Source organism: Amborella trichopoda, chromosome 12 (genome assembly GCF_054954075.1).
Source record: "Amborella trichopoda isolate Santa Cruz 75 chromosome 12, AtrichopodaSantaCruz75HAP2 v2.0, whole genome shotgun sequence".
Taxonomy (NCBI): Eukaryota; Viridiplantae; Streptophyta; class Magnoliopsida; order Amborellales; family Amborellaceae; genus Amborella; species Amborella trichopoda.
This window is the reverse complement of record NC_142347.1, coordinates 49,356,784-49,421,815: the sequence shown is the minus strand read 5'-3', so window position 1 is coordinate 49,421,815 and position 65,032 is coordinate 49,356,784. Positions and strand designations below refer to the sequence as shown.

At 34.8% G+C, this 65,032-nt stretch overlaps 4 protein-coding genes and 1 long non-coding RNA gene across 6 annotated transcripts; 4 read left to right on the top strand and 1 right to left on the bottom strand.

Moving 5' to 3' along the window:
• The first annotated feature begins 8,460 nt into the window (after positions 1–8,460).
• Positions 8,461–10,266, top strand: LOC18435699 (uncharacterized). Its single transcript, XM_011625596.3, has one exon. The coding sequence runs from the start codon at positions 9,073–9,075 to the stop codon at positions 9,604–9,606; it is 534 nt and encodes a 177-aa protein (XP_011623898.1). The 5' UTR covers positions 8,461–9,072; the 3' UTR covers positions 9,607–10,266.
• Positions 10,267–22,127: 11,861 nt separating this feature from the next.
• Positions 22,128–27,150, top strand: LOC18435698 (DNA binding / DNA-directed RNA polymerase). 2 transcript variants are annotated; one of them, XM_020668037.2, is made up of 3 exons: positions 22,130–22,360; positions 22,651–22,782; positions 25,966–27,150. In XM_020668037.2, the coding sequence occupies exon 3, from the start codon at positions 26,131–26,133 to the stop codon at positions 26,851–26,853; it is 723 nt and encodes a 240-aa protein (XP_020523696.1). In that variant the 5' UTR covers positions 22,130–22,360; positions 22,651–22,782; positions 25,966–26,130; the 3' UTR covers positions 26,854–27,150. The 2 variants fall into 2 exon arrangements, with proteins under 2 accessions (XP_006845803.2, XP_020523696.1); XM_006845740.4 differs by lacking the exon at positions 22,651–22,782 and having other exon boundaries at positions 22,128–22,360.
• A 95-nt stretch (positions 27,151–27,245) lies between these two features.
• DMP2 (transmembrane protein, putative (DUF679 domain membrane protein 2)) lies at positions 27,246–32,366 on the top strand. Its single transcript, XM_020668038.2, has one exon. It carries the CDS (start codon positions 31,605–31,607, stop codon positions 32,199–32,201), a length of 597 nt encoding a protein of 198 aa, XP_020523697.1. The 5' UTR covers positions 27,246–31,604; the 3' UTR covers positions 32,202–32,366.
• Positions 32,367–45,089: 12,723 nt separating this feature from the next.
• Positions 45,090–46,316, bottom strand: LOC148779647 (uncharacterized). The gene is made up of 2 exons (XR_016045462.1): positions 46,233–46,316; positions 45,090–45,384 (listed from the first exon to the last, which is right to left on the bottom strand). It is a non-coding gene; the product is annotated as an uncharacterized LOC148779647 (long non-coding RNA).
• Positions 46,317–47,385: 1,069 nt separating this feature from the next.
• On the top strand, positions 47,386–49,810 carry LOC18435696 (protein DETOXIFICATION 49). Its single transcript, XM_006845738.4, has 2 exons — positions 47,386–47,694; positions 47,810–49,810. The coding sequence occupies exons 1-2, from the start codon at positions 47,425–47,427 to the stop codon at positions 49,202–49,204; spliced, it is 1,665 nt and encodes a 554-aa protein (XP_006845801.1). The 5' UTR covers positions 47,386–47,424; the 3' UTR covers positions 49,205–49,810.
• Positions 49,811–65,032: the final 15,222 nt, after the last annotated feature.

Genomic DNA, 65,032 nt, shown 5'->3' with positions numbered 1-65,032 from the left:
TCAATGAGCATTGAAAACACCTCCCTTGGCTAAGGAATCTGCTTTACCATTTGCTTCACGAATCTGCGTTAACGTTTGCTTCATGGTAACAATGGAGTATATCAAACTCAAATGATTAAAGGTTGTTATCAATTTCATGAAAAATGGAAGTGAGACTCCAAAGAACTCTCGCTTATCCTTTACACCATGCTATAATATTCACATAATCCCCCTCAATAACCTTTCCTCCATCAAATTTTGAAAGCAGTTTAATTTCCTCTAGTAAACATCTAACTTATGCTCCATTGATTTTTATATTACCACAAGGACCAAAGTAAAACAATAGAATCCTCCCAAGATGATATTTGATAAGCCCCCTAAAACCCTCAATTCCTAAATTTCCAAAAGAACTACCATAAAAGTTGAGTGTATAGGTGTTTGAAGGAGGATGATCCATACTGTGTTCCATATTGATATAGCTATGAAGATTAGCTACTTCATGAGGAATCATTATTATAAAGCTTTAGAGAATACCTGCACAGTCCTCATTAGTAGAAAACCAATTTGAAGCCAATACTAATATATTTGATTAAAGGATAGATTTTTCTAACACAACTCCCGAAAAGACTCTTCGCTCTTTTGCCAAATTCCCCAAAGTACATACTTTCACTACTTCTATCAATATACTTTTGAATTTTATCCTTATACTTTTTGAGCCTTTTACTTAAACCAAATCATATCTCTTAATCGATGTTGTTTTAGGTCTACAATGCACATGGCCAGTTCACTTAATTCTAATTTCCCTCATCTTATTGCATCATATATATATATATATATATATATATGGATATTCTAAACTTCACAACCCTTCAAATTACAAAGGTTCAAGATAGAGAGGGTTGTGAATGGTGGATTTATTAATTTTGTAGTCTATTTCCTTAAAAAAGTTTCTTTTATAGGGTAATTTTTTAAATATTACTACAAAATATAGGGTACTTCTGTCATCTCCATAAGGGGTAAAATTGAAATTTTAACTAAAGAACAAAGGCACTATACAAATTAAGTGTTGAAAATTTCAAATTTCAAATTTGCTCTTGCTTAATGGTAAAGTTACCTATTTAAATAATTTTTAAATAAAAAATAATAATTATTGTGATAAATACACCCATCACAACCCCTTCTAACTTCAATTTTTATATTTTGAGGGGTTGTTAATTCTAGATAAACCTATATATATATGTGAAAAATGCTAGGGTGAGCCCACTAGCTCATGGTATTGTATAAGCCCAATAGTCTCGATTGAATCTCAGCAGATCAGACGATCATGACCGTATATCGGTAATATAATTTTACTATTTTTTATATAAATTCAAATAGAATGAAATTTTGAGAATAAACTCTCATCATCCAGGCGCACCTAATAAAAATATTTTTTTAAAAATAATTTACATAAAATACATTGACCAAAATACCTCTAGAAAAATTTAAGGGTATTTTGGTTAATTAAATTTATGCAAATTATTTTTTTGATATTTTTATTAGATTCTTATTGAAGAATAGATGTTCCAAATTTCAAATAATTTAGATTTGTAAAAAAAAAAATTAAAATTCAATTACGAAATACAATCATTGGATCGGTTCAGATTCAATCTGGGCCGTTGGGCTTACACTGTTCTATGAGCCAATTGACTAACATGAGCTTTTTCTTATGTATAGGAAGATGCTAGGGTGAGCCCACTAACTCATAGAATAGTATAAGCCTAATGGCCCCGTATGTAACAGGCCGCTGTGTCCCAACTAGTGTTCGCAACATGGGGCTTGGAGCGGTTAGAACTGGAACTGGTTTGGTCCGATAGATTTTTTTTTAAATGGGTCAAAAAACCCTGAATGTTTTTTTAAAATAGAAAAATATAGATTAAGTGTATACTATCTTATTACCTATATTTATCTTAAAAAAAAAATCAAAACAACTTGTTGCTGAAAATCTGCAATCAAGCTCCTAACTTGTTGAAAATATACAATTTAAGCTGCTCTAAAAAATCTCCTAAAACCAAAACCAAAATACACAGCATTTCTGATATACAATAACCTTATAATCATCCACCAACAATAAGCTAAACCTAAATGATTTTTAAAAGAAGAAATAAAAAAAAAAAAAATTCCATATAACTAACACATGAACAATGGTTTCTAAAAAATTTAATCTCGTATTTAGTTTAAAAAAAGCACTGGTTTCTAAGTTGTTAAGATCCATTGAAACCAATATAAACTATAATTCACAAAAATCGATTAAAACCCATACAAACAACATAAGATTACACAAAACCATCAACTAAATATGCTTATCAAAATGATAAATGCTAATGCACTTATGCCTCCAAGAATGGCTTGCAATGAAACAAAAAATACTCTCCAATAATAAATCACTGAGAATAACCAAATTAATTAACATATCAAGTATACAAACAACACATTTTTAGTGTGTTATTTCAATTTTAAAAAGTACTTTTTTGCAGTATGATTGTTTTAGGCTTTTAGCTATATAAAGTGGTAAAAAAAATACTCGAGCAACTCAAAAATCATATTAAAAAAAACACCGAATGAAAAATCACATGAAATTCATACATGTGATCTCAGCTGTAAAAATCAATCACCAAATCGAGTACAAAATCAAGCAGTTGGTGGCTGTTTTTCAACTCAGTTTAAAAAAATTGAGTCAATGCCCTAATCTTTCAAAATCGAGCATCATATCTCAAATTTTCAATAAAATTAGGACTTGAATCTTTTGATTAACTCCATGATCTACAAAAGCCTTGGAATTTGATTGATAAACAACCAAAAACAAATAAACAACCTGGAGCATGACAGATTTTTTCAACTCAGTTCTAAATAACTGAGTCACTGCCTAATCACTCCAAATTGAGCTCCAAATTTTGGATTTTCAATAAAATTAGGAGTAGAATCTACTGATTAACTCTATTATCTACAAAAATCATGGATTTTGATTGATAAAAATCCAAAAAAGAGGCCACAATTTGCGATATGGTGGATTTTTTGAAAGTAGGTTTGAAAAACTGAGTGGATGCCCTAATCACTCTAAATCAAGGTCCAAATCTCTTATTTTAAATGAAATTGGGAGTAGAATATATTGATCAACAAAAGCCATAGATTTGTATAAAAATAAAAAAATGAGGCCATTGGCGGGTTTTTTTCAAAACACGAAGAACACAAAAATAGCGGCCCAACAATTCAAATTGCGGTGTGTTTCTGGTTGAAATCATTCATTTTATACTATTATATCAATAATTTACTGAAAATTCTTGAAAAAGGCTAAAAAGTACAAAAAATCGAATAAAAAAATAATCCAACAAAAACCCAAGTTGCATAATATAACAGGTACATATACAAATAATGGTGTACCGATAAATAACGGGCGTTATTTCAATGTTTTAACGTTATTTGGGCGTTATTTCAAAAACCGGTCCGATTAGGTAAAAAACCGCCCAATTAGCTTGAAAAACAGTCGGTTTGTGTAGATTCCAGGTGGTTTTGGTCTAGAAATTTTTTGGGGTGTTACATATGCTTATTAGAACACCTAAATCAGGACTAACCCGAACTTTGAAGATATCGGTTCCATTCTAATCGGCCGGTTCCGATTTGAGCCAACCATTTTTTCCAACACTAGTCCCAATATCCAACATTTGTTTTTATTCAAGTACAGTGGGTGAATACAACCTTGCATTGGATCATTGCTCTTTTTCTTTTTTCCGTTGTTTAAGTTGATTGTTGGGTTGAGTAGATTTCATCAATAAATTTTGTGTTTCAAAAGTTCTCCAAGTCAAGAGTTTTGTCCGAAAGAGCAAATATACAGTTCACTATCACATAAGCATGAAGCTTTTCCAAAATTTTTTTTTGCAGAACTAAGGCTGTCATCAGAGTTTTGTGTGGTCTGTTCGTTGAAAATGCAATTTTGTCGCTTTAATTATGAGCAGCTCCATGTTCTAAATTAGTAAAAAGTTTATACAAGGTTACAACTTTATATTATAGAAATAAGGTGCATCTCAAAAATCTTGTAGAAAATAACTTTTTGAAGTTAGAAAATCTAGAGCTTTAAAGTTGGAAAACGTTCCAATTGATCATATCAACCTCAAGATCTATAGATATAAAGAAAAGTAAATATTTCAAGTCCTAAAAACAATATAATTTATAGCAAGTTATCTTGATCGCCTATTTAAAGATTTTCAAGTATTCATTGATATGTTGGATCTATACTGTTTTTTGGAATTTTCAAACCATTATTAGGTTTCTAACACCAAAACTACATCTGTTAGAAAAAATTAAGGGGAAATATCCTCATACTTCTTATTTTTGGTTTTCATATCTCAATAAATCCAAAAATTTAAAATATATTTCCTAACCCCGAACTAACTTTACCTACTTTTAGTTATTTTTTTAGCCTAACAAATATAAAAAAGACATACTCATTCTAAGCCTTTCGTTTCTTTACGTGATATATTCCCCCAAACTTTATCTCTTTCTCTCTTTTCCTTGAGATTTTTCTAAACCCCTTCTCTCTTTCTCTGTGTATTTTCCCCCACTTTCTCTCTCTAGGTCTCTCGCTCTCTCTCTCATTACAGACACAGTCTACATACAATTAATCATCCATACAAATAATCTCCAACCAATCAATAGAAGAAATACACATAAATCAAGCAAATATAACCATACAAATAATATCCAACCAATCAATAGAAAAAATATACATAAATCAAGCAAATATAAAAAATAAATAAACCATGGAGAGAGAGCGTATGGGAAAATAGGGAGAGAGAGAGAGGGGCTTTGGGAAAAGTCATGGAGAGAGAGATTTAAGGGAAAATCACATGAATAGAGAGAAAGGATGGTGTTTAGAAATGATAAGTCTTTATTATATTTGTTTGAGACAAAAAAATAGGTTTAAAGGGGATAAAGTTAGCTTAAGGGGTTAGAAGATATAAGACTTATAATTTCTATGACCTAATATATATTTTGAAACCTTGAGTCTATTGAGATATAAAACTTAAAAATGAAAAGTATGGAGATATTTTCCCAAAAATTAAAAGTGTGTCTCACTTAGATAATATGAGGTAGACACCCTGTACAAAATTTACCCTTTAAATTAGGATGAAGTTTCTATAGGGCCAAGTCTTTATGAAAACAGAATAAAGTCTCACCTCAAATCCTCATCCGAAAAGTACTTTTGGCATCGAAAATCTTCATGATAGTTCTAAAATTAATTTCCAACACCAACAAAAAATTTTGAAACTGAAAAAATAGTATGTATCTTGTAGATCAGTGAACACTTATTTTTAGGGCAAAATAGATGGTTTAGATGATTTGTTGCAATATACCTTATTATTAAAATTTGAAATCTTAATTTTTTTGCACAACCATAATGTTCAAGCTGAGATGATCAACACTTGAATTGCAATTTTTTATGAGTTATGAGGTGAGGCTTTATTTATTTTGATCAACCCATTTTACTTTACATTATAGTCAAGGTCAATAAATATTTGTTGCTTGGTGAGATATATTGATTTACTCCAAGATTTATCTATATCCCATTGCATTAGGAGCAAACAGGGAAAAATATTTGCCCCTTTCAAAAGCTATTTAGGTTAAGAATGCTAAATAATGTAGCCATCGTTTATTTATGTTAAAGAAGGTCAGAGTCACTTTGAGTTGTTAGAAGTGGAATCGGATGGCTGAGCATGTACCGCTAATGGCTCAAAAGTGTGCCACTAACTATACTCCACTTTCCAACAAAAGTTTTTGCCCTCCTACAGAGAAATGACGCACATCAACCGTCCCATTTTTCATCCAAGCCCTGTGGGCGCTTGTGAGGACTGTGTACGATCTTTACAATTCCTTCTTTTTTTTTCACTTTATCCTATGTGTAGAATTGTTTATTGTAATATTTTGACTTCAACTTTATTTTAGTAGAGAAGTGGGAGGTTTCACTTTGATTATTTCTTTTTGGTTTCATCAGCAGAAGCATAGGATTCTTTCCTTGATTTGTTGCCGAGTCTCCACTCTAAACTACCTCAAAAGCAAGAGCAAAAGTAACACGCATGCTTTTCACATGGAGAAAGAGAGAGAGAGAGAGGCTGCTATTGACAAGAGAGAGGGGGAGTGCATATTTGCTATTGAATGTGTGTGTGAGAGAGAGGGAGAGACTTGAATATGTGTGATTTGTATTAGGCTGAGGCTCTAAACAATCAAAGTAAAGCGTATCTATAAGTAGTGTTGAAAATGATTTTTTTTTTTAAAAAAAATCTTTGTGATGGTGTGAAAAGTTATTTTTGTCTCCAATTATAAAATTCAGAATTTAAAAAATTGTGTAGCTCGAACAGATGTATGAACATTCGAAAATACCGAGAATCAACCGCTCAAATATGTTTTACAAGATGAACTATTTCCCAGACTTAAAACCTATTTTCTTTTAGTATTCAATTTGAAGGGGTTTTGATATCAAAACAACACCTTCTAGTGAATTTTTGAGATGCGTCTTAATTTAATTGCTTAGGTTTCTTATTTTAGAGAAAGAGAGAGAGAGAGAGGGGGAGAGGCTAATTTGCTTTGGAATGAGGGGCCATGAGAAAATGTTTTATGAGATTTGGTGTAGCTTTACAACTTTATCTTTTGATAGTGGGAATACAGTGCTCCCCCTTTCCCAGGCACCAAGACGCTTCATTCCCATTTCAATATTGTTCCCCCCCACCCTTTTGAAGAGAGAGAAAATATGGACTATTGCTCTCATACAGCTTTACAACTTTGTTTATTGAGAGACCTTTTATGGTATTTATCTCACAATAATGTTTTTATTGAAATGGAGAGGGGACCCGCCTCCCCAACTTTAAGAAAGAGAAAATTATGATTAGAGAGAGAGTAATGAATCCATTATAAGTTGAGGAAAGAGAGTCATTGATTGGAGAGAGAACCAAGCAAGATTGAAATACATGGACGGTAAATCTATGGACATAAGGGAGAGCACACTTTCTCTCTCCTCTTTATTGTCTCCATCTCTCAAATAGGATTTAGGACCATAGGATTATAAGCCATGTGCGTGTATATTTGAGTCCGTGATTTTAAAAATGGATTAGTGACTCGGATGGGCACTCAAAAAAAAAATTTGTTAGGATAAGTGAATCGGCGATCCGGATCGTTGTTTTATTGTACGAAAAAAATAATTAATAAAAAAAAAAGACATATGAAAAAGATTGTGGACCGATCAAAAACCATTATGGATCGGTATCTTACTCTAAAGAAATGTCATTTTACTGTAGAACTATCGGTTCTCTTCTAGATTTTATTGCTGTTTTTTTATAGATATGTAAAACCCAAATGGATTGATCGATTCCATGCCTAAATCGAACGATTAGTGCTGACCCATCATTTTTTAGATCACTTATTTTAGTGTGTGAACGAGCTTTGTTGTAGACACCAGGATGGATGTGTACCCAATTTATTGAGTTTTTGGAAATCGGTAAATAAATGCAAAATTGAGCGCACTTTAAAGAGAGAGTATTTAGCAATTTCAGTCACTTCAAAAGAGGGTGGGAGGGCTTAGCAATTTCAGTTCCTTAAAATATTGGGTTGTGGAATGACAAAATTAGCAATTAAACCAGTTTAGAGGCCAAAAATAGAGTGTTTTCGGCCATTTCATTCACGTGGAAAGTGATGAGGAGAGAGAGAGAGCGGTGGTAACGGTCGATGCAGATCCATGTGCAACGGGTTGGATTCGGATCTGAATTAATCAGACTCAACCCAGACCCAAATAGTATTCACATTCAAAGTTGGACTCGGATCCGATCCGCTTAGTCCAATTTTTAGATCGACTCGATTGGAGGTCTAACCCTCGAGTCCGATGTCGGGTTTGGATCCATTGCCACCCCTAAAGATAGAGGTGGGGCCAATTTCACATTCACCAATAGAGAAAGAGATTGGCAATTTCACCTTCACCAAAAAAAAAAAAGTGGGTGGCAATTTAAAAAATAGATTGGGTAGAGAGAAATTTTGGAAAATAATGGAGGATGGGTCCATGGTGAAGGCGACCTCTTTTTATGTTTCCCTCCTCCAAATGTTGGAGAGTGGGTGACGCGGGTGGGAGAAAATACAAGAACCAGAAATAAGTGTAGAGAGAGAGGGGGCGGTTCCAACGAAGAAATGTAGCCACTTGTTGTTTCTCGCTCAAAACCGGCGGCCAAAAGCTAGAGAGAGAATGGGAGGACAGTTGGGTTGGGTCTTCTCTTTTTATTTTCTTTACTATTTTCACAATTGTTCGACCGTCCTTTTCTGTTTTAAAAAGAGGATAAAAATGAATTAGGTCGGTGGAGACGCGTCCCTATAAATTCGATGCGCTGGACTCAGCCCCGCATATGTTAGAGAGAGAGAAACCTAGGGGCCATCCTCTCTCCTCCGCGTAGCGGTTGTAGAGAGAGAAAGACTCAGGAAACGATCATTTAGAGAGAGAGAGAGGCAAAAGAAAGAGCCGCGAAAGCTCTCTGCAACGACGAAGAAGGCTCCCTCTCTTAATTCATCTCTCTTTGACCCCCGCTCCTTAAATCATTGCTTTCGCCGGGTCTCTCACTAAAAAGTCTCGTCAATTTCAGAGAGTCGTCTCCTTGAGAAACCCTCCCACTTCTCTCACCTAAAATTCCCTTTAATTTTTTAGAGAGAGAGAGAGAGTCGTCCGCTGAGAACCCTGGTTTTGCAAAGGGGGAGAAAGATAAGCTCTCTCAGAAACCTTGGATCTGGTTCAGTTCTCTCCTCAAAACTTCCTTTGAGATTTGTGGAGAGAGAATCGTTGAGCAACCCTAGTTTTGCAGAGAGACAAAGAGAGGCTTTGTTTGTGAAGCCCTAGATTTGCTCAGAGACAGAGAGAGAGAGAGAGACCTCTTGGAAACTAAGATTTTCCAAGAGCGAATTGTCTTGTAGAAACTCAAGAGTGGCAGAATAGAGAGAGAATTGTCCTTTGAGAAACCAAAGATTTGCAGAAGAGGGAGATAGTCCTTTGAGAATTTTTAGATTTGCAGAGACAAGCCATTTGTATCTATGGGAACAGAGGTTCTTCGCCCTCAAGACTGCTTGCGAGACTCCATGAGGGTTCCTGTCTCTCCTTTTCAAAGGAGACGCGCACCAGGCGGAGGAAACCCTAACTGGAACCTCAAACGAGCTCCGAAGAAGAAATCACAGTTCGATTCATCGAACAAAGCCAAGGATAACCAGGCCAAGAACCTGGTTATGGGTCAAGTAACAATCTTAAAAAGGGGCCAGCCCCTGATCCCTGCAAAAGACCAACGATCTCCTCAAAAACCAGCTCTTCTTGGAAGAGATCCCATTGTTTCGAGTACCGAATTTCTCGGACCCGATCCAGCCATGGTTCCAAAGAAAATTGGTCTCACTGATCTCAAAGAAGCTTTGTCTTCTGGTTTTAAATGCCATGATGTTTATGCAGGAAGCGGTTTCTCAGTTTCTCCATCTCCAAGTGCGTTGCCCCTTCCAAGCTTCTCGAGAAAGAAGTCCTTATTTCCTACCATTGATGACTCTGCAACTAAAGATCTCAGGCGTCTTCTGAAGCTTGAATAATTCACATCTGATCAATTCTTAGGTTCTTCTTTCTCACTCTTCTATCTCCTCCATCTCTGGGCTTCCTGTTTGTTATTTTTTCGTAACAGGAAGGCCTCCAAAATGGGGAAATCCTCTATCCTATCCATTCCCTGTTTCTCTCGGGTTAAACCTAAATCTAGGATGTAATAATTGGGTTTCTTGGGACATCAAGCTTCATCTTTATCCCAAAAGTGCAGAGTGGTTGTGTTAGAAAAATGGAGGGTTCTCTGCTCGGAGGTTGATGGGTTTATTAAGGTTTCCTTGTCGTGATGATCTCTGTTTCTGTAAGCTGTAACTCCATGGAATTTGAAAGCGAGTTGCCGAAGCTTTCAGAGAAATGGCAACTGCCCTGTTAATATATGTATAGGGCTGCAATGGTTTGATGAATTTTAGGGTTTGATTTGTGAAATTTAGATTAGAAATTGGAAGTGTGATCTTTGATGAATTTTAGGGCTTTCTCTGTAATATTCCGAGGAGAATTGAAGACGTTATCTTTGATGGATTTTAGGTTTTCTCTCTATAGTTTAGAGGAGAAATTGAAGATTTTATCGAGCAATGGTATGGCATCAAGGGTCTTGGCGCTTTTTGTGTGCTCTTGTAATCTATCTCTACATATTAATCGAAATAATGTTGTCGTAATTGTGTAGAAAATCACAAATTTACGAAAAATTTCCCCTTTTCTTGTGGTTTTTACTTTGGTTGAGGTTTGTTTCCTGGAGGATGATGTTTACGTTTAACCCCAGCTGTTAAATTTAAAATTTAAAAAATGAACAAATTAAGGGGTTTTGTTAACATTTGAAAATCTTTAAAATAAATAGGTTTAGAGAATTTGTTATAAGATGCATTATTATTAGCACACGCTTTCTATGAGTACTTATAGAAATGAGACACCTCTAAAAAATCTGTGTTTGAGATGGATTTTTTGACCTAACTTTTAAGGACATGTAATCTCTAACATGGAGGTTATATTGGTCATGAATATAAAGATAAAAATTAAATTTTGAAATGGATCCGGTCTCCAGCATCTTAGAAAATTAAAAATAATAATTCTATAAAAAAAACATTTGGACTGTTAATTTTAATTATTTTAGATGGATCACTTATCCACGAAAGAGGTGGACGCTTACGTTAGTTTAGCATATTTTTTAAGATGAATGCTTTATGCCTCAGGGACCGTGCCCGTAAATGTAGAAATGTTGTTCTTGCCGCATATGTAGAAATGTTGTTCTTGCCGCATGAAACAATTTTTTTTATTATTAGGACTTGAAAATCCTTCTCATATTTGAAATTCTTTTTTTTCATCTCAAGGTCGAGATGATGAATTTGTAAGTGTGCTAAATTAAGTATATAATTCCAAAGATGAATTTGTAAGTGTGCTAAATTAAGTATGTAATTACTTTGGAATTGATAGTTGCAGTTTACTTTGAGCCATGATTAAGTATGTAATTACTTTGGCATTGATGGTTTCAGTCAACTTTAAACTGTGATCATTTTTAAGATGGATGTTTTATGCTTTGGGACCGCAAATGTAGAAATGCGAAAACAATTTTCCTTTCGATTAGAATTTAAAATTCCTTTTCTCATCTCAAGGTGAAGTAATTTTCCTTACTATTAGGATTCAAAATTCCTTTTCTCATCTCAAGGTGAGGTGATCAATTCCTAGGTGTGCTAAATTAGGTGTGTAATTGCTTTGTAATCGATATTTTCGGTCAACTTTGAACCATGATCGATTTGTAGGTTGCTAAATTAAGTATGTAATTACTTTGGAATGGATAGTTTCGGTCAACTTTGAACCATAATTGTGCTAGTGATCAAAGTAGTTTGTTCTAGACTGTTTAGATCCTTTACAATGAGCAGATCGGAATGCATAGATCTAGATTGCTTTCATTTCCTCTTTACAGTGAACATTTAGACAGATTGTTAGGAATATTAGTTCTGGATCACCACTTGACATATATATATATTGATCTCAATAAAAAAAAATAGCAATTATACCTTTTAATTACTTGAAAAAAAACAGTACCTCAAGATTTCATAGAAACTGTTTAAAGGTGAGATCCGAGTGTTAAAAAAAATCAAATTTCAATTTTGTTTTTTTTGAAAATATTAACATGGTTATTAAAATTTCATATTGCAAAAAATCTTCCCAATAGGTCTCTGACCTAGGGAGTAGAAGCAAACTATGCTCCCGAGGTTGCATAGTATAGGATTACGATAACTTTCGAAAAAATCGGTTGATTTAATCAACCACCTCAATAATGTTTTAGGTGGTTGGATCGCCGATTTTTCTATGAAATAATCATCACTAGACTTTTGTGACATGGCCATTGGGTTGAAGCAGTTGATTGTTAATTCCTATGTTGAATGATAGAGAAATAAATTAAATTAAAGGCTCTTTTCAATATAAATATATTTTTTTAAATGGTCTGGGTGTTGATATTTTGAAGGTGGAAGCCAATAACTATAGAATGGACGTTAAGCAATGTGCCATCTGGCCTTCATGCAGTGGGTTTCTGGGCTGGAGTAAGCAATTAACCTACCTAAACCCATAAATAAATTATGAATTAAGGTGAAAAACAAATACATACAAACAAGTAATTTAAAAGACGTGAGTCACGAAATTGCCGGGTCTGATCTAGAAATCAGTAACCTTATACAATATATAAAAATTCATTTGGGTCTAGAAGAGACATGGCCATTCACTACAATAAAAATGTTGTTTTGTTACATTTACGGTAAAAATGTAGTTTTGCTACAATAAAAATGTCAATTTATCGATCTATACCGGTTTTTTGCCGGTTCACTGTTTTTGCTTATTTTTTTTGTTGGTTCACTATTTTGTCTGCATAGTAAAATGACGATCCGGACCGATGATTCATCGATCTAGACCGATTTTCACAATACCCGATCCTTGTCAAGGATCCATTTTTTAAATCACTTATACATATGCAAACAAATGCTATTGCTCGTCACGTCGTAATAAAGTCCAATATATAGTTAATCATAAGTTGAGGGGTCCGGAATATTAATCGACGAAAATGGTTGTTTATTTCTCCAAATATCATATGAATTTTTAAGCCTGTTGTAGAAGTCATATTGAAATGTAACAAAGAAAAATGTACATTGAGGTGTCAACCTTATCTTTTAGCCTTTAATTTTTCGGCACTCTACAAGGCGTCAATTACATTGGACGCACCAGAAAAGGGTTGTTTTATTGGGACATTATTGTCCTGTTGATTAGGACACAATGCCCATCTTTGGAATACTTTCTATGTATTTGTACACATTTTATGTTAAAACTTTCCATCTTGATTAGGTAGATTATATAATTGAAGTGATCCGACGATAATATCACAAATTGATGTAAGCTATTTTCATCTAATTATAATTTATTTATGGTATTAATATTGGCTTATTCCCAATTATCCTGCAAACATGACATTTGTATAATGCCTATTATTTAATATTGGTATGTCCAGTTATTGAGAAGGAATAGAATTTTAAATGAATATGCTACTAGGCGTAGCACCAATAATAGCGATAGGATGAAAGAAAGTAGATTTAAGTGGGTTGACCATATATAATGTCGACCCAATACAACACTTGTTAGGAAGTACAAGTTAATTCAAGAAAACTGCAAAACAAAAGAAGGGATAATTACAAAAAACACTAAAAAATGAAATATCTATGCAACTTACCCCCACCCCAAACTTTCTCACACATTTTTTCCCCCAAACTACTTTTTCTCGCAAAATCCTCCCAACCCAAAAGTAACATGAAATAAGACTAAAGTACCATTTTCCTTTTCACACGGCCTTCTCTCTCTTGTTTCTCGCAGTAAAGACGAGCTCGCAGTCCCATTGTGCGCTCTGACAGTCCCACAGCTCTTCAGCATTCTGATAACTCGCTCTGGCAATGCAACTATACGCTCCAGTAGTTCGCTCTGGCAATGAAGCCTTTGGAGCCACAACACTCGGGCAATGGAGGACTACGTTCCGACAGTCCGAATGCGCTCTCCGGCAATCACAATGTGCACTTCCGGCAGGGCTTTGTCTGAGCCACAACGCTCCGGCATACTGAAAACTGCTCTCCAGCAGTTTGAATGCGTGCTCCGGCAGTTTCAATGTGCGCTCCAGTAGTCATTTGTCTGACCCACAGTGCTCTGGCATTCTGGGAATGCGCTCCGTCGGTGAAAAGAAGCGCTCCGACAGTTCGCTCCAGTAATGAAGTCTTTACAGCCACAACGCTCCGACAATGTAGCACTGCGCTCCGACAGTGATTCTTGACATTCCACTTTAGCAGTACTATGCTGCGCTCCAGCATTACTCTACTGGGGATCCGCGAATTGATTCGGTTTGTAAGGAAATGGCATTTCCGTCCAAAAAATAAGAATATTTTTACCTTGGGGGGTTTTTGCGAGGAAAGATTGTTTGGGAGAAAAAAGTGTGAGAAAAGATTGTGGTGGAGATAAGTTGATAGTTCTAGGGTGTTTTTTGTAATTTTCTCAAAAAAAAAAAAAAAAAAAAGAAAAAAAGAAAGAAAGAAGGATGTATGCTCAAAAGTGAGTTGTGGTTTTTGATCATTTCAACAAATCATTTATTCCACTGGCATGATATTTATGAAGAGTTGCATACAAATACCATGCATCATTATATATTTGCATCAAACTTATCAGTAGCTAATCAATGTTAATCTATATTGATGGACGATGGTGATCATGGTCTATGCATGTGAGGTTTTCACGCACAAGAGGGCAGCGATTATCTTTGAAGACAAGCATCTGTCAATTCTTATAGCTGGCACTAGCGGTCCCTTAGTATGTCCACACCGTATTTATTTGAGGGAAATTTACATACGGCCAAAACGGAGCAATGGCCTACTTCTTAGGGACCCCAGTTAGAGAGAGAGACGCAACAATGGCCATGGCTTCTTCTTCAGTTTTCTTTGTTGCTTTGCCTTAACTAGGTACACTAGCGTCTTGCCAAGTTCTTTAATTGGGGTTTTTCCCTCTCATAGTTAAGCCTCCCAAAAGTAAGGTTTTTCTCTCATCATGTTAGAGCTTCTACTTCTTCAATCACCTTGCCGGACGCATACATTCTTGGAGCTGCACTTTCTCTCTCTAAATTGTTCATGGCCGCAGCCCAGGGTTTGGCCTCCAAGATTAGGGCACTTTGCTTGAACCCCACTCCGTACGATGCGGCTTTTCTTCAAATTCTTCAAAATAATCTAATTTGCACAGTTATGCCTCTGTTCTTCATTGCTATTAAGGACAGACCAGTTGGTTATTTCAACACGCCATTAACTGTGCCGAACTAATAGAGTCTCATGTATTGCTTGAAATTGAGAAATTGTTCATATTTTTATTCTATTTGCAGTTTTGATATCTTTTTTAGTTGGTGGTGGATTTGTTTGTGCAAAAGCATTATCTGTCGATGCTATGAAGGACAGACCAGCAAGTTCCGGAACACGCCATTAATTGTGTTGAACTTGTTCAGGAATATTATTCCTCCATCTTTGATGCTTTGGCTGTGAGCCCGCTTGTTGTTTTCGTTTTGGGGACTATGGGTTCAATCTTTAAATCAGGAAATTATTTATGGTGGCCAAGTATATTGAGAAGATAAATAAATCAGGAAATTTTGGGATATCATATAGTTATCCGGTATTCAAAACAGTACAGAACAACACAAAGACACATATGTCCGGTATTCAGTTTATCAGACAGGGGATAATTTGAAAAAAAAAAAAAAAAATCAGAGGTGCCACACGTAAATTGGGACAATCATGTTCCCATTTTACAATTGATCCCCCTAATATTGCCCGCACCTAAATTTCTCTTTATTTGATTGAAAAATTACGCATGGACATTGAAAATGACACTTGCAAATCCTTGAGACCCCATATCTCTCATTTATTGAACTCACATGTTGGTGAAAAGAGGCAGCTCAAATTCCAGTTATATAATAGGGTTATGAAAAAAAGTTTTGAATATTTAACTGGAACAATGAAAAAAAAAAACAAAGATGCTAAATATCCTCATCTTTTAATTCGAAGGGGCTGAGGGCATTCTATGGACTGACGGGTTATTTGAGATTATAAATTTAAAAGGGGTGTATGTATACATATTTTTCCTTTATTGTTTATTTTAGAAAAGTCTTTTGATGTAACCTTATGATTCCACAATCGACTGATTGATGAAAACCTTATTTTTCTTCACTAAAGTTTGCATCCCAGCTCCAATTGTGGAGGATAATAAAAATAAGCATTAATCTATTTTGGACATCCCTTGCCAATTAATTCATCCATATAATCACATTTACACATTTGAATCCCCAAAAAGTAAAATAGATTATAACTATAGCAATAATCAAATGAGTTATATTAGAGTACTCAAATTATGAAGTAATATATTATTGTACTCAATAATTTTGAATATTTAATATCATTGTTATGTATATAGAGCGTTTTTTTTAATAAAAGTATTTTTTGTCATTAAAAATGATGTGACATCACTTACATGGAATATATTAGTGGCATTTAATGTTTTATATGTGGGATGTCACAACCCATGTAAATGACATCACATCCCATTAATGAGCAAAAATATATTTTCTAAAACAAACTCTATCTAAAAAACAAAGGTATACTTATATCCAAATTTTATTAAACACAATGATAAATTACTCTAAACACCTTAAAATAACCCCAAATCAATTTAATAAGTCATTGATGAAAAATTGGACATTTAAAATAAACAAGTCACATCACCGACATCGGTCCCCTTTGACAACCAAGCACATATGGAAACAAGAGAGAGAAATGGCCTTTGACAGCAAAGCATATATGGAAACAAGAGAGAGAGATATAATAATGAGAAGGCGAGGACAGGTAGAAAAGTGTCTTATGTTGATTTATTTATTTGCCAATTTTTTTTTCCTAATTGTTTTTATTATGGGTTAGAAAGCCAAAACAATTAGAGTTATTTTAATAATTTTACCTGAAAGAGGTTTTAACTGAACGATAATCACGATAAATTATCAAATATTGAATAGCGGTTGTAAAAAAAATTGAACTATTTTTTTGAGGCTCAATTAGAGGAATTTTTTTTGAGCACTGCTTTAATTTTTCTATTAGCAGAATTGATGTTGAGGATGACTAAATACGATCTTAGTATTTTTTATATTAAAAATTCTAAATGTATAACATGTGTAGGAAAATGCTCCACACCTTTTCATCCATAACATATGCACATGGAAATGATCTATGAGCCCACAAATAATATATGATCCACTTACTCCTACCGTAGGACTCATACTCGTACTGGATCAGGCTTGAGTTAATGTCTGGCCTATAGGGAATGTGATTGGATATTATGAATTATTGTTTTAAAATCCAGTGATTTTTAATCAGGATAGTAATCACTTAAATACTAGACCGGTTATGTGATGGTATAGGTCTCAAAGTAATTCCTCAAAACATGTCCTTATATATTCTTTTTATTTTTTTAAGTTTATATAAATTTTTTTGAAATCCTGTCTACATCCTCTTTCTATAAAGATCTATTTTAATTTTAATTCAATTTTATTTAATTTTAATTGTTTTTGTAAAATTATAATATAGAAAAGGGCTAATGGTTTAAGGCTTTAACCCAATAGCTCAATTGAAAGGCATTTTTCCCACCAGCTCAATTGAAAGGCATTTTTCTCACCAAGTTTGGATAATACTCATCGTAACCGATAAAAAAGGAAGTTTTTGAAGGCATATGCAAATTAGCAGCTAATTCTTGGGGTTCATTTAAATCGTGCTAAAACATTTATTTTTCTAGTTGGAAATAAATTATTGTATATGAGGCTGTTGATGACTCCATGAGAGTGATGGTGTGCTCTATTTGCTCTGCATCTAATGGCAAAAACAAATTTCTCCTAACTGTGTGCTCTATTTGTCAGCATCTAATGGCAAAAACTAAAAATATCTTTTAAATTTGATATGGGGGTTTCCTTACTTGGGGTCAATGTAACCGGCACTATAACCATAGCATAACGATTCTTCGTGATAAATGCATAACAAAATTCCATTCTCTGGAAAAAAACAAAGGATATAGATTTTCTATTTTTGTTGGGTATAGAAGTTCCATTTGCTATGTCCCCCCCTCCCCATTTGTTCTTGTATTTTATGAAGTTTTTTTCTCTTAATTTTGCTGCTTCTTTTTTTTATTTTTTTGTTGGGTACATAAGCTCTATTTTAATTTGTAAAAAAAATTGGGTATGGGTTTTTTCTGTTATATTTTTCCTGGTTTTTCCTTTTAGATTTTGGCCTTTTTTCTTTTTTTGTTTTTTTTGTCCCCCCATGGAAGCAGTATTTTTGTAGAATACTTTTAACCTCCTAGTTTTACTGCAATAATAATTCCAAAAGGGAAAAAATCAAGAGCTATTTGTTTTTTTCAGTAATCCATTGACCCACTTTGTATTTTGTTTATTTATTGGATTGGTCAATGGATAATGATAAAGTGGAGGTGCTCCTGCAAGCTTTGGAGAACTCCATTTTTCATGTTCAATGGAGGCTCAGAGCTATTTCAAAGAGGGGCCGAATTTGGGTGTGAATCTCTTCATACACTGTTTTTATACTATATTGGTCTCTTTTAGCTGCAGTTGATCAATTTATCAATTATTTCAATTTTATGAAATTCCTGTTTGCTTAATTAGTGAAGATTTGTGTTGGTGAAATTGGGTTTTCTTATGTTGCTATTATGTGGATCTATTATATGATTTTCCTTAGTCCTTTCCTTAGATTGAAAAGTAAAAGAAGAAAAGGAAAGATGGATTATGCCTACTTTTTCCATATGGTATGATTTTCTCTTTTTAATAATATATTTTCTATAAATTTTTTTGAATTACACCATTTTTGTATGTATGGATTACAGTTTGATTATTCATCGAGTTTGTGTTGCGTCAAAGATGTGATTTATAATGGAAATGCTATTGCAAAATTGAAATCGATGAAAATGAAAAAAATTCTGAAGAGAAATATAGCTAGGGTAGGACACCTAACATTTCTGAAAATTGGTGAATTTGAAGAATTGAAGTGAAATAGTTAACCTCATATGTATGGGATTAAAGATGATTTGACATGTTTGTGCTTTTTGGATAATGACACAAACGAGGGAATGTATTTTGAATTCTCAACGCCCTGGTGTCGAGTATATAAAATCTTGGACTCTTATATGATCCAATGGAACTTGGATGCTTGATGTCTGTCTCTAATAATCCTAAAATTTAAAAAAATAAAAAATAAAAAATAAAAAAATAAAGAAAAGAAAATAAACTTTTAATAAGTGATGACTTATATGAGCATGATGGCCCATCACTATCTTCAAAAGCTGTAAGCTTTTTCCTTTCTCTTACCTCCTCCTCCTTAGTTGACGTGGGCCTCAATCGTCTCTCGCGTAATATTAAGGTAACACCTCAGGTATGAGGTGAGGTGGAGCCTAATAAAATAATATAAAAATATGTTTTAAGAATTTAAATTCGGAGAGGTGAGGATTTTCACCTTAGAAAGTTTTGAGATCTCTTTCTTTAGTCGAAATACAGTGAGCTCTTTTTCTCTTTAGCCGAATTTTTATCGGAAGCTCCCTCTCAAATATTTTAGGTAAGTGACTTCATTATCTTGAAAAGTAATCCATTTTTTTAAAAATAAAATAAAATAATTATTTCTTCTTATTATCATGAATTTTAGGTGCGATAAAATTTATGCTCAAGTGGCCTCATTATTTTGAAAAATACTCTTTTTAATAAAATTATAATATTAGAAATTTTAAATGCTGTAAATTCTTAGAAATAAATTTATTTATTTATTTATTTTTCTTATCTATTGTTAGAAAATTTTAGAAATAAAATTATTAGAAATAAATGTGATATTTCTGCTGTTAGTAAAATTGTGAGATTTCTTTCTACTGTTTTTAAATAGTTAGACATTGTAAATTTCATGTGCAATGACTGCCTTATTATTTGAAAATTGATATTTTTGCGATTGATTATAGCATTGTTGTGAAATGTTTAATTGCGAATTGACATCTCATAAATTGTGAAAATTCCGTATTCTTGAAATTCTATAAGAGTTTTTCTATACATATTAAATTGGCAATTCTGCTAGAATGTATTTACGAACTGCTACTTTTTTAAATTTGAGCAAAAAATATTTGATTGGTTATTTTTGAAATGTTATTGAAAGTGACAGTTACTAGAGGTTTCAGTGAAATTCATATTAATGATTTCAGTGATATGTTGAGTACATGATATTGCTGCTTTCGAATGTTTAAAGAGATTTAGAAATACTTTAAGTATGCAAGTGGACTCATCCAGTTCACCAGTGAAGTATAAGTGGACCTATCCGAGACGTCGGTAGGGATTAAGTGGACTCATCCGGTATGCCGGTAAGGTATAAGTGGACATGCAGGGATTAAGTGGACCTATCTAAGACACCGATAGGGATTAAGTGGACCATCAGGATGCTGATGGTGTATATAGGTGACCTACTTGGGACGCCAGTAGGGTAATTTTGTGGAATCTTTTGAATTATGCACTGTCGTTAAAATGTTATATGCATTTCAATCATTTGGATTATGTTTAATTGTGCATTTCTACAAGTGAAATTGTTATCTATAAATGCTTGTGCTCGCATTGTTTTTAATTGACCTCCATTTGAAAGTTTGTTTATATCTTTCATCGATGATTATTTTTAGGATTATGATGATCACTTACTGCGTAGCCAAACTCATCAAACTATGATAAACATTTTTCAGGATGATTGCGGTTTCATTTTGAATGCTCGTCAAGATCAACCTTGAAAGATATTGTAGTTGTGCTTAAACTTTCTTTTGTTACCTTGTAATAGTTCGCCACTGTAAATTTGTCATATCAAGAAATATACATATGTTTTGACTGTTATATCTCAAGAATATTAATATTGTAAATTCTTGGGGTGTGACGCTGTCACACCTTTTTCTTAAGAAGTTAGTGTTTAATACATCTTCTTACTGCTTTGATAAATTGAGTCAAGAGTAATTAGAAACTTGTATCTCACCAACTACAAGGAATTAGCACCTCCAAGACTTTTTCAAAGGGCAGTTTGTATAGTAAATACATATTTTCTTTAAACTCCTCTTACAAGGGAATCTGCTCCCAGCTCTCTATCTTTAATGCTAAGTAAACTTCTATATATAAAAAAGAGAATCTGCTCCCAACTTTGACTCTCACTAAGACTTTTGGCGCACCTTTGAAGGTGCAATTTGTTTCAATTTTGAGATCCCTTAAGATGAATGTAGAGGCAGCTATTATGCAATTATTCTTTGTCCGACATTTGGTGGTTTATATTTGTTCTAGGTAAACTCTACCTCGTAGATGCAGGCTATCTCAATATTCGTATATTCATGATATCGTACCGCACAACTCGTTACTATCTTCAGGATTATCGAGGTGGTAATTATTCGAGGACAAGTGATGAACTATATCGACACTCATCACTGTCGAATGTTGTTGAGTGCACATTTGGTCTATGAAAACCACGGTTTCCAATTTTACAAACGCAATTTCACTATCTATTTCAAACTCAAGTCGATATCGTCATTGCAATTCGTATATTACACAACTATATCAGGGTGACAAGAGCTGTTGTCACTGATGAGGAGTCGATGTTTGACAATGCTGCATTAGAACATGCTGATCAAATGGTACAAGAGACCATAACTTATCATTAGAGTGGGGATGGCATTGCTAGGGGATGACATTGCTACAGAGTTACGTGACGAAAATGTGAATCCAATGTGGGAATGATATCCCAATAGGGTTTAGGATGTAGTAGTTGTGATAGTATTACATTTCTTCATTTTCCTTTATGAATGGGTTACCAAATATAAGAAACTACGTACACATGAATCCCAGACATGTGAACCAAGCATTGGGGAAAATAGGTTTGAAAAACTCTTGCACAGTAAACTGTTTACATATGAAAGTTGTTTTACATATGTAAACTGTTACACATGAACCAAACGAGCCCATAAGAGGTCATTTGGATCCCTGGAAAAATATTTTTGGGTAATATATGTCTATGGAGATCACACATTTCCGACTTTTGGATCTAGATTTCGGGGCCAAATAATACTTTTGCCGAAATAGGGGTCGGAAGGGGAAGGGGATGGGTTGGGTTGGGTTTGGGTCAACCCCGACCTGACCCGACCGGACTAGGTCTAAGTTTGATTCAGTCCCAACGTTTGGGTCTATGTTAATTGGACCTGACCCAATGGGTCGGTCAAGTTCGAGTCAGGTTTGGCTCTATGTATAAAACACATGTAATAATTATTTGTATATGTTATATCTCAAATAATATATGCCACATACTAATATATTCGGTCGGGTTAGCCTTGATTCGACCCCCTAGGCTGGCGGGTCGACCCGACCTGTCACGCACTCATTTGTCATAAATTATTTTCCCCATTTAAAGTAAACAAAATAAAGAAGTATGTATCCTGCTCCCCCAAATCTCCATCTCTCTCTATCTCTCATCATGCACGGACGCTCTTCCTTTTCCTTCTATTCATAATCTCTCTCCCCCACCTAAAAACTATTTTTCTATACCTCTTTCTATCTCTCTCAAAACAAAAGCTAGGGTTTTCAATCTTTGCAGTTAAACACCATTACGGTTTTGGAAGACCACAACAGAAGTTTAACAGAGAGCCAACAAGGTATGAATTATAAAACATATATTTCTGTTTTAAAGCCTTATGGTTTGAAAAAAAAACTAGGTTTCAGATTGAGTTCCTTTTTGAGGCTCCATTTTTAATGAGATTTTCATTCACATAACCATCAATTTCTAAGTTCATTTAACAATATTCGCTCAAAGAAACCTGTAACCATGCTCTCCCGATGTCTTTCACTACCCTGTCTTGCCATTTTGAAGCCCTAGAGCCTGCGAAGGTGGTGACTTTGGGTAATAGAGAAAACCAGTTCTCTCTCATGAATTTTTTATGTTCAGAAAAGTGGGTCTTTAACTACTAGAGAAAGGGAAGCAACACAGTGAGGTCATGTCTTCACTGCAAATTCTCAGATTTTACAGAGGGCTTTAGCCACGGCTGCATTTTTTTCATTCAGTCTGGCTCAAATCCAGGTTCCCAGTTAACCCTTTTTACTGTTGAAATTTTTTAGTATTGTGAAATTGGACTACTAATCGCCCAGTAAAACAGAAGGGGCTTCTTTTTGTACAACAATTTAGAGAAATTTTGTGCTGGTTCTGTTTGGAATTTGCTTATTTTGTTTGATTCATGGAGGTTAGTGCTCTGTTTCACCCGAATTTAGGACTTCGGGTGTTCTGGATAAGTGCTGAGCCTAGAGTTCCCATTAGATAACGTCTACTCTATATTTTCTTGCATTGAGAAAATTCAGTCCTTAGCATGGAAGGAATTGCAATAAGAACAAAACAACCAAAAGAAATGAACCACAGAAAGAAAAAATGACAAATGTTGTGATAAAGTGTGAAAATTTACCCTATTAAATAATTTTGAGGATAATTAGAAATACAACCAATGCAAGGAATTTGACTGAGAAACGCCTATTAAGAAATGTATTTCACAGGAAATAAATTTTTTTCAGACTATTTTTCCAGGGATCAAATGACCCCTAAAAAGTGGTTTTTTGATGAGAGGGAATATGGTGATTTGGCAGCCATCTGTTTTTATGTGTGTTAGATCCACGGTCTGTATGTGTAATGCTTTGCTTACAGGAAATACCTAAGGATATGCCAAGTTCTTTAATTATTCCCTGAAAACTGTATTGCATAGTATTGTTCCCAAAAAAAGCCACGGCAATGGTCTTAGAGTCCTTCATGGTTTTCTTCCCCACAATCTTTACGCCTCTTCATTTGGAGAGGTCTATTTCTTCTGTAGTTCTTTATTCCGTTATTTTGTGATTATCTACGAAAATAAATGGTTAGCCTTAGAGACCTCCAAAATACCGTTGCAAGCAAGGTTAAAGGCTGGGCACCTTATGTCGAGCTGCCTGGTCTTCCGTTAATTCTCGCACTAACATTTGATATTATTCTAGCACTTCTATATTTAGAAATTTTACATTGCATTTATATAGATACATGTATCGTTATAACTCGTAGCTTATCAATACAACTAGCAAAAAATTACATTAGGTCTTTGATTTATACCAATGTTTAAAAAGTCAGACGAATGGGTCAGACTGGGTTACCTACCGAGTCCGAGTTTGCCGGTCCGACTCAGGCGAGTTGGCCAAAGCTTCCTTTAAGGAAAAAACAGAGTCCATTTGCCCTCCCTTTCCTTTTTTCCCAATTTTACCTCTTACTCTCTCTGTGGTTGATTTTGCTCTCCAGCGGTGATCCTTTCTTCCTCCTTTACACCTCTCTCTTCCTCTCTTATTGATCTGCCCTTTCTTTGGAGAATCTCTTTCTTCCCCCTTTTACACCTCCCTCACAGATCAATTTGCAGGTTTGAGTGCTCTCTCTTTCTCTCATATATATTGAAAAAGATATGTTATTATAGGTTAACACCGTGCAAGTTTCCCTATCGCTCATTTTTGGTGTCAGGTGTATTATTTTAGGGCCAAATTTTTGCACACATCTTCTTGACCCTAGTGAATGGCCCTATGAAAAAAATTTGAAAAAGAAGACATCCTGAAAAATAGTTTTTGAAGATAGGTTATATGATGCTTTATCAGATGTCTTCTTTGATGCATGATAGATCTACGGTTAGATGTGCTCAAAATGGCCCTAAGAATACACCAAGCACTTTTTTTTTGGTTGGTTGTTTTTTTTTGTGTGTGTGGGGTGGGGGGGGGGGGGGGGGGGGGGTGGGGGGATATGCTTGTACCGTGTTAGCCTATAGGCGAAGGCAAGATACACACACATGGGAGACATTGATTTTTCATTCAAACAGACCCCAAGTCTTCTTGTTATTTGACTTTAATGTTCTTGTTGTCTTTATTTTATTTTTTTATCTCTTAATGATAAGTAGCTTTTCTGCAAAGTTCATTTATTCTCTCTTTTCTTTTTTTGCTCTTTGATAATTCTTTTGTATTAGGTTTTATGGTATTTGTGCCCATTAATTGTATGTTTGATTGCTCCTATTAAACTGTTTCACTGTTTCTCTGCCATTGTCTTGTTCATCTACTATTTGATATAAGCATTGGTTTATATTTGGGAGCTTGATGGTTTATATTTTGCGAGCATGATTGATTCTGTTGGATTACCCATGTAAATGACTAATACCCATTTGATATTTTGTTAGAACATTTTTCCAGTTGTTCGCTACTTTTAAATTGGATTTTCACTGAATTATTGTATATGCACTTAAAACCTTGTTATTTGCTGAAGTACAATCCTATATGTTTTATGGATATGGAATATCTGCATTCCTTGTGAAATTGTATCATGAACACTTGATATATTTTCAAATTTATTGGATACTTTGACCTGTGGAATTTGGCATATTTAGTGCTTCTTGTTAAAATGCTAAAACTTATAATACGTACCTAGTGAATGAACCCAGAAATTTAATATGGCATGACTACATGTTTGTTTTGCCTGAAAATATCTCCCGGGAAATATTTTCACTGAAAGAACGCTCTCATATGGTTAGGTATTGGAATATTTTCACACCAATTGGTCACAGTGCATCTTTTCGCACCAGTTGGCATCTAATCAATGTGAAAATATTCCCAAACCTAACCACATGAGCCAATTTTTTCACATGAAAATATTGTCGTAAAGAATCATAGTTAATTGCAAACAATGGCAGTTTCAGATTGGGGCCATCCTTAATTGATGACTCTTCTGGATTATTGTTGGTGACTGTTTTGGTTGCTATGGGTTGTTTTGGTTTTTCGATATTTGTTACTGACTAGTGAGATACATCAATTACATATTGCTTTTTTCAGAGCATTTAATATTTTCTTGTCTTGGAAATTTTTGGAAATTTCTTTTCTTTTTTTATTTTTATTATGTGCAGTAAATATAAAGTCTTAGATTTGTCCATTCTTAAACATCTTAAAGGCCTGAGTCCTCCGGCTCTTATCCCTTAATTGATTAGTAGTTCAAGAAAGTTAATTCTATTTCTCAGAAAATTTAGGGCTTTTGCGGGTGATTAATGTGCCTCTTAGTGAATATCTTTGTATTGTTTGAACCTTAAAACTTGATCTGATACAAAAGACTATTGGGTTATTTGCCCCCATCTTATTTGAGGAAGTTTCCTTTTCTTTTTTTACTGCTCTGTCGTGACATAAGTCTAGAGTTTTCATATCCATTTCCTTTGCATTGGTCTCTATTTTGCAGGTAGGTGGGAGCTTGATTCGAACTCTAGCCTTAAACTTTGAAACAAAGATCTCCATACTCTAGCCCTCAACGCACAGCAGGATATAAACTGCGGGTTTAGTCTCTATCCAGGAAAACACAGAGAGGGGGAGAGGAAGGGAGGGAGAGTGAGAGAGCCTTTAGTGAATGCAACAGCCGCAAAAACATAAAGAAAAAATGGCACCGAGCCCTTCTGGTTTACCTGGTCTACCAAGACCAGGACCCCGTTCCAACATGCTTGCCCATGATGATAAGAAGGTCTATGAAATGATTGAGAAAAGTGGGAACAAAGGCATTTGGTCAGCGGAAATGAAAAAGTATATACCTGAAAACATACTCAACAAATCTCTCAAACTCCTCCTATCCAAGAACCTCATAAAGCTTGTCGCCAATGTGCACAACCCTAGAAGAAAGGTGTACATGTTAGCAAATCTCCAACCATCAGAGGAAATTAGCGGTGGAACTTGGTACTCAGGAAAGGAATTTGATACCGAGCTTATCGATGTTCTGAAACAGCACACTTTAAGGTTCATCACCAAGATGAAGGTGGTTATTCTCGACAAGATTGCTGATTCCATTAAAACATCAGAAATTCTGAAGGTTGAAGTTAGAATCCAAGAAGTTAAGCAGGTGGTTGATTCGTTGATTTTGGATAGAGAGATTGAGGCAGTGTTGAGCAATGGGAGTGCAGAGTTTCTGTCTATTCCAAAGGGGAAGGTTTGTTATAGGTGTCGTAAAATGGGACATCTGGAACCTGCGTCTTTTGTTTCAGTGCCTTGTGGGGTTTGTCCTGTAATAAACGAATGCACACCTGATGGCGTGATTTCACCCAAGACTTGTGAATACTATCAAAGGTGGCTGGATTTCTAGGGAGAAGTTGGTTCCATCTTAGTAGAATGAAGTAAGTGAGTATTAATGCTTGAAAGATAACTTCTTTATGGGTGGTAAAGTCTCATTTTATTATTGTTTTTCCATTATTTGGATTGTTGATTCTTCTTGAGCAAAGTTTTGATTTATATATTTTGAAAAATTATCCTCTGCTTTTTGGCCTTCAGATACCTATTTATTTGATTCTCTTTTAGTTTCTGAGCCGGAGGAATGTAAAGCTTTGATAATGCAATGGTTATGTATGCACTTTTGATTAATGAATTGTTTAATTGTGTATAATTGGAACATCTGCTTCTTGAAGTATATTTATGTCATTGCGTGAGTACTCGTTGCTTTGCATGTTATGGTGTTGGTATTAGCCTTTAACATGCATGTAAAACAACATGCATGTTCATGATCTCGTATCTGTTGAACTTAAGGTCAGAACTGCACTAAATATATTTTACTTGGGTCCGGTGTTGGTATTAGCCTTTAACATGCATGAAAAAGAACATGCATGTTCATGATCTCTTATCTGTTGAACTTAAGGTCTGAACTGTGCTAAATATATTTTAATTGGGTCCTACAATTAGCATCTTTAGGTTTCGTCTCATATTGAAGAAAAAAATAACATGTTAAGAAGTGATTGTTTCAATGCCCTTTTTTTTCCCGGACTTGCAACTGCATTTTCAGATTTTGATTCTAGTTAATGAAATTATCCATTCGTCAAAAGGTTTTCACATATCGCTTCTAGAAATTTGGCTATTCGCTGGCAATACGGGTAACATTTTAATCATGCACAAGAATGGTCTAAAAATTCACGAGTGCTTTAAAGTTTCATAATGGTTGTATCTGGGATGTACTAATTTATGGGTAGCTGGAGTCACTTTTTGTATACTAGTTCATGCCTTGTATTTCCAATGATGACATCAAAGAAGACGCTAGGTATTATGAAATGCATTAGCTGGTGCATTTTTGGTCAGCAGCCAGTTAGAAAATGCATAACCATGGATGTCAGGTGCATCGACATATGTTTCATGCACCATTGAGGTTTGTGTTATTTTATGCTCATGCTTGATGTCTTTTTTTGGAGTTAACGACTTAAAGGACTCCCAAGTTAAAATCATAAAAGAGCTTCCACGTTCAGGAGTAATGAATGTCCAAGAACAGCAGCCTATGTTCCTTATGGTCAAGTTTTAGTTTGGTACAACACAACAATCTCCCACTAACTGCATTGATCATCTATAGATGCTAAAATGAGTCCCATTATTGTCCATTCGTACAATGCGCATAATTTGGTAAGCGCTCATTTGGCACCACTAGGATATACGGGGAGGCCAAATACCCATCTATGATTTGTCCCTTCTTTCCATGGCCAAGATCACAAAATCACATGTCCAATCTATCCAACTCTACTAACTGATTAAAGAAAATTAAAAAATTCTATTTATCTGTACTAAATCTCCCCTCATCTATGGCAGCCTCTTGGACTGACCGTCACATGACATTCATAGCATTGAGAGATTTTGTTTGTACTGTGCTCTTTTTTTCTTGCTATTGAAACTTAAACTTAGCCTCCCAATTTTGACTCCGTAACTATCTCTCTGTAGGATGCATTTCCAATATTCAACTAATGCTGTCCATCGTGAAGTCTCATGATTCAGCCTATTTTGATTTATATAAAGAAAGAAGCGAGTAACCACAAATGGACATGTAAAGAGTAATTCTCCGCTCTTCTTTCTCAACTAACCAAAAAGAAAAGACAAAACTGCTGCAAATATAATATACTAATAAGATATTATGCAAAACAAATCATGTGATTTAATGAAATAACTGCTCTTTTAGAAATAAAGAAAGAGAAGATCACTGAAAGTAAGAACCCTTTTAAAGCAAGATGTGCTGCTGCTGATATGTATGGCTTTCTGTTTCGCAATATTTATCTCCTAGTCTAGCATAATGTGGTGACTGATAAACTGATTATACAAATAGGAATAACCATGGTGGAAACTACTTGGGTAAGTTGTAAACCAATTTTCAGTCAAGTCCTCTCAAATGTTTACTAGGAGAGACACCTAAAGAGCTGTATGGCTTCTCTCAGATTTTCTTGTGTACCTTAGAATTTTCATTCTCTATTTTTCTTATTCACTCTTTGAGACGTGGGAAAGATACTCACCAAGAATTTATCATCTGATGGTATTTTAACAACTATAAACAGAGATGGTTGTCATGCTAAATGGGTATCTGGCAATGTGCATTTCTGAATTTTGGGTTTTAATTTGTCATTCCCCTGTCATGTTTATGATTTGTGGTTAAGTTGCATACTTAATTTCCACCCACTGACCCACCTAAACAATCATATTTCTTTAAGTGAAACCTCATCCTTTTGAAAATTAATGTTTATCATTAATTGAACACTGCATAGTAAAAGTGCGCTTCATGTGGAATGATGTTGTATGTTCATTCAGGAGCATACTGTAGCACATGGCCTAGTTAGTCTTGGTCCAATTTGGTTGCTGACTTGGGGAATTGTATATTGTGCTTGCTGGTGAGCATGCTATACATTCCCTTGAGTTTTTTTTCAGTATTACTCAATTCATGAAAAACCAAAAAAATAAAAATAAAAAAATACCGAAGTCTTAAGTTTGAATTGCTTTCGGGTCTGTTCTATTTCCTGCCAAAATTACAATTTGGGCCTATTTGGAAATTTCCCACTCTCAAATTGTCCCTTGCCCCGTTTGATTTCCACAATTTGCGCCCCTCTGGCTGCAAAACTCCATCTTCAACAAAACAAGTCGGAGTTGTTTTGCTACAGTTTTCCTGTCACATTTGTTGGGGTGGGCTTTCAAGGTAAGAAAGAGGTGTCAACTACCCTGCTGCATCTCTATCTACAAGATGCGGAACTCCTGGTGCATCTCTTTCTCTCTCTGTCAGTGTAAAAGCTGGGATACAAGTGTTGGGCTATGTTAAATTAAAATGTGATTTCCTTTTCTTTATTATTTCTAACTTGTTTGTTCTGATTGTTCTTTACAATAAAGCTCTCGTTACTTCTTTTGCTTTCTTACATGTAATTATTCAATGTTTTACATGCATTGGGGTGTCAACCTTCATACTTGACAAGTATTTAGAATTGACTTTATATATAGAAACTAACTGGTCTTGAGATATAAAAGATGCATATTTGTTTGTCTCCATTTATCTGGCATTTGGTTCGAAATGTGATGCCAAAGTTTGTAGCATGTCATGAAAACAATGTTGAATTTCTTCCCTTTCATCAAGGCAAGATATTTATTTCAACATGATTGAAGGTGATTTTCATACTTTTTGAGGCAAATCGTCCGTGGTATAAGTAAGAAACTTAAAACTTGAGATCCTTTACTTTATACTTGATTATCAGATATTATCCATGAATTGCAATTCACATGGTTCCTGTTTTTTACGGTTTGATACTTGAGACTTGGCAAGATGAGCTAGACTAACTTGTGTGCTGGTTAGAAATATATTCAGGGGGGCAAGAGTTGATGAAATAGCTGGAAGTGAGTGACATGGGTGAATAGATGAAATTACAGCAAGAAATTAATTAGGATACCAGTGGCCCTAAGCAGAATTTTGATCAGAGCTCATCATGCATGAGCTCTGATCAAAATTATGTGCTCAAGTATTCATAGATCTATTTGGCCTGCCGAATTTATGAGCTTTATATTCCATATAATAAGGCAAAAATAAATTTTCAGATTTTTAGGGTGTTGTAAAGGTTTGTGGCTTCAAATGGCATTTTCTGGTGGTGTTGAGGTTTAGTCTTAGTTTTTGATGTGAAGGCCTAGGGGTGACAACGTGTTGGGTTCTATTGGACCCGGACCTGGACCTAGACCTGAATAGTAGTTAGGTCCAGATTTTGGACCTGGATCTGACCTTTTGGGTCCAAAATTTGGACCCATACCCCGGACTTGAGGTCGGGCCTACCCGTCGGGTCTCGGGTGTAGTTGGGTCCATTGCCACTTATGATTGAGGGTTTTTTTTTTTGCTATTTTTTTTTTACCATCATATACCCATATTATTGGCAACGTTTATAGTATTGCACAACATCTATGAATACCCACATGTACTTGCATTCTTTACCGTTTTATGTAATAATTGGAAATTCTTAAGAAACAAACATATTGGCAACATTATGAATACCCTCATATACCCGTATTATTCAGGTTGGGTTTGGCTAGACTTGGACCCGAATACTAAGTTTTGAACCTGGATCCGATCTTTTGGGTCTAAAATTTGGACCCATACTTGAATTTGAGGTCGGGTCTACCCATTGGGTCCCAGTTCTGGTCGGGTCCATTGCCATCCCTAAGTGAAGCTTTCCTTAGCTACCACTCCTCTTTTAGTTTTCAGTGAGCCACTTGAATGAAATATAAATCTTAGAAACAAGAAATTATGAAATTCCAATCATAAAAAAATCAAACTATTCTTGAATTAGTTTTTTTTTTCTTTTAAGGAACTTGTCCTAATCCATTTGAAAATGACTCTTTATATTTAATGAACTTTAAAAGCTCAAGTCAACTTACAAATGCTTGCCCCTTAAGGCCAAGACTGCTTCAAAGAGTGCACCATACACAGTGCAGACACTAACGTACAAGCAAATCCAAACTCACCCACACGTTTAAATTCGCCTTATAAATCTTCACCAACCAAAGAACCAATTAACAACATATCAGAGAGAGAGAGAACCAACATCTTTGCAAGAAGTCACCAAAGCCCAAATGGCTGACAAAACAGCCTCATCATCTAGCACCAAGAAGGGTTCAGGCTCGGCGCCTGGGGTCATGGATCGGACCATAGCAGGTGCGGTCAACATAACTAGGCTCCTACCCACCGGCACGGTCTTAGCCTTTCAACTTCTCTCTCCTCTTTTCACCAACAATGGTTATTGCCACCCCATCAACAAGTACTTTACTGGTGTCCTCCTCCTCTTTTGCAACTTCTCATGTGGCTTTGTTTGCTTCACTGATAGCTACACTGGCAAAGATGGCAACACTTACTATGGTGTTGCCACGCGAACCGGGCTTTGGACCTCAAGTTCGGATCCGGACTCGAGCTCATTAGACTTCTCAACTTATAAGGTTGTGCTTGGTGATTGGGTCCATGCGGGGTTTTCAATCCTTGTGTTTGCTGTCGTGGCCTTGCTAGATCCCAACACTGTGAATTGCTATTATCCTTCGATGGGGACGGACCAAAAGGCGCTCCTGATGGGCTTGCCCCCTGCTGTCGGGTTTCTATCATCAATTGTTTTTGCTTTGTTTCCGAACCGTCGCCATGGCGTTGGCTATCCGGCGCAAAGCTCCACCACCTCTCAGTGATCTCTCTCTCTTATCCTATGTTTTTATTCCGAAACAGAGAGAATATTCTTGAATATTGCTCTCTCTATTATACGATGTTACTATGAGAACGAGAGAGAATAGTATTATATATTGCTAATTAATTATTTTGTGTGAAAATGATCAAACCAACAAGAGTTATTGTTAGTTTTCTTTTATAACAAAAATACCTTAAATTAATGAAGGTTAATTTATTCTATGCAATGTTAAAAAAATCGACTCGACGATTTACTCAGTTGAGTTCGAGTAACTCGTCCGAGTCCATCTCGTTTTTTTTTTAAGAAATGAAGAAAATAGCTTGAGTCCATCTCATTTTTTTTTTTTAAAGAAATGAAGAAAATAATGGTTATATATATAACCGACTTGACGATTTACTCAGTCGAGTCCTAGTAACTCGCCCGAGTCTATCTTTTTTTTTAATAAAGAAATGAAGAAAATAGCTCGAGTCTATCTTTTTTTTAAAAATAAAAATAAAGAAAATAATAGATATATATATATATATATATATATATATATATATATATATATATATATAGGCAACGTCTCAAAATACAAAGGTTCAAGTTAGAAGGGGTTGTAATGGATGTATTTATCAAAACAATGATTACTTTTTATTAAAAAATTATTTAATAGGTAACTTTACCATTAAGCAAAGATAAATTTAAAATTTTCACAAAAATACAACAGTATTTTGGAAGTTAGTGTCCTGGAACTTTATTTGAAGAGTGTTCTTGTTTTTTAGTTAAAATTTCAATTTTACCCTTTATGGAGATGACAAAAGTATCATTTGTCTTGTAGTACTATTTACAAAATTGCTTTACAAAAGTAATTTTTTTAAAAAAGTAGACTACAAAATTAATAAATCCACCAATCACAACTCTCTCTATCTTGAACCTTTGTAATTTGAAAGGTTGGGAAGTTTAGATTATCCCATATATATATATATATATATATATATATATATATATATATATATATATATATATATATAGGGAAATCTTTTTATGTTCCCCTACAATACTACAATATAGAAGTTCTATCCACCCTTTATCCAACCGTCCATTTTTTAATAGAAGGTTAAGATTGCTCCAATCACAATGTCATGTCTCTACACTGTTTTATTTTTTATTTTTTTTTATAAACTTTTTTGACACCAAATTTTGGATGTCCATTCCTCTATTAAACTCGCACTAATGAAAAATATAAAAAAAATATTTTCAATAAAATAAAATAACCAAAATACCTCTGAAAGTTTCAAGGGGTATTTTGGTTATTATTTTTTATCGAAAAATTATTGGTAATATTTTTTATAGATGTGCCCCAATGAGAAGGTGACACGTACCAAATTTCATATTAAAAAAAAAATTGTATTAAAAAAACTAAAAATAAAATACTTCGAAACGTCGAATTTAAGATCAAAAGGTGAGTGGCTTTTTTGATAAAAAATGGACGGCTGGATGGTAGGGGGAGGATAAAACTTTTATGTTGTAGGGGGAATATAGATAGCTTTCCTATATATATATACACTACAAAATGCTTATAAATGAACAGTGATTCGCCTACCCTCATCACCGTCTAAAGTTCATCACACGGTCACGATTGTCCAGCAGTACTTCATTTTTTCATTTTTTTCTACAAATCGGAATGACCTGAAATTTGGAGAGTTTGGTCATAAAAAATATCTGAATCTACGAAAAATATTTTTATGAAAAAAATTGACCAAAATACCTCGAAAAGTTTCAAGGGTATTTTGGTCAATTGTGTTTTCACGAATTAATTTTTTTATATTTTTATTAGATGCGTCTCACTAAGATGTATTCAGGTCATTCCGATTTGTAGAAAACAAATGAAAAATGAAACACTATGGGACAATCGTGATCGTGCGATGAACTTTGGACGGTGATGAGGGTAGGCAAAATCAATGTTCATTTTTGCCTATAGGCGTTGGGAAGACTTATATATATATATATATATATATATATATATATATATATATATATATATATATATATATATATATATATATATATATATATATATATATATATATATATATATATATATATATATATTTATAGAGGGAAAATATTGGGATTAGCCCACTAGCTCATATGAACATATGAGCCCAACGGCTCAGATTGAATCTGGGCCGATCTGATGGTCACGACCTCATTATGTATTTGAATTTTAATTTTTTTTTTCTACAAATCCAAATAGCTTGAAGTTTTAGGTGTGCATTCTTCAAAAAAAGAAGAATCTAATAAATATATCAAAAATAATAATTTGTAATAAATAAATTGACCAAAATACTTCTGAAATGTTTCGGGAGTATTTTGGTCAATTTATTTTTTTTGAATTATTTTTTAAATATTTTTATTAGGTGCGCATTGATGAGAAGAATGGACGCCTAATATTTCAAGATTATTAAAATTTTTGGGGAGTATTTTGGTCAATTTATATTTTGTAATTTTTTTTTTTATTATTATGTTTTTATTAAGTGAGCCTCACTAAGATGTGCATACACTTCAAATTTCAAGTAATTTGGATTTTTAGAAAAAAAATGAAAAATGAAACATTACCAGACAACTGTGACTGTATGATGAAGTTTGGATGATGATGATGGTAGGCGAAATCACTGTTCATTTTCGCCTATAGGTGTTGGGAAGAGTTTTTCATATATATATATATAGAATAATATTCAAAATAATTTTTTGGAATTGATGGATTCTAGATCCAAATCTGAATATTTTGGATCCGATTGGATTCAGATCCGGATCTCATATATACTTTTGGATCCAAATCTGGATCCTTGTGGATCTGGACCAAATCCGACACATTCTCAACCCTATTTAAAATCCTTTTTTTTTTTTTGTGAAAATTACCCATATGATAATTTTGAAGTGAATATCAAAATTTCATGTAAAAAAGATCCTCCTAAATTGGTCATTTCTTTGGGGAGTATGGTGCTGTCGTCATTTGTATTGGAGAATCGATTGCAAGTAAAAAGCGTTTGAATGAATCTATTTTCGATGGTAATGAAAGAGAGGGGGACCCTTGTATGAATATTATTGCACTCTAAAGGATACATACAAATAGAAACAATTCAACTCCTTTACTTATGTCAGCCTCAAAAACAATTTTTTTTTAACATTTTAAGTCAGCCTCAAGTTTTATATGCATGATTATCCGTAGAAAGTTAGATGTTATTAGATCATGCCAATACTAGTTGTGGAACACCAATTTGTCTTGAAATTGAACATTTGAAGTTGCATTTCTCTCAATTTTATGATGCATGATTTTCTAAAGAATTAAGGGAGTCCATCTCCAAGTCATTGTAACATGAAATCCAATGCATGGTCATCTCGTAAGTCATTGTAACATGAAATCCAATGCATGGTCAACATGAATTGTGATGATTTTGACTGTTACCTAGAATTCCATTAGGGAGTGTGTCATTATTTTTGGGTGAGTCAATGGGGAGAGGGCCCCTACCCTTGGTAGGAATTGAGCTTAGGACGTAGCGTTGCAAATCGTCAAGCACTAACCAATTAAGCCCGGGCTCTTTTATTGTAGGGAGTGTGTCATTGACCACGTTTAAAGTTCAAACTTTATATAGATAATTAATAAACTTGTAGCAACAAACTCGAAACAGAGGCAGTTGTCATGGTGGATGCCATAACCTGACGTATAGAGCTCCATTCTCGTTAGTTCCAAATTAAATTTAGAAAAAGGAAAAAAAAAACCTCTGCCACATGATTTCAAGCATGGTCAATGATATACCCCAATCTCCCAATTTTACATTTAATGGTTAGGGTGGGTGATATTGACTTTTTAATGCTATAGATCAATAAACGGTCTTATTGTATACTTTTTCATATACAGAAACTAAAATGTATCAAAATTCCGACCAAATAAGCATCTATGTATGCTTGCCCTTAGCAACTCCTGCTTGTTTAGGGCTAGATTGACAAGAGAGTTGATTATTTTGAGATAAATAACAAGAGAGTTGATGATATCATGGTCTTTAGGGCAAGTATGAAACACAAGAACAAGCTGAAAGTATTATTTAAAATTTATGTTAAAAAGAGTTTGGGATTGTATATTATGAGACTTTTGACATTTTATATAAAAGAAGTCAATCATTTTTAGCTATTGAATATAAAATCCAATAGATTAAAATGTCTCACAACATTTAAATTTTTTTTTTTTGGACAATGTGCCAATCAATGACACATCCTCAGCCATTCCATTTCATTTCCAAAAGACAATGATGATTATGACTTTCATATATCAAAAGTAAATGGTCTCATTGTATATAATTCTAAAGAGTTTAATTATGTGAAACACTCGACATACAAATGGGGGAAGCAATTCTAAATGCGTAGACTACTACTATTAACGAAAATTATAACATTTGAAGCCCCAAATTTCACCTTGAATTATTCAAAGAGAAAGAACATAAATCAGGTAATCACTGTCACAGAAAGGTTTCCTTCCCTTCGGCACTACAAACACTGTACTACTTTTCCAAGAACACGATAACAAATGTGTAATTTCATTCCTAAGAAGGGGACCTTTTTCCATTGAAGTACCCAAAAAACGAAATGATGCACTACTATTTGGGGCACCTTTTCCATGCCTTAATTGCCTTACTAATCTTCAAAAAATGATGTTATTAGGCACAAATGCCACACACATACTGCTTCATGTGTATATTAGCATTGAGATCTTCAATAATAAAGATGAGTGGATCGCCAAATTTTAAAACCTTGGTAAATATAAAAGATGACTAGATCGCCAAATTTTAAAACCTTGGTAAATATAAAAGATTAGTGGATCGCCAAATTTTAAAACCTTGGTAAATATAAAAGACGAGGTTTCTGGTAAGGCCAAGCTTAACGAAATTTGGTAAGGCCACACTTCAATATATAGCTAGAAAAATCAGATCATGTAAGAAACAAATCTTGTTGTGGCCTGCAAATTCATTTATACACTAAAAATTGAAGCTATAAAAATGGTGCACATATGGCAAATTTATAAGGGTGTGGTTTGTATAAAGCCAAGGCTCTAAACAATCGAAGTAAAGCGCACCTTCAAATAGTGTCAAGAAATTTGGTTTCAATACTGAAAATCCTTGTGATAGCATTAAAATATATTTTCATCTATAATTATAAAATTTAAAGATTCAAGAATAGTATTAGATCGAGCGGATCTATGAAAACTTGAAAATCTTAAAAATTGACGGTCCAAAAATGCATTACAAGATGTATTATTTCCAAAACTTGAAATCCATTTTTTTTTTTCTTATTTCCATGCATCTTGAGGTTAAGATGATCATTTGAAGATACAACCTCTTCTAATGAATATTTTGAGGTGTGACCTAATTTGATTGTTTAGAGCCTCATACTTATATAAACTTTTTCCCATTTATAAACATTGGAAGTAGATGGTCTAAAATATGCAGTGCAAGTTAGATTAGTTTAAGGACTTAAAACTCATTTTCTTTTATCAGATCCATGATCGTCACGGTTGGGATGATCAATTTGTTCGGATTCCCATACTGGAACTACGTATGTTCTGTTAAGATTTGAGGTTCGGTTGTACAAAATTCGGGATTGTCTACAAAGGGCCATTTATTTTTTGTACATGAAGGTTATAATCATTCCCCCTCATTAGATGTTAAATTGGATGGCTTGGGATTAGTCATGAAGTCCGACTAATTTTTTTATGATACTCTGTGTTTATTCAATGACACTCTTATAACCACCCATTTTGAAATTTAAGAGACAAGAATGATTGTAGCATCCATGAGCAAAAAAATAAATGGCCTCTTAGTAGACAATCCCATAAAATAAAGGCTTTACGAAATGCTTTCCATGTATAAAGAGGAAAATTTTATGTCCATTCCTAACACTCTCCGTGGTTTAAAGCGACTTTCGAGATGGGTGAGGGACCAAAATAAATTATAAATCGTTTAATCTACTATTCATTTTTCACATTATCCATTGAAAAAATGGATTTGCTTATACATGATTTTTTAGTGAAATTAGGAGTATTTTTGAAACTCAAAATGATTGGAGCATTTTTTAAGTTCTCCGATTTTACATCTAACGGGTAAGAGTGATAGTGACATTTTATGGTAAAGATTACACGCCCTACTTCACAATTTTCCACAAGAAGACATTTCTTTTGAATTCCATGGCGCATTGGCTTTTTAAATACGAGAGTGGATTGAAGCCATTTTGGTGAAAAAGGCCACAATCACCTCTAACCGTCCTATGTGAAATTAGATAGACAATGCTCGATGTATCGTGGCTTTCTTGTAGGAAAGGAAATAATCTTATTGCATATTTTCCCTTGACCATTTATGTAGAAGTCCCACCCATAGTAATATTTTCCATTTAAACAATGGGTGTTCTTTGTAGACTGAGTGGACAAAGACATGCTCATCTTCATTTTTCATTTTGTTTACCACTTTGCTCTTTTCATGTTAGGAAAATGTGAGACTGATTGGCTGGTGAGCAATAACTTTCACCTTTCATTAACTTGAAATGATTGTCCTATCTACTCTTTCATCTACCATGTAAAGGAGAGGCCCCCCACTCTCTCTCTCTCACACATGCACAAACATACACACATACATCATTAAACTTGAAATGGATTCGTATAAAATCTCTCTTTCTCTCTCACACATAAATACAATCACACGCATCATTGAAATTGAAATGAAATTACCGCAAAAGTCCCCCTCTCTCTCACACACACAATTGTTAGGTTTGGTGATAATCAAAATCACCATACCTTTGTTTTTATTAAAAGATTAAAGGTATTATGGTAAAAAAAAATATGTATTTTGGATAGCAAGAAAGAAGCTCAAGTTGATCTCTATAAAAGAGAATCAAGGAAGACATAATACCATACCCCTTTAGGGTTATCGGAATGGATCTCTAACATGGAGATGAGTGAGAGACATGACTTTTGACAGTGGATGTATTCCCATGAGTTTTGGGTTGGTTCACTTTCATTTTTAGAAAGAAAATCTATCTGTTGCTCTCGAGGTTATCTTTCTAGTAGCGGTATTGTAGTGGGAAAGAAGATATTGATCGTCGGTGTTGCTAGGTCGGGAGAGCGAGTTTAGAAAAAAAGATTGATGATAGTCTTTTATTGATGTTTAAAGATAGATATTATCTCTTGTAACCCAAAACTGTAATCTTCGTTGTGACAGTGGATTTCGACTTGTCGAGGCCCTAGATGTAGCCCTACGGGTGAACTACGTAAATTGTGTGTTGTTGTGATGTGATTTTTATGTTTGTTTTATTTCTTGCACTCGAGTTATAGTTCTATTCATCTACTTCGCAGTTAACAAACGGTGTACAAGATCTTTAATGGGATCCAAGTATTTGAAATTCCCTATTCCATAAACAAGGGATTTCCGAAAACCCTACAATAATATCCGTACATGAAATGGATTTGCTTAGAAAGTCACGCTGCGATTCACATCATTGGAGTTTAAATGGAATTGCTTAAAAGGTTTCTCTTTCTCTCTCTCGCACACACGCATCATTGGGCATGAAATGAGTTTGCCCAAAAAGTCTCTCTTTTTCACACACTCACACACAAATCGTTGCCCTTGAAATGGAATTGCCCAATATTCGGGAATTTTATCTCTTTTTGACAAAAATCTCTCTCTTTTTGCCCAATGAATCTAATATATTTTTGACAAAAAGTCTGAAATGTTACATGATGAGGAATAACCAAAGAGGAAAGAGAAAGAGCCAAATGAATATTGCATGCAACCTTCCTCCTAGCGACATGGGGAAAAAAAAAAAATTTCCTTTTTCTCTTCAAGGGATGCAATCTCTCTCTCTCCACTTGTAGATGCCTTTCATCTTTGTTTTGTTCACTAGCTTCTGTATAGTTGCGGATGCAAACTATGCAGTAGATCTCCATCAGAAGAATCTTCCAAGTGATGTGTTTTCCTTTTCCAATGCAAATAACTCTAAATTTCGTACCACTTATCCCAAACTAGGACACATGTTTCCATATCTTAAAAGTTGTTTCGCCACAAGCCATGCCATTTCCCTTCTCGGATAGCTCCACTAGCCACCCAAGATGATCAAATCAAGGACTGTGTTTCTCTCTCTAGGCATCTAAGTTTTCAAAGTTGATGATACAGTATGGGGTGGCAACTGGTCAGGTCCATTGCCAATTATGAACTTTTTTTTTTTTTTACCATCATATACCTATATTATTATTGATAACATTTACAGTATTATACAATATTTATGAATACCCACATATTACATATACCCACATTTCTTACTGATTTACATAATAATTGGAAGTTTATAAAAAACCAACGTGTTGACAACATTTATGAATACCCACATATTATTCGGGTAAGATCTGGCTGGACCCGTGCTCGGACATAAATAGTATTCGAGTCTAATTCAAAAAACTGGACGCAACCTTTTGAATCCAAAGTTTGAAGCTATATCCGGACCCCAGGTCGGGTCTACCCAACAGGTCCCAGGTCTCGTGGGGTCCATTGCCACCACCAGATAAATATGGCTCTCTCTCTCAGTCAAAATTAACAATATAAGTACGGAAATTGGGCATTGGTCTTTAAATATGAGAAGGCTCATCAATATAGGAGGTGCATATAAATCCTGAAGAGAAACAATGAACGTGTGCTGCTCCTCTTACACGTGGGTGGGGTTTGGCCAGAGACATCCAACATGGCACTAGTTAATGAGTTGTCGAATGAGTGAAGTCCATAGACATAGACATAGACATAGAGGGTGCTGTGACAGTAGCGTCCCAAAAAGTGAACCGCCCAAAGGGTTAATAAACAGTAAATTGGCCAGCTTAATTGACCATATCCTAAGTGGCCGTTAAAAAAAATAAGGGAAAAGTTTACATAGAGCTGAGGCTCTAAACAATCAAATTCGAGCTTATCTAAATAATTTTACTGGAAGAGGTTGTGTTGATTCTCAATTATCCTCAAATTGATCAACTTGACATCAAGATATATCGACATGAGAAAAAAATGAATTTCAAAATTTGAAAATACTGTATTTTATAACGCATTTTTGGATTGTCAATTTCCAAGATTTTCAAGTTTTCATAGATCTGCCAAACTGCAATATTTTTAAGCTTTACACTTTATAAATAAAGATGAAAATATATTTTAAGGCTATCGCAAATGTTTCCAGTATTGTGACCACATTTCTCGACACCATTTGAAGGTAGGCTCTAATTTGATAGTTTAGAGCCTAAGCTCTATACAAACCGCACCCAAAAAATAAAAAAATCCAAAAAAAATTAAAATAATATGAAAAATATGTTTAAAGTACGATTAAATAAAGCATATCCAAATGAAGTCAACAAGGAGTGAAAAAATAGACTTTAAAAAATCAATTTGGATATTTTTAAAAAATCAATTTGGATAGACTATAAAAATAAGTATTCATGATCAAAACACTTTCCAATCTTTTTCAAAATAATAAAAAACATCAAAAACTACATTACAAACAAATTTTTTATTTTTTAATATATATATATATATATATATATATATATATATTGAATTTTTTAAAATACCTGGCCGGATCACCAAACCGAACCGAAATCGGATCGGCCAAGTGCGTGGCTCCAGCTTGACAACCCAGTTCCGATTTGGGCAGGCCTTAGTTTGCCAACACTGGTTGAATGAGGGGGAAGTTGATGTGTTAGAGAGAGAAGGAAAGTTTTGCATGTGTCAAGCATGAGAGAGAAAGTTTTGTATGAGAGAGAGAGATGCTTAGTTTTTTTATGTCTTGAGAGAGGGAGGAAAGTTGTGTTTGTTTGGAGAGAAAGGGAGGAAAGGTTTTTTACGTGTTGAGACTTGAGAGACAGAGAGGGAGGAAAGTTTTGTATATGTTGACAGGGAGAGAGGAGGAGAGTTTTATATATGTATTCAGACAGATTTGTGGTCTTCATGACTGCATGTGGAGGATTAGCTATTAGTTACTCAACTTTCTAACGCACAATTTAGAGAAACTTATGTGTGGATATTATTTCCACCCTTCTATTACAATAAAAGTATGGGAATTTTTTTTTTTGCCAAAATTACGAGCACCTCCCTGTCAGTGCCTCTTCTTTTTTTCGTTATTCTTTTTTTTTTTTGACTTTTTTTTGTCTTTTGCAACTATCCACCTGTCTAACGACAACATCAGGAAAATCACACATGTTTTCAATTTTTTTTAATAGAGCATACACTATGCTCCCATGGAGTACATTGTGCATCTACTCCCTTAGTCAAAACACTTAACTACGTTGATATTTTTAATCTATAATTTTGGAAACCATACAGAAATTATTAGATGATTATTTTTTGTTAAATATTTTTTTTTGATTTTTGTGACGCTTAGAGCAAGTCCTTCAAAAATTGAATAGTCTCTTTTCAATTTTGAGCCTTTTTTTTTAGTACATAGATATTTTATTTTGGAAATTCTTTTTATTTAGATCCAATTATGTCCACAAACTTTGAGATCTAAAACGTATCCCTAAAATGTGCTTTATTCAAGGGAGTAAATAGATAGTACACCCCTGCAAGACTAAATAATTACACTCTCGATTGGCTCTTCTCTATCAATGTTGACATTGTTGGACGGGCAGGTAAATGTAGGAAAAAAAAAAAAAAAAACGTCCAAAGGGGGGAGTTGTGTTCATTGTAATTTTGGCAAAAAAAATAGTGAAAAGGGGTGGAAATAGTGTCTGCACATGATTTTTTCTTTCATTAATATGAGTAACCTTTGGAGGTTTTAAATATAGTCAAACATCATTCTAAAACACACCATACCAATATTAAAGAGAGAGGTAGATCCTTGGCTTGAGAGGCAATAAAGAGAGACAGGAAAATTCTTTAACATGCTTTTGAGTGATGCAATGGAGAGAAATCCTTGGCTTGAGAAAGAGAAGAGAGATTACATATAGAGGGATAGAACCTTCACTTGGGATAGAATACAGAAATGAGAAAGGAAGACGTAGAGCCAATGATCGGACTAGCTATCAAATTAGTGAGGGGTCTAGTTTAGTAAAAATTGGTTCTAATACTTGTTCAATTGATTAAATTGGATTTTTTAAAGCAAAAAATTATATAATATTTTAGAGTATAAAAAATGTAAAAAAAGGTACCAAAATTTGTTTGGCTCATCTAATCAATTAAAAACTAAGTCAAACTAGTTAGATCAAATATTGATTTTAACTAGCTTACAACTAAATCCAATTTTCAGTATAAGTAGACTAAGCAAGACACAAGTTAGCAGTCCAATTTACTGATCAATCCAGTCCGATCTTGACAACTACGTATAGAATGAGAGAGAGAAAGATGATCTTATAAGAGAGAGATGGGCAGATCTCATGAGGCGTGTCGGGGTGTGTATCGGTGGAGTTGACCATTTTTCCTGATTTTCTCACCTCTGTTTGCCTTTCTCTCGGCTCCATTTAAATTTAGCCGTAAAGGGAATATAGAAAACAGAAACCTCTTTCCTGTCTCTTCAATAAATAAATGAGTTACGTCAATTCAAATTTTAAAAGACAAGTGTAACCTCAATATTTTTTTCTTGATTTTTGAGAAAAGAGGTAAAAATAGTGGCATGTGGGAGCTTGGTGACAATTCTCTTTTAAGTTTATCTTCTATCCTTTTCTTTATTGAATTTGATTTGATTTGATTTGATTTTTATTTTGTTGAGATGGTGATATCCTAGTAAAGTCAATTTATTGCAATATTTTAATGCGTCAAATTAATATCCGAATAATTTTTTCAATAATAATGTACATGTAAATGCAAAATAAGCTACTTAAAATTTAAAATATATGTCACTTATATTAACCAAATAAAACTCATCAATAAAGATAATTATTATTAAATATTAAGGAGGGGTATTACTGTAATTTTTAATATTATATACAAATATATAATACGATTTTTAGTTTTATTACAAAGAAATCATAATTATTTTTAGCCATTAAATATAAAATCAAATCAAAATATGCAAATGTCGTGGCAACAGCAGGGTCGATCAAATCATCTGTAGGTACATGTCTTGCTTGAATAGAAGTGATGCGTTCCTCTTTTAGTAGAAGTAATTCTTTCAAATCATCTGTAGGTACATGTCTTGCTTGAATAGAAGTGATGCGTTCCTCTTTTAGTAGAAGTAATTCTTTTGTGAAACGAACCTATTTTTGTACTAAGGTAGCCTTTGATAAACTTTCACTTTAGTGTCCTTGGGAATCACCTCTGCTACTAACTTCCTGGATTATGGAATGCAGGTGAGAATTGGTTGGGTGAAAGTTGGAACCTGTTTGATAAACTGTGGTGCTGGTAATTTCACATTTGGCAAGGGGAAAGCTGGAAACTGCATGTACTGTTTATTATGTATTTCATTGATAAGATGTGCGCAATATAATTTTTTTAAAATATTTTATAATTACTCACCCAAAAAAAATATTTTATAATTAAGTAAGGTTCTTTCCATTCATCCAGCATAAATACCAAAATTTACATAAGCATCGAAGAATATTGTCATCAAGTCCATCCCCATTTATTGCTCTCTTTACACCCACATGTTAAATGAAAACTCAAGCATTAGTGACACTTGAGCATGAGGTTTAGAAATAAATATTTAAAAGTTTGAAAAGCTAACCATTCCATATTGTGACCACATTTTGCACTACATATTTAAAAAGTTCAGAGGCTACAAAATATTTTTACCTTGAAACATTCAGCGCAGCTTTGCCATTTTCCATAAGTGTTAAAAAATATCATGAGCAACAAATACATTAACTCAGAGCACAAGTGGAATGTCAGCATCAGCAGAAAAGTAATTTGTTTAAATACACCTGGCTCCTCGGAGCCATATCGTTATTCATAATAGAACTTCAACTTTTTATAATGTAGAAACTCTATGGTCTCATTTTGTTTTCCAAGTAACATCACAAGATTTTCCCAATTCCACTGTGACGAGAACGAAAGATTCATTCCAATTTACACTATGGATTACAAATTGTAATAACGTCTACCCATTTATCTTATCAAATTAATTGCCTCTACCTCTTTATTAGAAGTAAATTTATACCAGCATCCATTGAAACCAATCTTCTGTGCACCTATAGATCAAACCTAATGAAAGAAAACACACCCAATAAGTAAGATTTAATAGGCAAATAAATTTTTGAAATAAAAACTCAAATTTTTTACTGATGAACTCACGATAATGGCAAGAATGAATCTTCCATGCACCCATAACTCAAACCCAATGAAAGAAAACACACCCAATAAGTAAGATAAAATAGGAAATAAATTTGTTAAAATAAATACTCCAATTTTTTACTGATGAACTCAGGATAATGCAAGAATGAAACAGAACGACAATAACATTTAACAATGTCTCAAAAAACAAAAGGAAGTCAGGGTTTTTGTAGGTAGCATTTATTTATTTTTTGAATCAGAAGAAAAAGACGGATAAAAAGAGAAAAGAAAAGCGAAGTTGGAGAATAATAGAACTGAGAAAAACAAGAATGATAGCTAAAGAAAATGGTAAAAACCAAGACCTGACTGTTTTCAAACATCCAATAGGCAAAAAAAAGGTAGCAAAAGCGCAATGAAAAATCAGATACAGAAAATGCACAAGCCAGATAACTTTATGGTCCTTATTAGTTGCAGTGATCCACAATCAGAGAAATAACCAAGGGAGATCACCAAAAGAAAATCGAAAAAAAGGAGAAAGATAAACCCTAAAATTCACCATTTCGAATGACGAGGGGAAACTAGGAAAAAAACAAGGAACAAAATGCAATTTCAGTAGTTGCGGTGATCAACTTGGAGTCCAAAGACCAGAAAAATAAATCCCCATAGAAGAGACATAACCCTAAATTGGTACCAAGGAGGAAGTGATCACAGGTTTTTTTGAATTGAGACACTCCCTCACAAAAATAGACACATGCTAAGTCATGAATTTATCAAAATACCTTATTAGAACAAAGCCTCAATAAAAAGTAGAAAAATCCTTTACTTTTTGGTTTTATTGATCTTGGTTGCAGAGGCTACAGGACAAGATGCAAGGCAGCGACTTTGTAAAAAGGAATAGTAAAAGTGAGAAAAATGGTGTTCCAATTTTCGTACTTGTGTTCGTTATCAAACGGGTGAAACTAACGGCTGGGTCTTATCAAACGCCGCTTAAGAGTAGGTTGATAACCTACGGCAGATGAAGTTCAAACATAAGCATTTTCCAAATAATGATGCCAAGTTGTATTTTTAAAATAAAAAAGGTCAAGACATCGAACGGAATTTGGAATGAAAAACATTTCATATTCTATATATATAGAGAGAGAGAATTAAAGAACAAAAATTCAATTGAGTTATTCAAAGATAACTAGAGAAAAGAGAGTGGGAGAGAGACTTATTCGAGGCCCTGAAAAGGCTTCCAAGCCGCAATTTAGAATTTATTTCATGGGAACGTTAATAACTATATATAATATTTTGCTAAAAAAAAAAATCTATATTATAAAAAACTATATATAATATAGATGTATGTATTATAGACGTATGTATTAAGAGAGAGAAAGATGTATACATTAGAGAAAGAAAGAAATCCGATATTACTCGAGGGCTTGAATCTAGAACTTATATTTCTTGGAAGGAAGGTCGATAGGAGATAGCATTGGGAAGGACAGTGCAGTGGTTTCCGAGGTGAAAGAGTCTGAGCTTTGGGAACTCTCACTCCCCATTTCCTTATTACTAATATATATATATATATATATATACATCTCTCTCTCACTAGAGAGAAGAAGAGCTTTTAACTTCTCTCTCTAGAAACTCAAGAGTACTCCATCTTTCTCTCTCTAAACAAAGAAGAGTTCCTTACCTCTCTCTAAACAAAGAAGAGTCCTTACCTCTCTCTAGACAAAGGAGAGTAGTTCTTCACCTATCTATCCCTCCAGAGAAAGAAGAGTTCTTGACCTTTCTCTCTCCTCATCTCTCTTTCTCTCTCTAGAAAAGAAGAGTTATGCACGTCTCTCTCACTAGAGGAAGAAGAGTTATTTCCCTTGTTTTAAAAAAGAGTTCTTAACTCAATTGAAAGATAGAAAGCTTAAAAGCTTTGTTTCCTTTTGTTTCTCAATCATCTCCAGCTTTAGAAAGTTTAGAGAGAGAGAGAGAGAGATGGAGACTGCTATCACAGCTGCTCTTTGCAGGCAGCCAGGCAGTGTCCATTGGAAGAACGAGGAGGAGCAGAGAGGAGAGTTAGAGAGAGAAGAAGAGAAGCAGGAGTGTAATAGCAATAAGAGAGAGAAGAAGAACAACAAAAAGAATGGGCAGAAGAAGAAGAAAGATGTTTATGTTTCAGTGATCATATTGCAAAAGGACGAAGGCTTCAAGGTTCAACAGATTGAGGAGCCCCACCACCTTCAATGCCACCCCACTTGGGACGAGGTACCTACTCCTCTTTTTGACCCACAATCTCTCTCTCTCTCTCTCTCTCTCTCTAGATTTTCAAACGTGAAGCAAATGACACCAAGCACTAACACCTCTACCCCCTCTGACCCAGGCCCTGGAAGAGCTCAAGTCCATTGCAAAAATCTCAGGTCCTACTGCCCTCAGCACCCTCCTCCTCTACCTGAGGTCCATGGTCTCCATGCTCTTCCTTGGCCACTTGGGCGACCTCCAACTTGCAGCTGGCTCTCTCTCTCTAGGGTTTGCCAACATAACTGCCCACTCTATTCTCACTGGCCTCTCCATGGGCATGGAACCCATCTGTGGTCAAGCATTTGGGGCCAAGAGGTGGTCCCTCATTGCCCTAACTCTCCTAAAAACAATCCTGATTCTCTTGTGTGCAAGCCTTCCAATTGGCCTCATTTGGCTTAGTATGGAGAGGTTCATGCTTTGGTGTGGCCAGGACCATGAGGTCACATCCTTGGCCTCCACCTTTATAATCTTCTCTCTACCTGACCTCTTGGCCCAAGCAATCCTCCACCCTCTAAAGATTTATCTGAGGGTCCAGAATGAAACACTTGCACTGGCCACTTGTGCAGCCATCTCTCTCTCTCTTCACATACCCATCAATTTTTTCTTGGTCTTTGGCCTGGGCCTTGGGCTCAAGGGTGTGGCCCTCTCCTCAATTTGGACAAATTTCAACTTGGTTTTTCTCTTGCTCCTCTATGTGTGCAAGAACGGGGCCCATGGGCCCACCTTCCATGGGCTCAGGCCCATGGACTGCTTCACCAATTGGAAGCCACTGTTGCAATTGGCAATCCCAAGTTGTGCATCTGTGTGCCTAGAGTGGTGGTGGTATGAGCTCATGATATTGCTTTGTGGGCTTCTGAGTGAGCCCCAGCCCAAGGTGGCAGCCATGGGGGTCCTCATCCAAACCACCTCTCTCCTCTACATTTTGCCCTCCTCTCTGAGCTTAGGGATCTCCACACGTGTGAGCCATGAGCTCGGGGCCGACAATCCGACAAGTGCGAGGAGGGCCACGATCGTGGGCCTCATGGGCTCAGCCCTGTTGGGGCTCTTCTCCATGGGCTTCGCCACCTCGGTTTTGCATGTGTGGGGGCTCATGTTCACACGTGAGAGGAGCATTTTAAGGTTGATTAGCCAGGCTTTGCCCATAATTGGGCTCTGTGAGCTCTTCAATTGCCCTCAAACAAGTGGGTGTGGTTTGCTTAGGGGGTGTGCTAGGCCGGGCCTGGGGGCCTATATAAACTTGGGCTCATTTTACTTGTTGGGCTTGCCTGTGGCTGTGAGCCTGGCTTTCTTTCTAGGATTAGGGTTTGTGGGCCTGTGGCTTGGGTTGCTCACAGCTGAGGCTTGCTGCCTCTTGCTGATGCTCTTGGCTTTGGTGAACACGGACTGGACTGCTCAGGCGGCTCGAGCGAACAGCCTTACTGGTTCCGAGACCGAGCCCCTCATCTTGGAAGGTGAGGACCGGGTCAACTTTGCTTGAGGGTTGAAGATCGATCGATCGGACGATCTCTCTCTCTCTCTCCCTCCCTCTAAATACTTCACTTAAACGTTTAGGTTATCTCTTTTTCTCTTCTATCTCTCTCTCCCTCTCACACACACACAAAACACACATTAAAGGTTCGAATTCTCTCTCTCTCACTCTCTCTCTCTCTCTCCACTCCACTGAAAGGTTTAAGAGCTCTCTTCTCAACATCATCTCTCAACTCCACTGAAAGGTTTAAGCTCTCTCTTCTCAGCTTCATTTGAATGATCTCTGAGTCTCAACTTCACTTGAGTCTTGACTAAGCTCTCTCTCTCTCTCTCTCTTCTGGATCAGGGTGACGCTTTTTTCTTGGTCGTTTCTTTTTCTTTTGTATTTCTTACGGTTTCTCGCGCCTTTTGTGGGCTATGTTTATATGCAATAAGTGTGCATGCATTCTATTTTATGAACATATGAAGTCGATGACATAAGGTTGGGATTCCTTTTTCCTTCTCCTTTATTTTTTCTCTCTATTTTCTCTAAAATGCTCTCTTCTTTGTATACTTTTTTGCTTTGTAATTTTATTGCTTATTAATGCTATAATAAATGTGAATGAGTTATAATTGATTCTCTCTCTACTTAAAAAGCTTCATCCTCTCTCTCTTTCTCTCTCTGTGAATTATCCACTAATTCTTGAGCTAGTGGTCCCTATTTTTTATACAAGGCCCTGTAACTTTTTCAATTTTTAAAAATATGATATATGAGGATTAAATATTTTGTTAGTAATTCATTCCATTTAAGAGAACTTAATTTCCCAAACTATTCTTATTTATAGGATGTGGTTGTGTGAGGCTGCGGCAATAAAAAGTAAAGTAGAACTTCATAACCCCATCATACAAATTTCACTAACAAAAATCCTTGCTCCAAAAATTTTGTATCACGAAAGAAGGATAATGAGTGACCAAAAACATTAAGTACAGTTAAAAAATACCCATATATGGATGGGATTTTATACAATAAGATCATTTACATTTGGCAAGGGGAAGTCACAATTTCTTACAACTGTCTGATGTGAAATTTGATTGCTTATACCCATATATAGATGGGATTTTGTACAACAAGACCATTTCCATTTGGCAAAGGGAAGTCACAATTACTTACAACCGTCTGATATGAAATTTGATAGCTTGGGTGTATTATAAAGTTCGAGAAAATTTTTTCATTTACATTTGGTAAGAGGAAATCACAATTGCTTATAACCGTTTGATGTGAAATTTGATAGCTTAGGTGTATCACAAAGTTCGAGAAAATTTCTCCATTTACATTTGGCAAGAGGAAGTCACAATTACTTACAATCGTCTGGTGTGAAATTTGATAGCTTGGGTGTATCACAAAGTTCGAAAAAATTTCTTTTGAATTTTGAGCTCAGTCAATGAAATCAATGCAGCAACCAAATTTCATATCTTATTTTTTTTTGGGTAATTTAATAGGGAGCTTCTACCCTTTTTTTCAATCCATTAGGGAGTTACATTTTGAAGGTGTTAATTGGGGGTGTCAGTAAGAATGGATACCATGATATGGTAATTGGGTGAGTCAATGGGGGATTTGGGCCCCTGCCCTTTGGTAAGAATGGAGTCAGAGACCTCACCATAGAGCTAATCAATACTACCGTGAGGCCCCAAACTCTTCTTCTCATCATATACTTTCCTTGAATAGAAATACCCTAACAAAACCCCTTCTTTAATTTCCAAGTGCAGACTTGTTAGGGTCTTTATAAGAAGCTTTTATCAACAAATATGGAAATCATACATATTAAGTGTTTATACACGTTGGGCCAAGTCGAAAAGGCCTATGCGGTATGCGACCCCATATACATTAGGACTTTAGCTGTGAAAAATAAAACAATTAGGACTATTTTTTGTATCCATATTAATGTGGGTCTGATAAGGGTAATACATTTTTTTAAAGCTTTCTCTTTAACTCATCACAAGCTCGAGTAAAAGTGGTGGGTTGCATTAGGTAGACAACTAAAATAACTTTACCACATCTTATCATGAATCCTTAATCTATGAATGGTAGAGAAACATGATTTATGTAGCCAACCCTAATAATTGAAATAAGATTTTGGATTATAATGATAATTAATTTAACTATAATAAATTAGGTTATTTTGATGAAGGGATAGGATTACTATCCTAGGAACCTTGAAATTTACCAAAAATACCATTGCCCCCCTATATTTGCATACCTTGGCATATTAAGTAAAATAAATGATTTTTGAATATAGTTGTTTCCAATGCCTAATTTGAAACTAGGGAAACAAAATTGTCAAAATGCGCTTTTTGCATCTTCTATGCGTCACTATGAAGCGACTTTTGTTGCATTTGGCTACAAACGTTTTTTTATTTTCTAGAACACGCAAGTACATGTACGCACATGAAGTAAGGTCACAGTCACCCGTGATTGTCGGATGTGAAATATTCGATAGTTAAAATGTATTACTGAATGTACTTAATTGCACTCAAAGTCCGGGAAAATATATCTCAAGTTTTGTATTAAAAATAATAAAGATCAACCTTACTATTTTATATTTAAGCACCGAAGCTGCCTATTATCTTCTTGCACTAAAAGTAAAAGTCTTAGGATCAAGCTGGTCACCAATTAGACAAGGGGTTTGATTTCAAATCTAATCCACTTATTAGTCAAATCGATTGGACTGTATTTTAAAAAAAAAATAAAATCCGATACAATAATTAAAAATGTCAATCATATTAAAAAATTTAAACAACTTTATTTAGCTAATCAAATCCATTAAAACCATCCAGTCCAACCGATCAAATATCAATTGATTGGGCTGTATTTTTTCTTATTTGAAAATTGAACAAAATTGTTCTCGAACTTCAAGCACACCCTTGCTTCAAGATTTCAATATGGGGATTACTTTTTTATTCTAAAGGTGGCCGGCATACTTCCCCTATTCTTACACTTTAGGACTGGGTTTCCATAAGTCAGCCGACTCATACTGTACATATGCGGGCTCCTTATCTTAAAAATAGATTTTTAATCCAAAGTTTTGCTGCACATGATCTAGGTCATGAAAATAAAATAAAATTTCTAATAGTTAAAATCCCATTTTTTAAGTAAAATTTCTATGCTGTCTGAATTCATTTTAGCCCCATGGAAATTTTACAACATCCATCTTGCCCATTGGTGAGCCCGCTGATTCATGAGTAACTTTTCCTATAATTTATTCAAAAGAATCAAATTTTACTTTTGTAGAATCGCACATGAAATTTAGAGGATGTTCAGAGTTTTTATCGGGTTGGGGTCAATCCGACCTTGTTCGGAGTTCTGCTCCTTAAAATGGACCTACGGATTGAGTGTGGGCCCATTTGACCTGTACCCGACTAGGGTCAGTCTAGGCACAAGTACAACATGGGAAATTTGGATCAATCGACCTTACCCAACATATATACATACGTGATATTTTGAAGTATACCCACCTCGAATCGGCATGTTGGGTACTATTCCAATTGACCTAACCCGACCTGGGTCCAAGCCAGGGTCGGCTCGACCCAAACCTACCCCACCACATTTTCTTAAAACAAGATGTCTGGGTCCACGCTCAGCCATTTTTGTCAAAAGGTCAATAGCCCTCACTTCTAAACATTCAATGGCCCACTTGAGTCTCATCAACCTTCCTAGAAATCCTTAAATAAAGATAAAAGTACAATAATCATAAGACCAAAATACAATAATTATGGAGTGCGTTTCATATTCATTCCTCCTTTTCCGGATGGGATATTCAATCCTAATGCTTCTTTTGTACGGGTGAGGTTTGCATTAGCTTGTTAGGTCAAACAATCAAAGATGCATCTCCAAACTTTTTCATTTTTCATGATATTCAAATTTGATTTTTCATGATATTCAAATTTGGAGTCAAATTGTGATAGGGCGTTGCGAGAATCTATTTTTATTTCTAACTATATTATTTTTTCATAATATTCAAGTTTGGCGTCAATTTATTTTAGGGTGATGTGAGAATCTATTTTTATTTCTAACTATAATACTAAATAATTATATTAGGGTGCTTACATGATAGAATAATTTATCATTGTATCCAACAAATTTTGAATACTTATATTCTATTGTTTTGTACAATGAGAATCTTTTTTAATAAGGTTATTTTTTATCATTAAGATGAGTGTGACATCATCTACATAAGATGTGACATTACCAATGTGGAATATAATAGTGACATTTAATGCATCATGTGGGTGATATCACACTCATGGAGATAATGTCATATCCCTCATAATGACTAAAAACACCCTTATTAAAAGAAGCTCAATGTACAAAACCAATATAAAAGTGTCCAAATTTTGTTGAGTATAATGATAAAAACTCTATAGTGTGAACACCTTAAATAAAGAAAATTAGGAAAGGGGTACACATTTATTCTACAATTTAAGTTGTCAACTTCATATGAACTTTTTCCTTCACAAAATAAAGAAAATTAGCAAAGGGGTTGGGGTCATAGTGGTAGCATCCTACACCCAACTACTACATCGTGGTATCCATTACTACTATTGGCACTTCCAATTAACACCTTCAAAATGTAACTCCCAATTCTATTGAAAAAAATGGGCAGGAGCCAATCTTCCCCATTGAATTACCCTAAAAATAAAAACAATAAATTAGAGGACGACCTTCGTAGCAAATTCTATCTTCTCCACTGAATTACCCTAAAAAAAAAATTGGAGGACGACCTTGGTAGCAAATTGTACACACTCTCTCGGGCAAAAAAAAGTACCGTACACTTATTCTCTCGAGGAAAAAAAAAAATACTTCGATGGATTCTTTCTATTTCAATCTTGGGATCTACTTTAAGATTATCATAAATTGGTTTAAAGACATACATTTTAGATTTTGAGTTCTGAAACAATCATTCAAAAAATCAAATCTCTCTTCAATCTTTGGCCTTTATGTTTTTCAAGCACATCGAGATTACTCTCTTTTTTTTTCCTTTTCTTTTTGTCAAGTCTCATTGGCCGGGTTATATCCTCGAAATTGAGTGTTCAAATACCACCTAGATGGTATTTAGCCGTGGGAGTAAATACACAGTATGATCCCGCAGGTTGGATTATAGGATGGTGCAACCGTATATACTTTTACATTGGAATGTAGAAGAGAAAAAGGCGCATGCAAAGGTTTCAATGTGCCTCATAACACCATCTAAGGCAATGAAAGGAGACCATCAAAAATGTTATATATTAAGGAAAAGGACAAACAAAAGTTTATAGAAAGAAGAACAAAGTGTTTTTTTTTGTTTGGAAAAATATGCCATGCATCACGTCGTTTAGCAAAAGGACGTCCACCGTCCATTCCACATGTGGAGGATGGTGTCATGTGTTGTACCACATACCATATTTGACTTGGGTATTGTAATACTTTTACCTAAGAATTTAAATTGGGCAAACCATGTAATCCCTAAGTATCTTTTGTTATGCTCCCCAAATTTATTTTTGGAGAGAGAGAGAGAGAGCGAGATTTTAGGGTTCTAAATAGGTTGGTTAAGTCGCGGTCAACCTTGACCCAACCCCATCAGGTCTAGGTTAGACACTTGACTCTAACTTGGGTCTGGACCCTATTCATCATGTCATATTGAGTCTAGAAATTTCAAAGAAAAAAGAGAAAAACTATATCTTATATTTTATAATATATAGTTTATATAGATTTCTATGTATTACATATTTATATATTAGGTCAGATCATGTCAGGTTGACCCTTACCCAGAACGAAACTAACCTAATAGGGTCCAAGATAGATACAGACCCAGACTTGGACCCATCCCGGGTCAGGTCAAGGTCAAGGTGTGGTGGGCCAAAACACGACTTGTCAAGTCCGAAGTTTGCGTCTAGAAGTGGTCGGGCCTTGTCAGGTCCAAAGTTTGGGACTAAACGTAGCCCGGTCATTTGACCCATCAGGTCTATGGCTTGACACAACCTGTTTCCGGGTCTCTAGGAAATTTATAGCTTGAGAGAGAGATCTATACCAACTTCATTTGTGGTGAACTTAAAAGGTGTGGTCCACTTTTCTTGAAAAAAAATATTTCGCCCAAGTGTTATGACAAAAGGCTTAACCAACCTTTGGGCTAAATTAATATTACTATTATATTTATTTATTTATTTTACATGTTACCAAATGTTATGGATCCGTTGGGCTAAATTAATATTACTATTATATTTATTTATTTATTTTACATGTTACCAAATGTTATGGATCCGCCCTGACCACCCAAACAATAAGCCGATTCATTAGCATTGCTCATTATTGGAGTACTTTCGGGTACTTCTTCCTATACCGAAGTGTATGAAAGTTTGTGATCTAGCTTCCAAAGAAACATGCGATGTGCTACATGACATGTTCGTGTGTTCGTTATTTTTGGGACTTCTTAACATATTAATGGCACTTCTTAACATATTAAGGCTAGCCTTTTTGTCATATTTGTGCTAACACTAATCCATGTGCTTGTAGCTTTGTGACATAGGTTAGAGGTCTATGTTTCACCAGAAAATATGAACTCAATTTTATTCATCTCAAGATCAATTTTGGGACAAAAAAAAAACAAAAAAATCCAAAATTTTACAAAAAGCTCTAGATCAACTCCCTCGTCGATTCTGATGACCATTATAAAAAGATATGATATCTTAAAAATCATGATCTTCTTTTATTAAAATGACCACAAAGTGAATCAAAGATCATTTAAAACTTTAGGTTACTCAGATCCCCTGGCTAGGTATTCATTCATGTGGCCAATGTGCAATTTGGTCTTAGTGTATCGCCATGTGCTTCACCGTTACCATCACCATCACATCATCACTACTTATGGCGACAACCCTGGTGTCAGTAAAAGTGTCAGGAGTAGCCTAGCACCTTTGGCCGTCATAGCTTAGTTGAAAAGGTATCACATTTTTTTAGAGACACATGTCTTCAATCCACGTGTCTGATGTAATGGAACCCAATATGAAACGTATAAAGGCAATGGATAGCAAGACCCTCGCACTCAAATTCATGGTACTACTTCACCCTTCTAAGCATAAAAATTAGGGGATCAAGGTCATCCCCATCCCCACATTCAAAATGTACTTGACCTGGCCCTAAGTCCCACAAGTAAAACGCATTTAACCTAGATGTGGAAAATCTTCATTTTTGTGGTTAGAGACCTTATTTAGTGTGCACTATGAGATTGTTTACCTTGTGTACAAAAGGCCAATATCAGCCCTAGTTGTAATATATGATATTGGCGGGCTAGAAGTGTGTTATATATTAAGAGTTTTTGAAAAGTATTATTTAATTTACACATGGCCAACAAGACACCCCAACCATCTCAATTTCACATTTTACTGTTAAGAATGATTATGACCTCATTGTACCGAAATTAAATGATCTTATTAAATACTTTTCTTACAAAAACTATTTTTACCATAACCCATGTTGGTAATAGAGGCAACCATTGAACAAAGCCACACTTGAGTCAATGCTTTGATGTTGGCTAAGAGTGAAACCTTGGGATAGGCTAGATTCAATCATTTAGGAACAATGAACTTAGATTAATGCCCACTAGAGAGCCCAAGCATGATGACTAAATCTTAAATTTTTAATATTTGAAGCACGATATATGTCTTGTGCTTGATGCTTTAGTCAAATAATAGAGTTTTAGCTGCATAATCTTTTCCATTTTTTATGTAGTGACAATCTAGCCCTAGACTAGAATTAACCCAAAAGTCATATGCCTCACCATGAATCTTGCTGTGCACAAGTATCTATGTGGTAAGGGAGATTGCTTTTTAATTGGTGGGGAATTTAGGGATTAGAGTCTAGACCATGGACAATAACATTAGGGCACGAAGAGAGCAAGCCCCAAGGCCTTGGGATCCTTTTAAAATTTATTTCTCGTCTTTTCAAAGAAGAAAACTGGATTCAGGGAGAGACTTGGCATTTCTTCTTGCATGCAAATGAAGGAAATATGGATCCAAATGTAGTGAGGCAGCAATTTAAGATCCCTAGGGAAGTTGAAATTTTTAGAACTTTTACATGGGGAGAGGGTCAACATATTGTTTCTTATCATACTATTTGCTATTTTATTGCTAAAAAATGTAGGCACTAGCACGATGAAGGGATTTAACTGCAGGAGACATACCCTAGTTTCTCCATTTCTTTTAGGGGAAATCTTTATACTCGCCCCTTCCTACATTGTATATGATATTCATCTCCCATCTATGTATTTTGAATGTACGTTTCGGATAGATGTAGTCATAAGCTTACAACTTAGCCTCTAATTCAATCATAATTCGAACTAACTCAGAATATTTTATTTTGAATTTCTTATATTAAATCATCTTAACACTAAATTCGAGACATGCCCACTTCTCACTTAAATAAGCCTATAAAATTACAAAAGAATCTTGTGAGCTTTACTTATGCCTATAATCTCAATCGTATGCCACGTACCACTTCGATATTGGGTTGTTTTAATGCAACTTTCAGTACCCTAACCATCAAGTCCCAATCACTCCTAGCCATTAGATATGAACTTGGGTGATCAAAGGCATGCCACAAAGCTTGAGAAAAACTTTTTTACATTTTGAGTGCATGGTACAGTCCCAACCGCCCGATTTGGCATCTGATGGCTAAAAATAATTGTAACCTTCGTATACAAAAAAAAAAGACAATCTTATTGAATAATTTACTATTTCAAAATGCCATGGATGTAACCTTCTTTTCTTTAAAACTCTGTCTCATTCCACTTGATTTTCTTAAGGGTGAGGTTAACAATCAATGTATGGTGTGCCTCCAAACTTTCTCATGATATGCAATTTTTTTAAGGGGTACAAGAATATGTTTTATCTTTAATTACAAAATTTTTGAACTCCAAAAGTAGATCAAATCAAGCAGATCTATAAATGCATGAAAAATCGAGAAAATAGATGGGCCATAATGTGCGGCAAGAGGTACTATCTTTAAGACTTGAAATTTTTTTTTTCTTCATAGTTATATATCTCGATGTCGAGATGATCAATTGCATGCTTTTCCAACTTCAAAACAATATTTTTCAGAATATTTTAGAGATGCACCTAGAAAAACTTTTTCCTTTTCTTAATGAATAGCTATATTACAGCTTAATCCTACGCTCTTGCTGCTGCATCCTCATGAAGCAAGATACTTGGGTCCACCGTGAACTATATTTCTGGCCAAGTGAAAGGGCCTCCTTTCTAAACATTCAATGGCCCTCTTTAGTCTAGGATCAAGGGATAATTTGAACCAACTTTTCTAGAAATCCTTAATTAAAGCTTAAAGTACGTTACTTATAAGACTAAAGTACAATAATTATGGAGTGTTTTAAAGTTTTCCCCCCTTTTCAGGATGATAGCCATCAAATTCAGTCGTAATGCTTCTTTTATATATCCTTAAAAAATTTGGGTGACAGTGTACTCTTGTGGGAGCAAATTGTACATTTACTCTCTCAGGTAGAATAAATACTTGGGAGGATTCTTTCACTTTAATTTTGGAGATCATCTTTTATATCAACAATTAGTGCTTTTAAAAAAATATTTTGGATTTTGTGTTCTGTATAGAAATAGATTTTTAATAACATGTCCACTCCAATAAAATTCTATTAATTCACTCTGAAGAGCAATATTTGAAAAAACTTAATATGTGTGTGAGAGAGAGTGAGAGAGATCAATGGAGTGGCAGTAGTATGGCTTTGAGAGGAATATCCTTTGTACAAAAGATAAATGGTCAGACAATCCTTATATATGTATGTGTGTTTTTTTATTGTCAACACCCTATAAAATCTCATAGGTTACATGTGTTGACCCCAAATCCTTCACGTCAAATAACTTGCTTAATTCTTTCTTTAACCGGTTAATCCAATGAGGATCTAATCCTACAATTAGCATGCCATCAATATAAAGTTGAAAAATAACAAAGACATTATTAGAAAATTTTATAAATTAAATACAATGATTTGCATCAATCCTCTTATACCCGTGACTCATCATGATGAGTCAAACTTCTTGTACCATTGCCCGAGGACTTGTTTCAATTCATACGAGTTTTTCAACTTGGAAACTAAGGGTTTGTTTGTTGGGTTTATGTGGCCATTAAAAGCCCTTGTAAATATGAAATTTTAGTAGAACATAAAATAAGTGGGAGTGTGGTCTTGTGTAGACCATAAAATTTTCACGTACCATGCCAGTCGAGTTAGAAAATCCTTGATGGATGAGCATGGAATAAAGATCGATGAGGGTTGATGGGTTATTCTTGACTTGCCTAGATGAATAAGTCAAGAGACTATGTGACCCTTGTATATGATGGTTGGTCTTTAGAGACGACGGACAAAGCCTCATCACTGATCCATCATATGGCATGTACATATGATGGCCGTATTGGAAAAACAGTTTACCATTGAGGGTGATGCATGCATATGTGCGAGAGATTACCTCTATACACTATAGAGCAACGATTGTATCAGTTCTGTGTGACCTTAGAACTCGTTTCTAGGAGAGAACCTCTAATCCATAGACTAAGATTATATGCTCTTACTTATTGACTGACTTTAGTAGCCCAATCATGAGCTCTTGCATTAGACTGTGGGTTATGGGTACTGTTGGGTCAGTTTGAAAAGCAAGTGTGGATTATAGTCCACAGTAGAAGATGTAGTGCTTCAGAATTATTAAATCCTAGACCTAAAAGGAACATTTTCCCATCAAATTTATTTTCTTAAAATATTGATTAATTTTAGAATAATTATTGTAAGACTCAATATTTTATTTTGTAAATTGTATCTATTAAAAATTAGTTAAAATGTTCAAAGATATATAAGGTCATTGATTCACAATTTTTTAAAAATGTTTATTTTAAAATAATAATAATAATAAATTATGTGGGCTTATATGGGGGCCATTGGACCCATTGTGTTTGCATGGAAGGTCACTATGTGGCCCTAAGTGACACGCCACTTTTAGTGGATCACGTGTTTGGAGGCTTCCTATTTTTATGGACCTAGGCGCCACCACTTTTAGTGGGAGGGCCACGCTCCATTTTTGTTGGGGGAGATAGGTGGCACGCCATCTTTAGTCGGGGCCCATGATGGGGGCCACATACCACCCTCTTGAGATCTTTATTTTATAGAGATTTTGTTTTGATTTTAAGGTTTAAAGATATCCGTTAAGATATGGGAGTGTTTTTATTTGAAGTGAAAGATATATTTTGAAAGATTTAATTAAAAATTTATTAACTAGATATAATGTATTTTAAGCATATTTATGGGATAAGTGGCTAAAAACTGAAAATAAGATTCTGATTTGTTTTTTTTTATCATGATAGCTGATCTAAATAATGAATGGCTCAGATCTCTCACATCATTGGTCTCTAAAATCAAACGATCGACATCAAATTTTGAGATGGCTATATGTATGGAACCCTATCCCTTTTATAAAACCCTATAAATAGGAGCGTCTTACACCTCTCTTCTCTCTACTCTCTCTAGGGGGCACCCCTCTCTCTCTCCTAATTAGGTTGTAAGGGGTGGCACGCCCCACCTAGGTAGAGAAGGTGGGCACATCCCATTATGTTGATCTCCTAATTAGGTTGTAAGGGGTGGCAAGCCCCATCTAGGTAACGAAGGTGGGCACGTCCCACTAGGCTGATCTCTTAATTGGGTTGTAATGAGTAGCACGCCCCATCTAGAAAGAGAAGGTGAGCACGTTCCACTAGGTTGAGATCTATTTTCTTATGGTTTTTAAGCTTTTATATTGTAAAGAGACAACCAAAGCTTTCCAAGTTAACTAGGTTGAGATCTATTTTCTTATAGTTCTTAAGCTCTTATATTGCAAGGAGACAACAAAAGCTTTCCAAGTTAAGAACTGAGATTGTTCTTTTGATTGAGGAGGAGATCCGGTGTGGGGTGTTTCAAAGATCGGTTGTTTCAGCATTCTTATTTTTATTTATGTAGTCCATTATTTCTTAGTCTTTATTCTATTTATGCAGTCCATTGTTGTTTAGTCTTTATTCATTTTCTTTATTTAATAAGTTGATTGTTCTTAGTGGTAGCAAGCAAGGGCCATTTTATTTATTTCTTTTGAGTTGAAATAATTGTAAATGACCCTTGTAAGTATTCTAGCCAGTATAGAAAAAGAAAATCTAATCAATATAGAAAAAACAAACTAAAATTAGTACGCACTATACTAGATCACCTTAGTCCTGCTTTCATCTTTACCCGATACTTCAAATCCTTCTAGTTATTTGATATAATTCTGTTCCCTCAAATTGCTATGAAGAAATCCAATTTTGACATCAAATTGTTCAACCTAGAATCACATGAATGGACGAGATCTTGACAACAGATGAAAATGTTTCATCAAAATCAATACTTTTTTTTTTGTCCAAAGCCTTTAACAACTAGACGATTTTTATACTTCACTTGTCTCTCACCTTCATTCTTCAACATAAAAGTTCACTTGTTTTTCAATAGTTTTCGGCCCTTTGATAACTCATCCAAATCGCATGTGTTATTCTTTTTCAACGAATTGATTTAATCTTACGTATCTTCATGTCATATGTCCTTCTCTTCATGCACCTTGGCTTCTTGGAACTTTCAGGCTCTCGCACATCAGTGAGTGTGATATACTAATTGGGAGAGGATGGTTTCCTTCCCCAATTAATCTTCTTAAATGAGATGCCATTTGTTGTTCTTGAGGGCATGTTCCCCTTGCTAAGCCTCACTATATATATATATATGAAACTTATCGCTTGCCACTTCTCTATAACCTCCTTGTACATCTCTTCTATTTTCATATATATATATATATATGAAACTTATCGCTTGCCACTTCTCTATAACCTCCTTGTACATCTCTTCTATTTTCATATGGAATTGGGAAGGAATTAGGGTAAGGGCTTTAAGGTCATACAAAAAGGCTTATGGTTTCTCAACTCTTTTAAAGTCTTCAAGTGTTTGATTTTCACAAATTCTGCATAACCCAAGAAGATATATTGTATTGACTTAATCGCTATTCTTTTGGTACATGAACGAATGATTTGCAACCAAACATCCTCAAGTTTTCATATGAGACATCTTTATGGGTTGACATTATTTCTAAATAATTTCCCTTCAAAGGAGTTGAAGGGGATAAATTAATCAAATAGCATGAAGTGCTCCTACACTAACCACAAAAAAATCTTGACAATTTAACAAGTGAGAATATACATTTGATTCTTTCTACAAATAGTGTGATTCATCCTTTCTGTTATATCATTGTGCTGAGAGGTGTCAGAAGTAGTTTTATGATATCTAATTCCATACCTTTTACAATATTTCATGCATATCTTCTATGTATATTCCCCATCATTATCTGTGTGAATACACTTCAAAGGTTTTCATATTTCCCTTATAATTTTAGCATAAAAGTTTTCAAAAATCTAAAAGATTTCGTCTTTGGTTTTCATAGCATATGCTCACACTTTTCTACGAACACCATCAATGAAGGTAATGAAACAAGAGGCGCCACCAAAAGTTTTAACTTTCATTGAACCACATGCATAAGAATAAACCAGTTCCAAAATATTTGTTTTTTTAAGACTTATGTTTAAGTGAAACTCTGAGTTGTTTGAATGAGAACAATGATCTAAGAGCATACCTTTTAAGCTGGGGAGAAATCATTTCTTTGCTAGAACTTGTAGCCACTTATTACTCATGTGACCAAGCCGCAAATATAGGTCGGTTGATGAATTTTTCTCAATAATGTTCACTTCATCCATACCCAATTGCCTTTGTGTCTTATGAAAGTTCAACATCTCTGTCATGTTACTAAGACCCTTTCGTAAACTTCCAATGCCCACTTCCAAAGCAATTATTGTAGCCCTTTTTATCTAATTTGCCATTAGAAATCAAGTTAAGGCATAGGTCCAAAACATACCTTACGTCCTTTAGAACCAATTTGCAGCCAAAATTGGAATGTATGCAAATACTACCTATTCCCACAACTTTTGAGGTGTTGTTATTTCTCATCCTTACGATACCAAAGCCTCATGATTTGCAAGATGTAGTAGCATGGTAGGAAGCACCCGTATCAATAACTCAGTTTGTATCTAAATATGCAACACCTAGGCAATCCTTTTCACAAGCTCAAAAAGTAATAATATCAACATCAACAGTAACCACATGGGTATTCTTGTTTTCTTGTTTTCTTTACATTTTCCTTCCTGTTTCACTTTGTTAACCTTTCGACAAACCCTTTTTATGGGTCCTGACTTGCCACAATAGTAGCAATTTATTCCTTTTTTTAGATTTGGACCTACCTCTTGATCTTTAACAATTGTGAAGTTTCCTACTTGTACTTCTTTTATTGTACTTCTTTTATTTTCTGTAACAAGAGTGACAATTGAGAGGAATTCAAGGGTTTTCTTCTCGTTTCCTCATCCAATAAAATGCTTGCAATTTGACTCACTGTTACTTTTTATCTAGTGCAGTTGCCTAGAGACACCACCAATGTCTCCCAATTACTATTCATCCAACACCATCTTCATGGTAGATAGTTGATTCACTATACTTTGCATCTCATTTAAATGCTCTATAATCAATGCACCTTCTTTCAATTTGACTCACTGTTACTTTTTATCTAGTGCAGTTGCCTAGAGACACCACCAATGTCTCCCAATTACTATTCATCCAACACCATCTTCATGGTAGATAGTTGATTCACTATACTTTGCATCTCATTTAAATGCTCTATAATCAATGCACCTTCTTTCAACTTCAAATTAACTAGCTTTAAGCTCAAGAAAGCTTTGTTGTCGGCTGTCTTTCTTTTATAGAATCCTTCCAACTTCTTCCATAGAGAATGTGCTGAAGTTTCATTCTACACTTGGTGAAACACAATATCATCGAACCAATGTCGGATATACCCATTGGCGTTATGATTTAGCTTCCACTTGTAACTCATCTTTTTACGTTTAGCTTCGTCACCCTTAATGGGATAATATAAATCATAGCAATAGAAACCAACCTTCATTTCAGGCATCCAAATTAACCAATTATTTTCATTCAGGTTATCATTCTACTTGTATTTGCTTCTATGATTCAAACATAATTTTTTTCATTTATTTTTTTTTTTAAACAAAAAGAAAGTACAAAACCCGGGATTTGATACAACTTGTTGAGAAGCTGTGCATTCCCTTCTATGTGTGAATCAATACCAAATCTCAAAGAAATAAAATTACACAAATTTACAGGAAATTAAAAACCAACCAAACACCAAAATTTATGTGAAAAACCCTTCAAAAGAAGAAAAAACACTGGGTGCCATAGATGAAATCTACTATGCAAAAATAATAATAACAATAATTTTTCCCAAGTTAATTAATTGTAACTTGAGGATTTGGGAACAAGAAAACCGAACCTTTTGAAAGAAAAATCCTCTATAATTTTTCTATATATCAAAAAACCTAAAGAGAAAAAAAAATGGCTTCAACCACTCTCTATAATTTGTTACTCAACTCTCTCTACAAAAAATAAGAAAGACTTCTTTTTCTAAGAAACCCTAACATTTAAAATTGTCATCGAAAGGATTCAATATTGGGTTGTTGTTACGCAGTTGTCACGACCCTAACCATCAAGCCAAGTCGCAAGTTGTGGCCCTCTCACAAATGGGAGGGAATATCCTCAACAAACCCTGCTTAAAACCTTAGGACTTTTTCTAGGTATCTTCTCAATTTTCTTATTATAACATTGGATTAGTATTTATTAAAGGGAGAAGTTTATATAGAGCCGAGGCTCTAAAC

Coding starts and splice junctions, on each gene's coding strand:
- LOC18435696 (XM_006845738.4), top strand. CDS start 47,425: ATGGAGACTGCTATCACAGCTGCTCTTTGCAGGCAGCCAGGCAGTGTC. Junction 47,695..47,809: donor GCCACCCCACTTGGGACGAG/GTACCTACTCCT, acceptor CCTCTGACCCAG/GCCCTGGAAGAGCTCAAGTC.
- LOC18435698 (XM_006845740.4), top strand. CDS start 26,131: ATGCAACAGCCGCAAAAACATAAAGAAAAAATGGCACCGAGCCCTTCT.
- DMP2 (XM_020668038.2), top strand. CDS start 31,605: ATGGCTGACAAAACAGCCTCATCATCTAGCACCAAGAAGGGTTCAGGC.
- LOC18435699 (XM_011625596.3), top strand. CDS start 9,073: ATGGGAACAGAGGTTCTTCGCCCTCAAGACTGCTTGCGAGACTCCATG.